The sequence below is a fragment of the Syngnathoides biaculeatus genome, chromosome 20, assembly GCF_019802595.1.
Source record: "Syngnathoides biaculeatus isolate LvHL_M chromosome 20, ASM1980259v1, whole genome shotgun sequence".
NCBI lineage: Eukaryota > Metazoa > Chordata > Actinopteri > Syngnathiformes > Syngnathidae > Syngnathoides > Syngnathoides biaculeatus.
The window spans coordinates 3372109-3444197 of NC_084659.1; the positions used below are offsets into that span (position 1 = coordinate 3372109).

Here is a 72089-nt window from a genome sequence, read left to right on the forward strand (position 1 = left end):
TGAGAGAGAGCAGACTTTGATGGTTTGGACATGTCCAGAGGCAAGCAAATGAGTACATTGGTAGAAGGGTACTGAGGATGGAGCTGCCAGGCAAAAGAGCAAGAGGAAAACCAAAGAGAAGGTTGATGGATGTTATGGGAAGACATGAGGGGAGTTGGTGTTAGAGAGGAAGATGCGGGAGATGGGCTTCGATGGAAAAAGATGAGAAGATAGTTTGGCTTCTGTATTTTATTTTCAAATGCACTTAAAACATTTAGAAACTCATGTTAACACTCACAATAAAATGTTGCATAAAAACAAATTTCAATGGCATATTTTAAACTGCCATTAAATCAATCAGTACAGTGTAATGGCAATATCTCCTCTGAACATTATCATGCTACTAGTTTTGTGTAAATGAGTTCAAAATGCAACCATATCTAAAGAACATGTGATCTGAGAAACAGAAAATTTGATTTCTCTAGCAGAGAACAGTGTCATTGTAACAAAGCTGTTTCACATATACCAAAATGTAAACATTGCAATAGCCTAAATGCAGATCAGGTTTCAACAGGTAGGTTGCTCATTCAGAGCAAACCAAAGCCAGTTTGGCAAGAGGAAATACAGACTACAAAATCATCTTTGAAAGACTTGTAGTCCTTGTAGTGGCTTGGGATTCGCAATGTTTCACAGCAAGTGGCAGCTGTGGGATACTTGCTTTGCACAATCTCCACAGACAGACGTGCTGGTAAAGTCTCCCATCCAGTCCAGAATTTCATGAGATCTTTTAGCTCAGGTGGTGTGGCTTTGAAAGAGAACAAAACAACAATACAATCAGAATGCCACATTTTATTTGCCATAAAACTACATTTACTTGGTAAATTTGTATGTTTGAAGGATTTTAAGGTAAAAGGAAATCTGTAAGACAGCTTTATATTTTATTAAAATCCAGCTGTTGTGATAGGTAGGTAATCAGAGTACATACAAACACAGGAACATGTAAACTCCATTGTTAGTTTGAATGTGGCGCTAAGATTGAAACTGAATTGTGAGTTCCACGTGCTAACGAGCAGTACAAAACTCATTCTTCTAGCGATGCCTCATTGCAAAGTATTTGAAAACCTCTAAATCAGACACTGGTACACTTACAGTTTGTAATGAACTGTCTAAGATATCCTGAAATGTGGGATTTGGTTTCACTTGAGCAGTTGTCGTCTTCGTCACTTCCATCATCTGTTTCTGGCCAAGTGATATTCTGAAGTACCACCTGAATTCAGCAGGAACACTTTAATTTTGTTGTGTTTAACATTTCTATTTTGCACATCACTTTAGCCCTTGTGCTGTCTTGTGGGGTCAAAAGTACCCAGTGGGCCTCAACCCTGTTCCTCCAGAGCTGCAGCCCTGCATGTTTTAGATGCTACTCTGCTTCAGCACACCAGGATACATGTAGCTGTGTCATCAACAGAACTGTGCAGACCTTGATGACAAGGAGATGATGATTGTTCATCAGAATCAGGTGTGCTGAAGCAGGGTAACATCTAAAACATGCAGGGCTGTGGCTCTCGAGGGCCAGAGTTGAGGACCACTTGGTACTTTTGACCCTGCAAGAGAGCACAAGGGTTAAGAGTACTTAATAATGCAGTTACAAACATTTACGTGTTTGCAGAAGACCATCTGTTTTGTAAAAGATGACCATAATTCCAGTTCCTTAAAAGTTACCTCTGGACACAGGGCTGCTTCCTCTTTTGGAAAGAGTAGGGATACAGCATCTGGCCGCCGCGTCACCAGTGCCCATACTGGGGTTTCTTTCAAGCCTCGCCTAAGCTGCTTTATTTGTCTTGTGACACGTCCAAGAACCTATATAAAAAGTCACAAGAGTTTATTTCTATACAACACATTACATTAAAGTCAAAACAAAACCAGTGTGCTGCTTTGGTAACTGAAACTGATAACAGTTAAAGAAGTTGACAATAAAACAGTGTGGATGCAAAAATATTAATAATCCATGTTATATGAACAACAGGAATATATTTAACGGCCAATGTAAAGAGATGAGTCTTTAGAAGTGAATTACTGAGTTTTGGCAGACATCAGACAAAGTAGTAGACTGGTTCTTGGGATAGGAGCTGAAGCTGAAAAGTCTCCTTAGTCTGTGAGCTGATCCGAGGAACAACTTAAGACAATTTGTTTTAAAGCTCTGGTTATACTGCACCACTCCTTCGCCTCCTATGACTCAATTTGTATGAAAAAGTTCAAGAAAAAAAATGCATGCAAGAGAAATGAATGCAAACTCACTGCATGAAACAACAGCTTTTCCAGAAGCCACTTCCTATTGTTGTCTGTGGGGCAAGGAAGGTCCCATGAATATGCCAAGCTCTGCACTTTTTCTTTTTGAGAATCAGAGAGCCTGGATTCTCCTTCGAGCTGCAAAACAGAACACAGTCAACTCAGAGAAAAAAAAATACAAGTGAGGACTACAATACAGTAATACACAAAGGTGGATTTTTTTTTTTTTTTTTTTTTTTTTAAATTGGGGGGCATACAAGATTGATTGTTTCTCTGATGTCTAGGTCTGGGCAGTCCTCCAGGGTGACAGTTGCTGTTTCAGGACTGCCACCCAGTAGAACATGAACAAGAGCAGGGCTGAGTCCTGACAGGCGAGGTCCTCCATGAAGGAAAGAATGGCCAATCATTCTACCAGCCACTAAGAACATGTCACTTTCAACAAGAAAGTGAGAGGCTGATGGGACCAAATGGCCAGGTTCTCCTTCGAAAAGTCGTGTCATAGGGGAGTTTCCTGTTCAATACATCGACAATATAAAAAAATACATGACACAGATGCATAAAGGGTTAGGGTTAGTCAAATATTTAACTGCCTCAACAGATAAGACTTTGGGTACATAGTAACGCCTTACTGAATTCTTCGAATAATCATAATATCTTCTAACAATTTATAAAAATACTGTTTGACAAGTGCTTGTGCAACCTACAGTGAACATGAAATGGAATTTAATTACATACCAAAGTTTATAGAAAAACCCGACTTCAACTTTTCCAGTATGGTAGAAAAAAAAAAGCGGGTTACCCCCTGTCCCACAGCAACATCTCCTGCAAGGTGAATGTTTTTATAAATCAAAAATACTCTGAATTGAAAAAAGGTTATCTATAAAACTTGTAACTTTTAATTACAGGTACCTTCAAGTCTGCAATTAAGGGGGTATGCCCATTGCACATTTGGACGCTTATAGAATGAAATCAGAGCCATGTCGTTTTCAGCACAGCTTTCCCTTAAGTCCATCTTCAGCAGTAAAGGGTTCTCCGCTGCATGTATTTGGAGGAAATGTTGTGCCCAGCAAGATATAGCCTTTGATACATTGCTGATGGTATACCAGTCTTGGAAAAAAAACAATTAAGGTGTTTTAGTTACAGGAAAGCATTGACTTTTTTTTACCTGGCGTTAAAAAGGTATCTTAAGCAAAAAGTGAAGTAAGGTCGGGTAAAAACAAAAAACAAACATTTGTTTTTTCCCCACACCAAGTAGCTGTTATAACACACGGAATTCCTTTGGAAGGGAATTTCTGTGTAGCTGTATTGAAGCTATGAGACGTGACTACCATTGTTTATGTACTTAAACAGATTTACATAACTGCTAAGCCTAGACCACACTCACCATCACTGTCTGATGAATATGATGTAGATGGCCCAGGCATATTTTCACTCACTTCTTCTATGGAATGAAGTCCTGTACTTCTGAGGCAGTATTTGTTATAACATTTGCAGAATATGCTTTAAACTAAGAATGAAACCGTCTAACCGTTTTGATGGAATATATTACCTAAGGTAAATACATACCTTTCTCCGCAAGCTGAAGCGTGCGCTTCAATATCCTCACTGCGAAACCTATCTCCACACACAGGACACGCTTGCATTGCTGTTGTTACAAAGCAAAAGCCATATTTTTGAAAGGAAGCAAATATCTAAAATACCACCATATAATGTACAAACATTTAAACATTTCTTACATATTTTCTCTGCAGGGTCACAAAGATCGACAGAAGCCACATTTTTGTCAGAGGTGAGCTCTGTCTCACCGCAAGACTTTATGTGTTCAGTCAAAAAATGCAAGGGGATATCTATTCTGCATTTGTGACACATGGCCTTTGGCATTTTAGCAAATGCCTCGTCAGTCAGCTGAAGAGGATCCGTGCACAGTTGTTCTTGAATTGGAACTATGAATAGGTTTTTCACACCACGGCTCGCAACCTTCAACATTGTGCCTGTATAACCATCATCTTCAGGGCCAATCAAGGTCAATTTGCGTCTTCCCCATCCACCTACAAGAGACAGTGCCTTATGACTTTGCTTTGAATCAAAGCGCATTAACAGTTTGTCTGAAAACTAGATCCACCGCCTGAATTTTGCTGATGAAATAACTTAGTCCTAAAATCACAATAAATTGTTTTGTAACGGTTCCAGTTCTTGTAAAGTAATTATATTTTCCATGTTTAACCTATCCCTTTTATTGGACAAGTGGCAGCCATGGTCGGAACCCAGGGAGCATTTTGGGGGTGCTCCAAGTCTTGCTCTGAGACCGAAAGTGGTTGTTATTGATTTGAACAGTAGAATTGGTCATTTCCAGTCTGCCCTGAAGAATAATATTAACCTGACATCAGCCACTTGATCACCCACCTGCTGATTTATAAAGCAGCCAACCCCCTGTAATTGTTCCAAGCTTTGGAAATAAAACTTTGAGCCTCTCGCACAACTGTAAAAGAAATATGTTGAATTCAGAGTCATCACAAATGCATTACATACACAGTGATTGATCCTCATTAAAAATGACCATTTCAGCAATACGGTCAGTCAGTTTTTGGAGATTTTAAATAATTGAAATTTATTGCTGTCACAATAAATAAAAAAATCTTATGATAAAATTTTTAATCACAATGAAAGATATGATAAATGCACAACTCTTGCTGAAGCCATAGCTCAACTAATGAAGATATAAAAAAGATGGTTATTGGTGAAAATGAAAATAAATTACTTGAAATTTCACTCTTCCAAAGTTACTGTGATCTGTAAACCAAAGCTTTTTAAATGTTTGTGGATTGTGTGTGTTTCCCATCTTAGCTTTACATCTAATCTTTATCAGATGAGTGAATTACCTCCTCATGTGTTGTGCTCTTATCTATATGAGCAGTTTTTCGGCCCAATCCCGCTTTCATGTGGATGAACTGCTCTTCTTCTGTAGGTGTCTTTTCATAGAGTCTCGGCAGTAAATAAAAATTTATATCTAGTGGCTTCTTCTTCTTTGCAGATACAAGGTTTGTTTGAGTAAATCTTCTTTTTCCTCTTCCTTTTCCAGGAAATGACCTGAAAATTTAAGACAAATTATACTTATTTCATTTTCAACATCACCTTGAAGACATAACCAATGACAAATGAGGTAGTATCCATCCATCCATCCATTCTCTACTGCTTTTCCGGGTTGGGTCGCGGGGGGAGTAGCTTCAACAGGGATACCCAGGCTTGCCTTTCACCAGCCACTTCTTCCACAGTTCTTCCGGAGGGATCCCGAGGCATTCCTAAGACAGCCGAGAGACATGGTCTCTACAGCATGTCCTGGGTCATTCCAGGGGTTTCTTTCCAGTGGACATGCCCCGAACACCTCACTAAAGAGGCGCCCGGGATGCATCCAAATCAGATGTCCCAGCCACCTCATCTGGCTCCTCTCAATTGACCCCTCCGTAGAAATTGCATCATCCGCGTCGCTGACCAATCAGAGGCCAGAGAGCTGCATAAACCACGCCCCTTTTTCCACACCCACCGTTCCCTCAGACAACGTTGCATGGTCCAGTATAGCTTTTGTTACCGTTTTATCGCGTATTTGGGTTCTTTAACAATAGATATGGTTAAGAGGTGTAGTCACGGACTTTGTAATAGTGACGACAGGTATCCTGAAAGGCTAGTTGGTGGAGTTCAATTCGTACCCTTTCCAAAACCGAAGACACAGTACGAAAAAATGTCTTCGATGGATCAAACTTTGTGGAAAACCGCATCATCAACTGAATCCATCTAAAATCAACCGGAACAGATATGTTTGCACGAAGGTAAGCCCTATATTTGATTTTCAATACATGTCTCATATAAATGAATTAGCAGTTCTTCACTTGCATAACATAGCTACGTAAGAATGATTGACACACTTGATCTGTGTTGAGCGATATTTTGCGATGATCTGACTGCACAAACGTGTCTCGGTTCGTCGGCTACTGAGCTACGGTAAATCGGACTATGTTTGCACGAAGGTGTGCCCTATATTTGATTTTCAATACATGTCTCATATAAATGAATTAGCAGTTCTTCGCTTGCATAACATAGTTACGTGTGAATGATTGACACACTTGATCTGTGTTGAGCGATATTTTGCGATGATCTGACTGCACAAACGTGTCTCTGTTGGCGGCTATCTAGCTAAGCTAAACCGGACTAGCGAGTCCTAAAAGCCTTCGACGTGCACCGAGACACCAAGACTGAAGGAAGGATGTTTGAGGACACTATAAAGTAGTGATTGTCATACTCGGTCGGGACTTACGTAGGTTCGGCACTAATTCAAGAATAATTATTGAGGGGAGCGCGTGACGTTACACAAAGAAAATGAGAGAAACAACTCGTAAATCAAGCCTCGCCTTCTTTTCCTTCATACGGCGGTTCACAAACGGCTATACAGATACACATACAGATTCTGCACACAAGTGTGATATTATGTAACACGAAAATAGGAAACTGTCAATGACGAATTCGTCTTTGGGTTATAATATATTATATTATGTAGCTTCTCGGTCTTCCTCTGACTCCGGAAAGATCTCGCGCTAATATCAATGGTTTCTCCGTCGATATGCATGTAAATACCATTGAAATACCCCTCGCTGAAATACTTGAAGCCCTGCTGTATGCGTTTCAACGATATTTCACTGTTAGCTAAGAATGCGAGTGAGAAATCAGCTAGTAAATCGGACAATTTCGCTCTAGTCTTTTCTTCCTGCGCCGCCATTTTTGCTAATTGTTTGTCTGAGGTTAGCACACATGGGGTGACGTAACTTCAGGAGGCGTGGTTAAGTGCCCTGTACGGAGGGGTCAATTCAGAGGAGCAGCGTGGGCAAATTTCCTACGGAGGTGAGAGTTGAAATTTCTTCTGTCAGGGGAATCTTTTAGCTGTTCCCAGAAGACCCTCATAATACATTTGGGCCTGCCACATCGGACCGGGATCTTCCCCCACCATCAGAGCAAACTCACCACCAGGTGGCGATCAGTTAACAGCTTATCCTTCTCTTCACCCAAGTATCCAAAACATGCGGTTCAAAATATGATGACAGTCAATCAATCAACTGCGACCTTGGGTGTCCTGGTCCGAGGTGCATATGTGGACACCCTTATTCCTGAACATGGTGTTTGTTATGGACAATCCTTGATGAGCATAGAAGTCCAGTAACAGAACACCACTCTGGTTCTGATCCGGGGGGGTTCTTCCCAATCACGCCCTTTCAGGTCTCACTGTCATTGCCAACATGGGCATTGAAATCCCCAGCAGAATTATGGACTCCCCAGACGAAGCGCTCTTCGGCACTGCCTCTTATGGCCCCGTCATACCATGACATTCTGGCCAGCGTCCTATAACGTTTGAGGAAACGTTGGTAGTCGCCCATGGTCGCCAGGATAGCCCCAGAGTAGCGTTGTTTCCACGCCAGTGAACGTCAATGCTCGCTGGGAATCGGCGGAGAACGCCGGTCCGGAAAAAAAGTTTTGAACATGCACAAAAGTTCCCACCGAGACCAGCGTTCATCAACGTTTAATTTTAAACGCTGCAGAACGTTCAAGAACATCCGTGGAACGTTTTACTAAGGTTCGCCTAGCGTTGCACGCGTTTGCCTATTGTTAGTCAGTCGTAACTCTAGCTTTACTTGGTTGTTTACTGGCTATTAGAAGGGGGCCCCGGTAACTCACGTCCGGGCAAGGGAAACCGAGATCCAACATATGCACTCATCATAGGGGTTTTGGAGTCGTACTTTGTCTGGTCTCTCACTTAGGACCTTTTTACCATGGGTGACCCTAACAGGGGCGTGAAGCCCCATACAACTTAGCTACCAAGATCATTGGGACACACAAATCACTCCACCACAATAAGGTGACGGCTCGGCTCAAGGAGGGGTTATGGCATAACACATTCATGTGGAAGTTTTGGGAAACAAATACAGTTTTATAATGCATTCTTCAAAAGAGAGTTAACCTTAAATAAATTTACCTGGTCATTTCCATGTGGACAGATGGTGTTTCAGTTTGAGGCAGAACATTTCCACTTTGTGTATTTTGTCTCTGTAGCCTACAAAATTTCAAGAACAGAATTTTTAGCAAACAGCTATGATCTTAACATTGAAAACATTTTGCACTGGGGCTGCATTTTATTATTAAACCTGGCATCGTGGTTGTTGACATCACTGCTTCCTCCACTCCAAGGTCTTTCGGATGATGTTAATAAGTTAAGTAAATGCCTGGCTGACTGAATCATATCAGCCTGACTACCCTGCCATCACAAAATACAAGACAAAGTAGCAGCTGAAAATGGAACACTTAAGTGGAATTTACGTTTTATGAAAAAGATACATTTTACTAGCGAAAACTCTGTGCTCTTCTCCTATTAAAATGTTCTAAACTGTATGAACATCAAGTAAATCTGCAGTTTGCTAGGGAACTGATATTTTGGATGATGTTATAATGACGTCTAATAAAAAGGAAAATGTGGATTGGTAGAGGTTTTATTTTCAATAGAAATAAGCTTTAATTATATACTAAAATGAACAACAGACTGATGAAGACAAGGTAGGCTTCAGAATAGCTCCTCCTAATCTTCATCAGAACCTGGCAACAACATTCTACAAGTAAGGTTTCTCAGTCTGGTTTTGGCGCATCTAATACATGGGAAATTAACTGTAAAAGAGAGAAGCAAGTTATGTATCACTCTCATTCCCAGAGTTTAATTGATGCATAACTGTAATCCTGCTGTGCCACATGTGAACGAAAGGATAAATCAAGTCACATGATCAATACAGCAGCAAAGCTAAATGGGTATGTGGTTATGAGCAGTGTTGGGGAAGTTACTGTTAAAAAGTAGTGCATACTTATTACCTCCTCAACAACTTCGTTTACCTCTATATAAAGTAAATCTTTGTTACTTGTTCCTTTTTATGACTTTTGTGTTGTGTTGTGATTTTGAGCAGGACTCCATATTGTTCCTAAATGTAGAAACTGCACTCTGGATTTGTAGGCTTCATTTTGACAGATTTTTAAAAACCAAAACCTGATTGCAGCCACACACAACTGCTCAGAAACAGAACAATGTGTTGTACCCCAAACTAATAAACATGTAACCCTATTACAGCCCAACATGATTAAAAAATGTACAGGCACACAACAGCTCTTTCCCCATTTGTCAAAAATGAACAAATTATACACATCGCATCTTTTACATTTCACATAACGACTGGATCGTTATTTATATTGTGCAGTTGGTCAAAACTTTTCCCACACCTCAGGCTTTGCTTTCGTTGCCGGTACAAAAGCTTGGAGCGCCGGAGCATCTAGCTCCATTTTGGGCGCACCAAAATGGAACGCAAAACGGACTGCAAGGCCTAGCCCGGCCCGGGTCTGTGTGAAATGATTGACATTAAGCCCGAACTAGGGTTCGTCCAAAGATCTTCAGCTCTACTGTGTGAAATGAGAGCTCTAGAGATAGTGGCTGTAAAGTGCAAAACACTACAACGAAAGCGGAAACACTACAACAAAAGCCAAAACACTGCAACAAACTGAAACATACCAAAACAAAAATAAGGGGCGGAGAAGTGCAAAACAAAAAGAAAAGTCGAAACACAAAAAAGTCAAAACCGGAAAGGGAGGGTTCTTATTCAGACATTGTCGGCAACGCTACAGTTCAGGATGTTTATTGATTCCTGGTATGCAACATCCATCAACACACCATTCTGCGTTGCTAGACAGGAAGTGATGCGAACGCATGCTGTACCTGGACACACTGTTTACCGATCGAAACAATGCCATGTTTTGTACATTCTGCAGCCATTACCTCATCCACTTGGCTCAGTTTTGCCATACATGTGGGAGATCTTTTGAGTGTTTGAATGATGCGGAACTAAAAAGAGGACAAAACACACAGGAAACTTATCCGGATCATGGTGAGCAAGATAAGCGCTGTTTGTACCTGTACGGGCACGCTATTTATTTAGATGCGAATTTTGTAGTGGCTCCCAACTTTCTGAATTTTTCAAACGGAATTCTCTCTCTCTTTTTTTTTTTTTTTTTAAAGGAGAAAATCCTTGCGTATTATATAACCAATTCATGAACTTCAGAAGTTCTAAGTCAAAGGAACGTAACAGGCGTGTAACTTTGGACCAAAAGCAACGAAAAGATTTCAGGCCAAGGGAAAAAAAAAGGCTCGTTAAAGAGTACTACAGTCGCCACAGAGTGTCATCTCAGATGAAATGCTCAAATTTGTTTGGCACAGTTTTTATGTCCTGTTAGTTTAATCGACCGAATATCTCTACATTGGAGTTACATTTATTGTTATTAAAATAAACGTTTTTTCATTGGGTTTGCTGTACTGTACGGCAGTTTTGTCAAAATATTTGGAGAGAGTACACAGATGTTTGGCTCATTATATTGTTGTTTTGTTCCACATTTAAAAATAATTTCAATTTTTTTTTTTCCAAATAAACATATGACTGATGATTCCACAGGGAAATGTGTTAAAAAAGGGTTAGGGAGAACACTACCATTATTTGTAAACATGTGACATAATTTGGTCCCAAAGAGTGGTGCCTTCTTATAAATATTCGGCATGCTCTTATCTCACACCCTTGAGGATTAAGCTCCCTTTTAACTTGCAAATTGTACTTTTGTCTAAGTACTTGCCAAATCGTTCGGTAGTCAAACAGCCGTCCAGATCGGCGAAGTTCCAATTGAATGGCCCTAATTATGATGTCCTCAGATGAATAATTCTTTCTCCGCTAGAACCCGGTTTCATTCAATTTGCTCTTCAAACAGTCTAAAGAGCTCCCACATGTATGGCAAAACAGAGCCAAGTAGATGAGGTGATGGCCGAAGAATGGACCAAAAAATTGCATGGTTTCGATCGGTAAACAATAAGTCCGGTACAGCATGCCTTTGTGTCACTTCCTGTCCAGCAACGCGGAATGGTGTGTTCACGGATGTTGCATACCAGGAAACAATGTACTTCCTGGACTGTAGCGTTCCTGAGAACATCCGAATAAGAACCCTCCCTTTCCAGTTTCGGCCTTTGTTTTGGTGTGTTTCGGCTTTTGTTTTTGTGTTTTGCACTTCTTGGCCCCCTACTTTTGTTTTGGTGTGTTTCGGCTTTTGTTGTCATGTTTCCGCTAGACCTTTGCACAAACGTGAAGCTGAGAAGCAGTGTTGCTGTCAAATATGTCCCTAGGGAAAGTAAGGTTTCGCCGCATTGGAAAAGCAACCACGTTTCGTTGGCTAATTTTCAGTTATAATGCGTTACATTCCTTTTTAACACAGGGTTTGTACACTTCCAGAAAATTAAAATTCCATGAATTTTCCATGACTTTCCAGCTACTCAATACAAAATTCAATGACTAATATTTGATTGATGGTTGTGGCAGACAGCAATATTTCAGCTATATGATCGTGGGTTGCCACTTAAATAATAAGTCCCAAAGCTTAACAATGTAGTGGGTGCTTCATAATGACTGTGAAATTTATGGTTATTAAAAATAGAAACTATAATTACAAGTGTATGAAAGTTTTGTTGACAAGAAGCTCATTGGCTTTTGTATGTAATCAGCAGGGCATGCTTTTACAAAGCCATTCGCCTTTGAGTTTGCTTACCCCATCACTACAACATGGCAGTTAAGCACGCTCGTAAGTGGTTTCTTATCTCCTTTGTTGTAAGGTAAGAGTACTCTTCAGTTTTGAAGGCTTTATGCAAGCAAGGCTTGGGCTTCAAACTTGCCAACAACCAACATTCCCTTAGGTTTTTTTACGTGTCTGAGCAAACACACTAAGGCCATGAGTGCCCCCTTTGACCACCGTGAGTAACATAAGACATATGCACTTTGGTCAGATCAGTGTCATCCATTGAAGTTACATGCCTCATTCAAAAATTCAGATGTGGCGACCCCGAAAGGGACAAGCCGAAAGAAACGCACACATTCCCATCAGAACATTTTTAATAACAATTTTGTGTTTTTGCAAACTTAAAATGAAAATGTCAACGAAGAAAAAAATATATTGCTAAACAAACCAAGCCAACTATAAACTGTAAATTTGAAATGTCGCATCCAAATTTGTTTCATCTTTTCTTAACCCACAATGATATCCCCGTCAGTTTTTCTTGGTGTAAAACTGAATTATTGCTTGCAAAATATCTTTAGCAATGCATGTTTAAAGCTGAATGATGAAAAAAAGTTTAAAGGTAATGTTATGAGGTGTCCTATATTTAAAATACAAAATTCGCGTTTTGTGCACTGTATTGTCGATGCAATCATCCTCTATCAGGCTGTGCCAAGGTGGAATTTTAACATTATACACCATCTCATCCTGTACGTTTCTACTTTGGCTTCAGACCAGACCATTTTACTCAAAAAAAAAAGAGAAAATCTTGTCCAGTTTCGCCACTTTTTCTTCTATTATTCACAGACCTTACATTCATTAAAGCAACAACACTTTTTTCTTAAACTTTTACCATTCTTATCGAGAGTAAACAAGAAACATGTTTAACGGTGTTTGTAATTATGAGTGTATCCCTTTAAGAGCCTAAGGGGGGGCTGGAGTCAGGTAAACAATCAGGAGTGTTCTTCCATGTTAAAAAAATAAATAAAAAAGTCAGGCTGTGGTTCACAGCACTGCATTGGTTTTCATGTGTGCTGAGAATGTCTATGTATTTCTATTTGTAACAAATTTTACACGTGATTTTTCGTGCTTGATTTGCGAGTGCAATCGCGCCTCTGAAGTCACAGTGAGTGAAAATCCCATGACATTCCTTGACCCAAGTCAAATATATATCTTTTTTTTATTTACCGGACTTTCCAAGACCTGGAAAAGGCAACGATTCTTCCCATGATATTCCAGAAATTCCCTGACCCGTATGAACCCTGTAACAACATGCTACAGGAAAATACAAGCATTGAACTTTCCGTTGTGTGAGCATTATCTTCCATGACTGCCACAGAGGTGCTAGTTTTCCTTCAATATGAGTGCCAGAGGCATCACGTCAAGTGACTAAGAAAGTGTAACTGGATTGGCTGGGTGTTGGGTTCTGACATCCTTTACTAATGTCTGTGACCCGAAGTAACTGCTTTTTCTTTTTTTCCTGACACTGAATTTAGATGTTGAATTTCAGACAGCCAGTTCAAACTCAAGATTAAACTCAATATTGCGTTTGAATTTTGAAAGGTTGATTTTTGTTTTTTATTTGCTGAATTTAACATTGAAAAGTTCAACTGAAATCTAGCTGTTGAACATATGGTCACTTTGATATAACCGAATTTTTAGTATGAAGTGAAAATAATTGAAATTTCAACCACAAAGAAAATGACAATTTTTTGTTTAGCTTAAAATCCAGTAAAAATATGTTCACAGAAATACAACATAAAATTGGCATTTTTGGCAGTGACATTTTTAATCCAAATCTTAGTGACACATATTACTTACTTGTGATTCTTCCTCCTCTTTTTTAATCAAAATCAGCTCCTCTTCCTCTTTAATGTGGTGCACCTCCTCGTCCTCCATTTCCTCTTTAATATGAAGGGCTCAGGCCCTTGCCACTTCGTATGAATAATTTTAGTGATGTCTGCAAAACATAAAAAGAACCACACATGGTTTGGTAAATCTTTTCTCGTGTGATTTTGATGTTGTGTTAACGTGAAAATCAGAGGAATTTGATACATTGGCGATGATGAAATTGGGCAGGTCAACATAAAAAAAAATATATTTATAAAAATGTAAAATAACATTCATAAAAAGTTTTAAGGACTACACAGTGGAGGCTGAATACTCCCAGTTTGACATTTACAAAGCTTTACGTCTAGATTTTTTGTGTAACAGTGGCCTCTTTTAAAAATTATTTCAGCAGCAGTAAATCCAAAAATACTGAATTAAAAATAAAATCCCAAAGTTTGTGAGTGATACTGTACATGATTCGTGCATCTGTCTAGGTTTTTATGAACCCTTTTTCCATGTGTCTTTATGGAATGTCTTATCTTGTAAATATGGAACTATATCACCTTGTTTAGTTGGATTTGTATTGGCTTTCATTTTGAATAATAAAAAGATACACACAGAACAAAAGTAAGCATCTCCGAGCAACAGTATGGTTTCATGCCTAGAAAGAGTACCACAGATGCATTATTTGCCTTGAGGATGCTAGTGGAAAAGTACAGAGAAGGTCAGAAGGAGCTACATTGTGTCTTCGTGGATCTAGAGAAAGCCTATGACAGAGTACCAGGAACTGTGGAACAGCATGCATAAGTCTGGTGTGGTGATTATGTTATGTTAATATGTTCGAATAGTAAAGGACATGTATGACAGCAGCAGAACAATGGTGAGGTGTGACAGAAGAATTTAAGGTGGAGGTGCGACTGCATGATGGATCAGCTCTGAGCTCCTTCCTTTTTGCTGTAGTAATGGATAGGCAGAAAGATGAGGTTAGACTGGATGTTCACAGATATTTGATTGATTTGGAGTGAAAGGAGGAAGCAGGTGGAGGAACAATGAGAAAGATGGGGAGGCATGCACTGGAAAGGACAGGAAAGATTAGCCAAAGTTAGCTAGCTAACAGGTCTACATATGATTCCGCCAACATGGGTCAGCACTTCATCCTTGAACATCTCGACAGCGAGGGCACTGATAAGAGGATCCTGTTTGTGGACTTCAGCTTTGCGTTTAACACCATCATCCTTGAACTCCTCTCCTCCAAACCTCTCCAGCTCAGCGCCTTGCCTGCCATCTCCCTGTAGATCTACAACTTCCTGACGGGCAGGACACAGCAGGTGAGGCTGTGGGACACCACCTCATCGACGTGCACTATTAGCACTGAGGCACCCCAAGGTTGTGTCCTTTCCCCTCTGCTCTTCTCGCTCTACACAAACGTCTGGACCTCGAGGCATCCGACTGTCAAACTCCTGAAGTTCGCAGATTACACCACGCTCATCAGCCTCATCAAAGACGGCGACAAGTCTACATATCGACAGGAAGTTGCGAGACTTGCGCTTTGGTGTGGTCAACACAAAATGGCATTAAACACTCTAAAGACTGTTGTGGACTTCAGGAGGCATCCTTCACCACAGCTGCACATGACCCTGTCCAATTGTCTTGTGTCAACCGTCGAAACCTTCATGTTCTTGGAATTTACAGTCTCAGAGGACCTGAAGTGGGAACATCAACTCCATCCTCAAAAAAGCCAAACAAAGGATGTACTTCTTGCGGCTTCTGAGGAAGCACTGCCTGTCAGAAAAGCTGCTGAGCAAGTTCTACACAGCGGTGATCCAATCAGTGCTGTGCAACTCCATCACAGTATAGTTTGGGGCCGCAACAAAAAAGGAAAAACTCTGACTGCAAACGACAATAAAAATCACTGAACGGATTGTCAGCACTGCTCTACCCACTATTGAAGACTTGCACGCAATGTGAACTCGGTCCAGAGCGAGCAGGATCCTTTCAGGCCCTCCACATCCTGGCCACCAGCTCTTCCGGCTCCTTCTGTCGGGAAAGCACTACAGATCAATGCAAGTTAAACCTAGCAGGCATTCGAAGAGTTTTTTTCCCCTCTGACAATTACAGTGAAGAAAATTAGTATTTGAACACCCTGCTATATTCTCCCACTTGGCGATGGTTCTTGACAGGTCTTGGTCAATGACCGGTAAAGAGCAAGGACCACCGTTTCCACGGTGACTGTTGGTAATACACTAAGACGTTATGGTTTGAAATCATGCATGGCACGGAAGGTTCCCCTGGTTAAACCAGCACATGTCAAGGCCCGTCTTAAGTTTGCCAATGACCATTTGGAAGATACAGAGGAGTCATGGGAGAAAGTTTTGTGGTCAGATGAGACCAAAATGGAACTTTTTGGTCATAATTCCACTAACCGTGTTTGAAGGAAGACGACAGAAAACAGGCACACTAATAATTGATGTGATGTGTGATGTTGCATGTTTTTGCGATGTGGGAGGAAACCAGACTTCCCAGAGAAAACCCACGCAGGCACAGGGAGAACATGCAAACTCCACACAGGCAGGTCCAGGATTGAACCCGGGACATCAGAACTGTGAGGCCAACGCTTATCCAAACAACTGCATTTATTTTTTTAACTTTCGCCATTATTATTGAGAGTAAACATAAGCAGCATGTCTAGCTCGTCTTTGTTCTACGTTGCCCACACTCTATTGCTCACTAAAGCACCAGAGGTGGGTGCTGTTGTTATGAAAAACATTGATGGGCTGCATCAGTACTGTAACATTTGTAATTATGAGTGTACCCTTTTAAGAGCACAGGGGGGGGCAGTGTAAACTAGGCATGTCGTTGTTAGAGAAACTTGTGTGTGCTCCGAAATGTCCCCCCCCCAAAAAAAAGGCTGACGTCTTTTCTTTCTTTGGCACGCCGTTTCGTGATCGACCGAGGTAGTTTCGGTCGCTCGTGACGGCGTGCCGAGAAAAAAAAAAAAAAAAGAAAACTGTATTTTTTTCGTAACTTTAGTTCACCACGGGCAGCACGGTGGATCAGCTGGTAAAGCGTTGGCTTCCCAGTTCTGAGGTCACTGGTTCAATCCCGAACCCGCCTGTGTAGAGTTTTCATGTTCTCCCCGTGCCTGCGTGGGTTTTCTCCGTGCACTCCGGTTTCCTCCCACATCCTAACAACATGCAACATTAATTGGACACTCTAAATTGCCCTGTGGTGTGATTGTGAGTGTGGCCGTTTGTCTCTATGTGCCCTGCGATTGGCTGGCAACCAGTTCAGGATGTACCCTGCGTCCTGCCCGTTGACATCTGGGTTAGGCTCCAGCACTCCCCGCAACCCTCGTGAGTATCAGCGGCAAAGAAAATGGACGAATGCTGCGCATGAGCAAGCAATGACAGTACAGGAAAACATGCTGTCAGTGAGTTCCCCCCTATTTTAAGCTCTCACTTAAAAAATCTTAAACATGAGTATGGATGCTGCAGTAAAAAAGATATCACTTTCATACAGAATGGGAGGCAGACAACTTTTCACAGTCATTTTCGTATGCGTTTGCCTCATCTGCCAGTGTAGTGAAATGTGGAGTGGCATCTTTGAACAGTTTATGGAAAATACGACACCAGCATTCCGCTGAAAAGCAAGCTGAGAATGAGAAAAGTGAATAAACTAAAAATCCAAATTGGTCGCACAGCAGTCACTTTTCACACAATATAGTTCAACAGCGAAAGCCGCCACTGAAACATTGTTTCCGGGTTCGTCACATCATTGCTAATAACAAGAAGTCCTTCCAAGACGATCTTTTAAAAATAAGGCAGGAATATTACCTTCAATGAAATTTCTGCAGCTGTAAAGGAGTACAGTTACATGGTACTGTGAAGCCATGACTGATGTGTGGAAGGACATCGGAGATTGTGAGTGTTTCTCACTGCAGTCGGACAAATCCACTGATGTGAGTGGCACAGCCCAGGTTTGCATTTTCATTCATATGACGTTTTGTGATCATCAACGTGAACTCAAGATAGTTCCAAAGTAAATTATGTTGTGTAATATTGGCTCATTCGGTAATGCAAGTCACCCCCGTCGATTGAGAGAAGCTGGATGCTTGACAAGTAGATCTTGAGGTAAAAAAGTCTGGACACTCCTGATTTAAAGCGACAGATCGCTGACTTGAGCAAACTGAAGTCAGCCCCTTTTCAAACAATATCCAATCTTCAGCCTCCTGGGGGTGGCATAACAACAAATAAAGCATCAGCTGGAGTGTGGCTTTCTCTGAACCACACAAACATCATTGGGAGCAGTTTCATTATTTAACGTGTAGCGACCTTCGGATTTTTGAGAATGATTAATAAAAGGGTTTTCCTTCCTTTTTCTCTAATCTAACCCATCTAAAAAAGGAACGTAGTGCCCCGTTTTCAAGACAAATGCTAACCTGGAAGTGGGACACAAGCGTTTAATCTGACAAGGTGATGTTGGCACAAAGTCATGGTTACAGTTAAGAAAATAAGTATTTCAACACCCTGCGATATTGGAAGTTCTCCCACTTAGAAATCATGGGGGGTCTGAAATTTTCATCGAAGGTGCATGTCCACAGAGAGATATTCTAAAAAGTATGATTTTTTTAACGATTTATTTGTGTGATACAGCTGCAAATAAGTATTTGAAGACCTGACAAAACCAATGTTAATATTAGCCTTTGTTTGCAATTGCAGAGGTCAAACGTTTCCTGTAGTTATTCACAAGGTTTGCATACACTGCAGGAGTGATTTTGGCCCACTTCTCCACACAGATCTTCTCTAGATCAGACAGGTTTCTGGGCTGTCGCTGAGAAACACTAAGTCTCAGCTCCCGCCAAAGATTTTCTATTTGGTTTAGATCTGGAGACTGGCTAGGCCACGCCAGAACCTTGATATCCTTCTTCCGGAGCCACTCCTTGGTTTTCCTGGCTGTGTGCTTCAGGTCATTGTCATGTTAAAAGAGTCAGCCACTGAGAGAAAGAGGTTGTTCCCCAAAATCTCACAATACATAGCCGCGGTCATCCTCTCCTTAATACAGTGCAGTCGTCCTGTCCCATGTGCAGAAAAACAGCCCCAAAGCAGGATGCGACCACCCCCATGCTTCACAGTAGGAATTGTGGTCTTGGGATGGAACTCATCATTCCTCTTCCTTCAAACAAGGTTAGTGAAATTATGACCAAAAAGTTCAATTTTAGTCTCATCTGACCACAAAACTTTCTCCAATGACTCCTGTTTATCATCCAAATGGTCATTGACAAACTTAAGATGGGCCTTGACATGTGCTGGTTTAAGCAGGGGAACCTTGCGTGCCATGAATGAATTCAAACCATGACGTCTTAGTGTATTACCAACAGTCACCTTGGAAATGGTGGTCCCAACTCTTTTCAGGTCATTGACCAAGTCCTGTCGTGTAGTCCTGAGCTGATTGCTCACCTTTCTAAGGATCATTGAGACCCCACGAGGGGATATCTTGTATCGGGCTCTACTCCGATGGAGATTGACCGTCATGTTTAGCTTCTTCCATTTTCTAATGATTCCTCCGATAGTAGACCTTTTTTCACCAAGCTGCTTGGCAATTTCTCCATAGCCCTTTCCAGCCGTGTGGAGTTGTACAATTTTGTCTCTGGTGTCTTTGCACAGCTCTTTGGTCTTGGCCATTTTACAAATTTGAGTATTACTGACTGTACGGGGTGGACAGGTATCTTTAAGCAGCTAATGACCTCACACAAGTGTATCTGATTCAGGATACATGAAATGGAGGTGGACTTTAAAAAGGTGGACAAAATGATCTTTGAGGATCAGAATTCTAGCTGATAGACAGGTGTTCAAATACTTATTTGCAGCTGTATCACACAAATCGTTAAAAAAAAAAAATCATAAATTGTGATTTCTGGATTTTTCTTTTTAGATTATCTCTCTCACAATGGACATGCACCTATGATTAAAATTTTCCAACGTACATAGAAGCGCGTTGCGGCCACACGTTAAACTTCGGTAAACCTCTCCGGCAGACTTTTTTTTTTTTTTTAATATGCATTGTTCTCAAATGACTCCAACGCGTATTTTAAAAAGAAAAACTGTCAGTCACACAGATGTTTGCATAGGTTAACGTGTGGCCGCAACCTGCTTCCATGTACGGGGACTGAAGCCTACCTCAGCGGTTTATTTTCTTTTTTTAAATACACAATGGAGTCATTTGAGAACAATGCATATTAAACAAACGAAAAAAAAAAACTCTGTCACGGAGAGTTTAACAAAAGTTCGTGTGGCCGCAACGTGCTTCCATGTACAAGGAGATGACTCGCTGTCTTTTTCTTTTCCAATCATAGTTAATGATTGCGAGTTTGTGTAAAACCAGGGGTCATTGATTTAAATATTGGTATTTGTATTTAAAAAAAAAAATCTGAGGGGCTCTATCACTATATGGGATTTATTCTTGATTGAGAAAAGATCCAGCAACGAAGTATTTGTATGCGTTCAGACTTTTCTAAACTTTCAAACTCTTCCGTGTAAATCTCGACGACTTACTCACATATACATGTGTAGATCCAGTTGTCCAAGACAAGCCGAAGCGGGTTAACAATCCACTTTCTTCTGGGCGAAAACATCGACTTTGGCATTAAATATGGGTCTTCTATGCCAAGTGTCTCTCATTTTTCCACGTACCTTCATTTATTATCACCTTCTAAATGTTTAATGGTATCAGACAAATCTCTGGGCGTCATGCTATAAGACGTAATTTCGTGTCGTCTCCAACAGACATAGCATTGAACAATGGTTTGTTTGACCGGCACTTCCGGCCAGTGACAAAATTTGATGTCGTCGGTGCATGAGCTCTATAGCTTGATTAGCAACAATGCCAGTGTCACCACCACCTGATGCATCACTAATCAAAGTAATTAACTACCTGTTGCCACCTACTGATAGAGAACCATATGACATGTTTAATCTGACCATCATTGGACAGCACGCAGAGTCACCAACTGCACATTCACTGCTGATTCATTTTCGCCAATTAGTTTGAATCGAATGATTTCCCACACAACAAACATGATGCAGAGTGGTTGAAAAACACCAGTTACTAATCTTGACAGTCAAAATGGGGTTGCTCCTGTGATTGTGTAGTGGTTTGTACGCTGCATTGTTGCCGTAGCAACGTCAGTTAATGTCCGGGCCACGGCAGGAATAAAGGCCTGCAATCGCCTTTTGGGCCTATTTTATGTTTTTGTAAGGCAGAGAAAATTATCCACTGGGGCCTACAGAGGGTCAGCACTCTCACCACCTTCCAATTTGTAGCTTGGGCACTACACATGGAAGATCGCCTGCATTAAAAAAAAAGTACAATTGGGGGAAAAGGCTTCTCCTAGAACTCCCCCCCGCCCAAAAAAAAACGCCAAGGCTAACTGGTGGAAAGAGGCTTCCTGCCCTTATTATAAGACAAAAACAATTTTTAACATTTTTTATGATTTTTTGATTCTTAAAGGAGAAGTCCGGTCATTTGGATTAACAATGTATCTAATAGGTCATGTCATAGGTACTGTACCTTGAAAATTTTAGGTTAATCCTCTATTATTTAATGGTGTTTTGAGAAGATTTTTTATCAGCAATTACGACTTTTCATGGGCGCCGCCATTTTGCCGAGTTACATGAACCTACGTGCGCGGATGTGATGTATTACGTGCCGCAATAGAGAAATCATCATCGGTTTGTAGTGTCTTCACATGCGGAACCACCACGATCGGACACAGTAAAATACCTTACTGCAGTCACTCACATTTGAAAAATATATGCGTGTGCTTTTGTCATAACTTTCGAACATACTCAGTACGGTTAACTTGCCTTTCCTGTTTCCGGGTGAATACTGATTGTTTAGGATCAGGCTTGTTTTGTTACCAACGTTTATGAAATAAACATGTAAATTAATGTCAAGACTACACAAAATAAGCGACGTCTTTCAATATCCATGTATTTCTACTCGTAACAAATTTTACGTGTGTGATTTTTCGTGCTCGACTGTGCAGGTTTGGGAATGCGATGGAGCGCAGGTGCATACGCGACCATCAAATGACAGTGCCTTCCTTACTGTATCGCTTAAATTTTGCCATAATTCGGATAGAAATAATCTGCGGAATGTTCGGTGGCATGTTCTGCCCAGTAAGAAAAAATAAATAAATCATTTAAGGACCGGAAACCGGAGTGCCCAGAGAAAACCTATGCAGGCACGGGGAGAATATGTAAACTCCACGATTCTACACACACATGGACACACACACAAAACTTTGAGAAAAAAAAAAGAAAAAGAACTCCAGGAAAATTGAACCCAGGTCCTCAGATAATTTCATGATCACTTGGACCCCAGCCACCCTGTTGGCTCAAACAATCTTTCCCACAATATAAGGCCTACCTTTCACTGATGCGTTCTACCATCCTTCATGGCCACGACTGCTGTCCTCAGTGCAGTCCTCTGGTGGCTGGCCTAAACGCACTCCAAAAATCGATAGGATTGATGAATGCTGTGTCCCACGCGTCGGCCTCCCCATGGTCAGACTCGCGTCATTCCCGTCCAAAGAACCATCCGAATATTCAACATTATTTACAGCCACAGGTTCAAATCTGTATGGACGTATTCCTCTGTCTTCCCGAGCAACCAATACTGCTATTTTTTTTCTTCCATCAATTGAGGATAAATCTGAGTAATTAGCACTGTCAATGATTGTTTACCAACGTAAGCGACCCTTTGTTGCGGCAAATAATACATCACATCTGCGTCATGTGACTCGCCAAAATGGCGGCGCCCATGAAAATTCATAATTACAGATAAAAATATTTTCAAAACACGATTAAATGATACAAAATTAACCTCAAATTATCAAGGTAGAGTACATATGACATGATTTATTGGACAGTGTTAATCCAAACCACCGGACTTCTCCTTTAAAGTGCCACTGACACCTAAAACATAAAATTTTGCATGTTTTTGACAAAACAAAAAAAAAAAAAAATCCAGAATGGACCCATCCGTTTTTTCATAGCAAGTCAGAATGTTGCTGGATTTTGTTTTTTTTTTTCATCTCCTGCCATGGAAAGTCTCTCAAGGCATTTGTTGAGCAAGAACCAGGAAGTGATGTTTTTGCACTAGGTGTAAACCGCCTCTCACCCGCAGATAGCTGGAATAGGCTCCAGCACTCCTGCGACTCTTGTGAGCATAAGCGGGTCAGAAAATGGATTGGTGGATAAAAAAAATCTTTACCCCCCCAATTTCTTATTTTATTGTTAAGGTAAGTCTTTATCAGGTTCAAAGAAAGTGAGGTACAATAAAATGTCAGAGGGCGAGGAAATTAATGTAATCCAATATGTATCATTTTCTCATCTATAATCTTTAACTGTATCATGAAATAACCTTAAATACAAAAATATATGTTTCTTTCAGCTTGTCCCTTTCAGGGTCGCCACAGCGTGTCATCTCTCAGGAATATCATTACATTAATAATGCATACAATAAGTGAAAAAGAAGTGAACCAACTTTACAACTGCAGATTGAACGCAACGTTGTGGCTCCTTCACTTCTTTTGGGCCCCTAAATCCCTCCTTGTAGTCTTCGTGCACACATTTTCACACGCCGTTCACTTGGTAGCTGTGAGAAAAGCAAATGCAAAGCCAACATGTGAAACAATTAAAGATGAAGAGTGAACATGAAAACAATCTTCTAAAAAAGGATTCAAAATATAGATTACAGCCATCACATTTTAATGGCCCCGTATCCACACAAGGGGCAGACCCCAAACTGGTTGCCAGCCATTCGCAGGACACAAATAAACAAAGAAGCGTTAGCACAACATTCTTAACGATTCAGAAAATAATTGTTCTTGTAACTTCAGAAATTCAAACTACACTGATAGAATGGAGCAGTTTTCTGTATTTTATTCGTCAATATTTCTAGGGTGATGGCGGAAAGAAGACTACCTCAATCTAAGTGTTGATCACAAACGTCTTTTTGTTAGCAAGATAAGCTAAACTAAAATAAACTAGGCTGAGAAGATTTAACGCGGACAAGACGACTCCAACCAGACACTATGACAGCACGAATGAGATTTTAGTTCATTAAAGCACTTAAAGGGGTGTCCGATGTCGAGGATTCACATTTGGTCCAAATTCAGGAAGACTTGCTGAAGGATGATCGTCTCACCTCCCGCAACGAGAGAAGTGAAAGGAGATTTATTACCCATGATCCTTTACGGCAAAACAATTTAAAGGGACAAACTCCATTAAGAGAAGAACAAAGCTGAGTCAACTCACAACATTGTCAATGTTGAACAGCACTTGACGAAACAGGCTCAAGCTTTTACGCAGCCTTACTGGGATAGGAACCCTAACCACAAGACCACCAGGGATTAATGCTGACTATCTTTAAACGGGTCGGCCGTGGCACCGCATCTGTTCTTGCTGAAGCTACAAGGTTTCGAACAATGACGTAAATAAAAACTAGACTGTGCACTCTGCATCTATTATTGGTTCCGCCATTGGCAACAGGCTCAAACGTCCGGCCAGGGCAAAAATCATGGTAATCCTAGCATCCCTCGCGGCACAAATATTTAAAACGACAGATCACCGCTCCTGCCCCTTCAAAATTAAAGTTTATCTTTTGACTCTTGACGGAGCTGCAGTAAGAGAGGAACCCACCTAGGAAGTCAACCCGCGGTATGGTCAATGTTGAACAACACTTGACCAAACAGGTTTAAGAATTTGCGTTCCCCGACCAAGAAGGACTCGGGCGGCGGTGGTGAGAGAACGACATCATCACCACAAAGCGGTTTTGAAACGGTTATTTAAGATAAACGTTTGTTTATCTTGTTTGCCAGTGCATTAAAGTTTGGTGTTGGTTTAGGTGTGGGAATTCACAGAACAGCAGCTGCCGAGTGGCAGGAATTTCATTTCTGTACTACCCCCCCCCAAAAAAAAAAAAAAAATAAAAAATAAAAACTATCCATTGTTTGGCTATCTACGACACATAATCTGCAGTTACATCAACATGAACCAGTGACTTAAAAATACTGTTAAATCGTCAATTTAGTGCTGAGTTGGTGTGACAACACATTCCAGTACGTGCCTCAACATCAACAAGGACATATATCCAGTAAAAAATATAGCCACTTCTCTAAAGACTGAACTGATGGAAGTAGAGACAGATGGATGCGGATTGTGCTCCATTATGCCAGCTCTCTCCCCGGAGCAGAGGGGTTGCCTCAAGAAGGGCATCCGGTGTAAAAACTGCCAAACAAATGTGAGCGTCCATCCACTGGCTGGCAACCAGTTCAGGATATACCCTGCCTCCTGTCCGTTGACAGCTGAGATAGGCTCCAGCACTCCCGCGACCCATGTGAGGATAAGCAGCTAAGAAAATGGATGGATGGGTTTTTGTGACATGACGGTGTTATTAAAAATGCATTCGGTTATTGTAGAGCTAGAGAACAAATTCACAGCCAGCCACTTGGATTTTGTCAAGATAACAGTGACTTTGTGCCAAGCATTACCTTGCAGATTGAACGCTTGAGTCCCACTTACAGGTGAGCATTTGTCTCGAAAAGGTGCCGCACCACGTTCCATTTTTAGATGAGTTACAGTAAGGAAAAAGTAAAGAAAAACCTTTTGTTAATCAGTCTCAAAAATCGAAAGGTTGCTACAAGTTAAATAGTAAAAGTTTTTCGTTCAGTTCAGAGAAAGCCGCGCTCCAGCTGATGCTTTATTTGTTGTGACACCGAAGAATGAATATTGTATTGAAAAGGGGCACGTGACTTGACTTCAGTAGGCTGAAGTGGGTGGTCCAAGGACGTAAACTACGTCATTAGGGTGGTCTGTCCTTTTAAGGGGAAATCCAGTGGTTTGCATGAACAATGTATCCAATAAGTCATATAATATGTACTCTATTTTGACAACAATTACGAATTTTCAGGGGCGCTGCCATTTTCGCCAGTCACATGATTTATGTGCTCGGATGTGACGTATAGGGTGCAGCACCAAAGGCTCGATTATATGGGACACCATTTATGCCCGGCACGAATTTCTCGAATTTCTCCTCATCTGATGAAGAAATAGCAGTATCGGTTGATCAGGAAGACGGGGGAATACGTTCATACAGATTTGAACCTGTGGCTGTAAATAATGTTGAATATTCGGATGGTTTTTCGGGCGGAATGACGCCAGAGTCTGACCACTCGGAGGCCAACGCGCGGGACGTAAGTGCGTAAACAAAGGTCCCCGGAGCTGCGGGCCAGCAGCCGCGGATGGTTCTTCGGACAGGAATGACATGGAGTGTAAACATGTTGACACCTAGCCAGCTGTCGAAAGGAATCATAACAAGGAGAAACTTGCTCTGGTTGATGGAGTTGACTCCTACGAGTTACCCAAACAGGAATGGACAACAGATGTGACATACTATCCTGCTGTAACTTACCCTGACATTGTGAACTATTTTATCTTCACTCCAAGTGTTTATACCATGGATGACCTGAAGGCTTACAAGAGCATGGATGCATACAATCAGTTCGCCTAGAAATTGATACCAATTAGTAAGAGGAAAGGTCAGTATTTACATTTCATATGATCTATATTTCATCACACTGTGACTTTCTCAGTTCAATGTAGACGTTCCCACTACAGCTTTTTAGCAAATCCAATTATTTAATTCATGTACATTTAAATGTATGTAATTTTAGTGAGGCCAGGAGTCATTTAACGATAATTTGAGTAATGCCATGCAGCAAAGTGTATAATTAACTTATTTTTATATTTCTGCCTCTTTGTACTACATATATTTTCAAAATAATAATATTTGAAATAGACTTTTTTCCAATAAAATATAAAGTTCACAAGCCTATATTCTTTTGTGAAATTTTTATTTGCTACACTAATGATAGGTGAAAATATTCAGTCATATTAATTAAATGTGCATGATACTTAATACAGGTATACATGCGTGTATGTTAAAAACTCCAATATTATCTTTACAGATTCTCCATTCCCAAGCATTGCGAAAAAAGCCCCTTTGGCCTTGGATTATTGCTGAACAAAGTGGGGAAATTGTTGCTGCACATTGCTACTGCAAGGCTGGCCTGGGAGAAGCTTGTTCACGTGTTGCAGCACTGCTGTTTTGGGTTGAAGCCAACATCAGGATACGGGACTCAAAGACTGTCATGCAAGAGAAAGCAAAAAATTCCCTACCTATACCGACCCTAGTTTTCTGAGTCTGTGTTACCGGAAACATAACATTATTTTTGTTTGGCCTTATCACAATGTTTTGACCACATAAATGTGGTGTACCCAATGTTATGCAAGTGCCAAAAGAAACAAACCAATTGTTATTAATTGTAACCAATTAATGCCAGACATACATAATGTTAAAAAATTAACAAAATCGATCCGATCAAAAGATGAAGCAATGACTATATTTAAATGACATGTTCATTTACTCCATACACCTGTGGACGTAATTGCTCAAAACATTTATTTACAATAAATAATGCATCTCTGTTCCTCTATTTATGCGATCTATCTTATCTATTTATCCCAAGCTGTCTTTCCTAGAGTAAAAGAAAAAAAAGAGTTGTTGTGTTTATCTTTTACAATGCACAATTACATGTTTTACTGTTTCGTTAAGGCGTAAAAAAAGAGCTTGTGGTTCCGATTTCCCTATTGACCCTAAAAATTCTCGCTGATGCTAACATTTTTGTAATATAATAAACACGTCAAGGGCATAGTTCTCCATGGCAATGCGCCCGAACTGCCGCGGAAGCACAGAGTTAAAGGAAGACTCTCCCCAAAATTCATATGTACAATAAACCCTACAATGTGAAGTAAGATTATTATTATTATTATTATTACACATATTTTGGACATTAATTGAAAAAAAATGAAACCAAAAGACATTTTTAAAATCCAAGCAAAATCTGGATATGTGCCAATTTTGACAGCCAGACCAGGAAGAAACATCCTTGACCTCGATCCAGACGTCAACAGTGTTGAGCATTACAGAACATTTGTTCTTGCTAAGCCAAGATGCCGACATGTTCTGCACCAAACTACAACAAAACTGAGAAAACGCACCCAAATTTGTCCTTGTTTAACCTCCCATGGGGTCAACCTGGCAGGATAAAGCTGTGGCTGTCAAAGTTGAGGCTCGTTCATCAGCCGGGGAAATTTGCACGCATCTAACCATTCCTGGTTATTAGTAGCTTAGTTATAGCCTCTCATGCTGGTACTGTTTAAACAACAACATACTTTAGGCAGCACGGTGGAGCAGCTGTATAGTATTGGCCTCACAGTTACGAAGACTTGCATTCAATCCCGGACCTCCGTGTGTGGAGTTTGCATGTTCTCCCCGTGTCTGTGTGTGTGTGTGTAACCTGCCTCCTGTCTGTTGACAGCTGGGATAGGCTCCAGCACTCCTGCAACCATCATGCGGCTTAGAAAATGGAAGAATGGATACCTATGTGTAAACACACAACACATCACACACACATGGCGACAAACAGCCACACTGACAATCTCTCCTAGGGGCAATTTAGAGTGTCCAATTAATGTTGCATGTTTTGCGGATGTGAAAGGAAATTGGAGTGCCCGGAGAAAACCCACGCAGGTACGGGGAGAACATGCAAACTCCACACAGGTGGGCCAGGACTGAACTCAGGACCTCAGAACTATGAGGCCAACCTTTTATAGCCGTGTCACCGTGCCGCTATAATGCATTTTACAGAACATTATTCACATCCCACCCTGCAACTGATTGGCGACCGGTTGAGGATGTAGTCCACCATTTACCCAACCTCAACCTTCGCCAATAATGTAGTGCTGGACACAGCTATGCCATTCTGGTACAAAGAAATATGCAATTTTAGTGGCTCACGTACTCTTGCTTTTTATTTTTGCACAATAAATCAAAACGTGTTTCAACACTGGTAATGGCAATCCTCACATCACGATTAGCTTCCAGATGACTTTGTTTTTTTCTTCTTCACATCTAATAGAGTTGAAAACCAAGGGAACATAGTATTCCACGGCCAACTTGGTGAGTTTTGGGAACAGTAACAACCCCTTGCACCAAAAGGTGCTGTTTGGCTTGTTCTCAAATTGTTGACGGATGGCTTCTCAATGACGGAGTTCAATGTGTTTTTCCTTTCTGTCGTTGTCGTCGTGCATCGTGTCACGATTGAAGCCCAAAAAATCTTGAACCCCGTGATTCTTCTTTTCCAGACAATTCATAAGGTGTAAAATAGTGGTCAAAACTTCCCCGCAGTGTTTTCAAATGATGCTGGATTTCTTCTTTGATATCAGCTTCTCTCAGATAGAGGCCGTAAAGTGCTGGGAAACTAGCAAAGTTATCATTTCCCACTCGGTTCTCCCATCAAGCCAACTTCTCCTGAAAAGCTGAAAGTTTCTCCTTCCCCCGGATAATGTTGACACTTGGGCCTTGCAGCGAAAGGTTGAGCTGATTCAATAATTCAAACCTGCCAGTGAGATACGCGATCCTCTGCTGCGTTTGTGAGCTATCCAATTCATCAGCCTTTGATAAGCCACCCGCGATAGTCAAAATTTGTTGGGAACAAACTCAAATGCACTGGACTAGGTTACTGTCTTCATTGTTTAGCTTACTTACCCGAGAAGACGCTTCCAGAATAGGTTGTTCAATTGGAACAAATCCATGACTCAGCAGCTTGACTCCAGCATCGAACCTCATTCTCTTTGCTGCATAGTCTTTTGGAGTCGAGGTTTCCCCGTTTCCCCATGAAGTGTTTCGAAGTGCTCTCGCAATTTGGACACTTTCAGGCTTGAGTTGCATATCACCTTGTTGCATTTGAAGCATTGTGGTTTCTCAATTCCATCTGGACCAGTTTGCACAGTAAAGGCAAACCGCTCGTAGGCATTATTCCACTTGCGCCTCTTCTCAGACATACTGGAAAAAAGCAAGGGCTATGTATGCAGCAGTAGGCATGAACGACAGCGTAGTGTAGTATTATTAATTAGTCTTACTTTCTTACCTTCAATGACCAGTCTTCTCTTTTACTTCACCTCTTCAATCACATTCAAGTTGATACTTCAAAACGATACGCCACGCGCCTTCTCTTTCTCCTTTCTCTCTCTCTCCGCTAAGTTACCGGCACTGTAGGGCTGAGGCGTGGCGCTGCCTGAATCATTCATCTGGGCTGGGCTCAAAATAGGATAGATAGGACGTGAGACATAGCGAGACAGAAGAAAAAAAATTATTTTGTTCTTTTCTTCAAATTTTTTTTTATTATTACTCTGTCTCAGACATCGTGTCGCGTACCCCCTGGAAAGACGTTTTTCACCCCACTTTGGGAACCACTGCATTAAAACGTGCTAGTATACGTGGTAACAATGTAACCAGTGTGTTCAAGTCTACTTCATTGGATAAGATACACAACAATTGTGCACATAAGGCATACTGTCCATGTTGAAGAAAATCCATCACTTTTAAGATATATGTATGTATGGCAGCACGGTGGGTAAGCGTTAGCCTCACAGTTCTGAGGTGCTGGGTTCAGTCCTCGTCCCGCCTGTATGGAGTCTGCATGTTCTCCCTGTACCTGCGTGGGCTTTCTCCGGGCACTCCGGTTTCCTTCCACATCCCAAAAACATGCAACATTAATTGGACACTCTAAATTACCCCTAGGTGTGATTATGAGTGTGGTTGTTTGTCCCGATGTTGTAGAGAAGGGTAAAAAAAAATTCAACAGCAACACTTTTGACACTGTAGAGGCGACAGTATCAAAGCTTTTTAAACAAACATTTCACTACACCAAAAGTTTAGAGACAGAGTTCACCTCTGACCTTTAATCTCTGCAACTGTGTATGTAGACATCCTTCCTCTGGATTTTAATGTAACCCCAAGTATTGCAAATTGTTACGTGAGAGTCTGTGTATGTTTGATAAACCAGGAAGGCTTATTTGTTTGCATTATCATGTGTGGGCTGTGATAAGCTCGGGTGTCGGTTGGCACAAGAGCTCGGGAACCCGGCATGTCATAGATGTTACACTTTAAAGACTGGAATCACCCAATTCTTTGTGCACCATATTAAAGTTATTTTATTTCTGTAAACAGCACATATACACATTTAGCTTGCAGCACATAATTAGCATCCGCTAACTGTTCTCAAACATACTGTATCTCAGTGGTTAGAGCGGCGGTTTGGTAAACCAGGCGCCGTGAGTTCATATCTCACTGGGGCTTCTACTCCCCAAGAGGGGTTGTGTCAGGAAGGACATCCGATGTAAAAACTGTGTCAAACAAATATGAGCGTTCATCTGAGATGTCACGCTGTGGCAACCCTGAAGTATGTCTTATGCCCATACTTAGTCATAACTCCATAATTTCCTCATGTCCTCAGTGGGGCTCTGTTCTGTAGCCAGATGTGTCCTTGAGTGCATCTCTGCACGTCGGCTATCCTTGATGAACTGCATACTGGACACTTTGTAATTATCCATTGCCAGCTAGAACCGGTTGACACAGAAACCCTTTGTCTAAGTGGAAAGCCCTGATGTCATACCACAGGTTTGATACCACCCATTTTCCGCCCTTCTGACAAGATAAAGGATGTGTGATTTCTCTGTACTTTCGCACTTGTGATCTGCTCTCTATAGCCATTGTCTATAGCTCATAAGTGCCCGGAATATTCTGAAAGTAAATTCTCCGAAGAAACTGTTGATCGTCTCCAGCCTTTATTTGGATAACAAACATTCTCACTACCCAAAATTAAACGAACACGCGGAGGAAAGAAAAAGCGTCCTCCAACAACCCCTAACAGGACAAGCCGAAAGAAACTTACTTACTTAACAGTTCTCACACGCGATATGTTTCAATGTACTGCAGCTTCTTCTGCGAATCTGAATAAAACAGCATGTAAGCTAACAAATGTATTGAACAAACTCTTTGAAACAATATTTTAAATAAGTAAGTTCTATCCTAATTCCGGTGTTTAAGAACATACAGAAATCAAATATGACAAGTTAGACATTGAAAACAATATAGCCGGATTAGACATTAAAATCACCCAAAAACTCCTGATGAGCTGTCGCTCTTATTGTGAAGCACCAGGAAGTTGCACACTCTTTTCCTGTTCATTAGTTCTTTTTAACGAGGGCTTTATCATGTTCAATTGATGTGTCAAAACTTAGAAATGCTATACAAGTTCGACAGCAATGCATCTCAAATGCAACGTTCCCCCACCATTCCCGTGTATATTAACTGTAAACAACACAGAATACACGTTTAGCTCACCGCACATAGATAGCATCCACTCACAGTTCTCACACGCGATGCGTTTCACTGTACTGCAGCAGGGGGAGGCTATAAATGCCTTTTTGGAGGAAAAACACCCGGGAATGAGTTTAAATAAACCTTTACTGTACATAAATAAGATATCTAATTGTTATATCTGTGATTTTGCTTCTTGCAGCTACTTTCATTTTATGAAATACATGACATTATCCATAAAATCGTTATTTTGCAGAAATATTCAGTATGCATCCTTGTATGTCTGACACATGTTAGGCTATTCACATTCAGCTATTGGATATAGTGTCAGGGAAGTTACTCCATGGCCAAACAAAAGTCTGACAGTGTAACTCTAGATCTGTCTTCTTGGTCTTGCCTAACAGAACCTTAAGATTGTCACTAAACTGTTCAGGAGTCAGCATCTTCTGCTTTTGACCTTCAGTGTTGAACATCCTGAAGAAATGGCTTGTTCTGGGTAGTGACACTGAGGTATCTCTGGCATATGTTACTTCGTCTTTCATTCTCTTGGTCTTCGTCTTTAGGTCATCTGCTGTATTCTGAAGGTACTCATCAACATGTTCAGCTGCTGTGAATGGTCCACCTTGGTCCTTCAGTCCGTCCAAAATATTTAGTTGTCTGTTCTCAACGTGCAGCAGATTAGGTTCCTTCTTACTAAGCCCAGCACCTCTAAGATCCTGCTGCCGTTTTTTTCAGTCTGCTGTAGTATTATCCATAATCTTGACCACTGGGCCCATTTTACGGAAATCACTTGAAGCATCTTTTTGGCGCAAGTCTTTAGTCAGCTTTAGTATATTGCCACAGTGTCCAAACTAGGCTTCTTCTTTTAGCCACTGATCTGTATCTCCACACTGCCTTTCCAACTGCAAGTTGTGAACAGGAGCCTTGTCGATATTCTGGGCCTGTTCAAACACTGGATATTCTTTCTCATCCGGACAGGCTAGTTCTGACCCATTTACGGGAGACATCAGAATCTGCCCATAAGTGCCACAGGTGTGGCGTAGGGATCGCAACCGGTTACAAATAACCGGTTATAACCGGTTTTAGTTTTTTTAAAACCGAAATCGTAATCGGACTTTCGAAATCGGTTAAAATTTCCAATCATTTCTTCCGGTTCCGGTACTACACATTGCGCTACTTTTTCAACATCATTTACACTTTTTTCAAGTTTCGCTGTGAGAGTAAAATTGGACTCAAAAGAACATTCAGTTAAAACATCAAACATGGCAACGAGGAAAGGCTCGGTATACTTTCATGCCCTTTCTGAAAGTCCGAAAGAAGAACATTAAAAACATTTAAAACGTTTTTACAAAAAAAAATAACAAAAATTTAACTTACACCAGTGCGTTGTTGAAAGCCACATTCAACAAGCTTGTTTGTCAATATTGTATACAAACTACCCCATTACCGCGGAGTAAATTAACGATCGATGGTGTAGCGCCGGAGAAAAGGAGTCGGAGGTGGAGTGTCGGACACAGGAACAAAACTTGTTTTAATGGCAGACATCAAAACACTACTCGCATAACGGGGGAACTGTGTGAACTCGTCACTCTGGAAGAGCAACAACATAAACAGTCCGTGTGGAACCCCGCACCCCAACTCGAGGTCCCGTGGGTGAATTGACCCCTCCGTACAGGGCACTTAACCACGCCTCCTGAAGTGACGTAAAAATGGCAAATACAATACAATACATTCTGAACTGAGACAGACTCCATGCTTCTGATTTCATTCAAATCAACGATATATTATAGATTCTAAATACAATACATTCTTAACTGAGAGAGATGCCATGCATCTGATTTCATTCAATCATTCACACGTAGCAATGTTATGCTAGCGGAGAACGTCTCATTCATTTATACGAGACGTGTATTAAAAATCAAATATAGGACATATCTTCGTGCAAACACAGTCTGGTTAAGCATCGGCCGCGAGCCAGCAAGAAATCAATACGCTTGTGCAGTCCGATCATCGCTAAATATTGCTCAACAAAGAATAAGTGTGTCAATCGTTCACACGCAGCAGTGTTATGCGAGCGAAGAACTTCAAATTCATTTATACGAGACATGTATTGAAAATCAAATATAGGGCATACCTTCGTGCAAACATATGTGTTCCGGTTGATATTAGATGGATTTAGTTGATGATGTTGTCTTCAACAAAGTTTGATCCATCGAAGGCATTTTTCGTACTGGGTCTTCGGTTTTGGAAAGGGTACGAATCGAACTCCACCAACAAGCCTTTCAGGATACCTGTCGTCACTATTACAAAGTCCGTGACTACACCTCTTAACCATATTTTTTGTTAAATAAACCAAATACGCGATAAAACGCTAACTAAACCTAAACTGGACAATGCAATGTTGTCTGAGAAAATGGCGGGAGCAAAAAGGGGCTTTGGTTTATGCAGAACTCTGGCCTCTGATTTGTCAGTGACGCGGATTGCGCAATATCCACGGAGCTGTCAATTATGTAAACACCACAATGGTACCGGTTTTAAAACCGGTTAATCGGTTTCTTGCTACAGCTGTTTGGTTAAAACCGGTTATGAAAGTAAGCGTTTTTTTGCGATCCCTAGTACTGTGGCGGCGCGCCTGCATAGCCAGAGGGATACGAACCCACAACCCCTGGTTTACCAAACCAGTGCTCTAACCACTGAGCTTTGGGGCCTATATCTATTATTATAGTAAACCACTGTAATGTTATTTGTAATGTAATGTTGTTTTAACTTGGCACGGGCCAGTTACCAGTATCATGGTATATTCTTGTTATATAAAGTCAGTTTTTAAACTGTTAAAACCAGCAGTTGTATGAGGTGTTTTGTCGTTGTTGTATTTTTGAGTCATCAGCACAGTCAAAGTGACTCTCCTTAAGTTGCTGGTGAATTTGTAAATGAAATCTTTTTTAATGTGACAGCATCATTACTCGGCTTTATAGGATCAGGATTTTTGGAGCCAACCACAGAGTTAAAAAAAAAAAAAGATCAACGATTTAAATTATTTCATTTACCTGTTTGTTTACTGTATATTCATGTGTGCTTAATTGCTCCAAAAATATAAATTTACAATAAATATTTCATATATTTATGCCAGTTAGGCAAAGTGACAGACAGAACAAATTATTATGTCTTCTGTCAGATGGCTGTAGGTACATACAGTGACCTGCGATTGGCTGGCAACCAGTTCAGGGTGTAGCCCGTCTCCTGCCTGATGACAGCTGGGATTACCTCCAGCACTCCCATGACCCTTGTGAGGATAAGTGCCTCAGAAAATGGATGGACGGAAGTACCTACAGCAATGAATGTATCTACTTTTTTTGACATTTTTATTTGTTGGTGTGCCATGAGATTTTTCAATTATCAAGTATGTGACGTGGCTCCAAAAAAGTTTTAATTCACTGCTCTGCTCCACTGTAACAAGTGTATCCAGTCACATTTTAGTTGACCAGATAAAAAGCCCACTGATCGTAAAAAAAAAAAGACAGCAGCAAATGCGGAGATATCGCAATACACGATTTTATTGCAACAATCTGACATAGTGCAATCGTGAAAGAGCAATTCTGTCTTGTAGTCTGATCCACAAATGATCAGTCATCACTCTCAGCTGTCTTTTCTCTCCCATGCTGCTTATGTTTTTTTCACATAACTTCATTGGTTGCCAGATATTTTCAGTTCTATCTCAATAGACATGAAAAAACCTGTATAAAAATACTACAATATAAAAATTATAAATTTTTGGATTACGATATAATGTGCACGACGACAATGTGGAATAAATGTCTTTCCCGGAGCTGATCAAGGACATCACTGATCTGCTCAGTGAATTATGACATCAAAACTGGTGAGCCAATTACCAAAAAATACCAATCATCAGCCAAGCCGATAAAATCAGTGTAACGTTTAATGATCACAGTCATTATACAAAATTAAAATAAATTGCACATATGTTGAAAAGAAATAGAACATAATGAGGCAGCGCGGTGAAGCGACTGGTTGGAGCATGAGAGTCACAGTTCTGAGATTAGTGTTCAAATCCCGGGTTACTTTGGTTTCCTCCCATATCCCCAAAAACATGCAACATTAATTGAACACTCTAAATTGCCCCTAGGTGTGATTGTGAGTGCAACTGTCTCTGTGTGCCCTGCAATTGGCTTGCAACCAATCCAGGGTGTAGCCAGCCACCTGCCCGATGATGGCTGGGATAGGCTACAGCACTTTCGCGACTCCTGTGAGGATAAGTGGCTCAGATAATTGATGAATGTAACGGAATGTTTGAAAATAAATTTCTAAAAGATGAAATGCAACTGTTCTGTACTTCAAAGTTAAATACAACTGAATATATAATTATTATATAATAAATGTATTCATTTATTATATAATAGTAAATGTATTATATATTATATATAATAATAAATTTATAAATATCAATAAATGTCACATATTAGCCTCATGCTCAAGTTAGTTGTGCAGCTCACACAAGGGCGGTTCCAATGATCTGAACGTGTAATGATCTTCGCCTTAAAAAAGCAGTGGTCACTGACACGAGATCTACCTTGTGGTATCTCCCATCAGTGATTCCCAACCAGTGTGCCGCAGGAATTGATCCACTCTCACATATTTGGTTAAAAAAAGATAATCCATGCAAAGAATGTAACTTTTTCAATCTACAGCAGGAGAGTCAAACTCATTTTTGTCACATGCCACGTTGTAGTTATGTTCGGTCCATAGCACGGACTTCTCGCTCAATGTGGACCCAGAAGCTCACGGCACCAGGATAGAATGATTGAGACAGAGGCAGAGTTATTTTTTTACCAAACTGCAGTTTGGGGAGAACTCGGGGAAGAAGAACATATTCTTCAGCCCGCACGTAAGACTCTCTCCGAGTCTCCCCAAAACCACACATTTTATTGAGCTCCACACATAGGGTGGGGGAGAGCAGGTTTCACAAGACAAGTAAAGTTGTTATACAGAGACAGTTAATCTTCTCAAGGCCGGGTGTCCTCTGAGTAGACACAGTTCTTCCTGTTACAAAAACCCACAAGAATGCAGCTATCATAAATTTGCAGTCACCTTGAGCTCTTAAACTTCCCATAGACAAACAGCACACACACGCATCCCTGCACAGCAACAGAGTCATTAAAAGAGATTTATGACACATGAGGTGATACATTTCACAGGCCTCTGTGAAATGTGTAAGCTTATCTTACAAGTTACCATTTCCCTCAGAGGGCCGTGATGACTACGAAACCAGAGAAATGGTTCATCACTTCATATTATTGCAGATATAAAATATATACTGCAGATGAATAACCAATTCTGATATCAGAACTCAAGGATTCAGTTACTGTAAAAACAAAGTTTAACATATTTATTAAACATGACAATTTAAAGTTTCGGTACAGATTTGAGCAAAGACTCACTGATGGTGTAGTGATACACCCACCTGACTTTGGTGCGGGTAGCATGGAATCAGTTGCCATTCAGTGATGGTGTCGTAACGTGCTCTGCAACAGAATGGCGACCGGTTCAGGGTGTAGTCTGCCTTTTGCCTGAAATTAGCTGGGATAGGCTCCTGCACTCCTGCAACCCTTGTGAGGATAAGAGGCTTGGAAAATGGAGAACAAAGGTCACAGGAGTTGATTCACATGATTTGCTACCGTGGGCCACATAAAATTAAGTGGCGGGTCGGCTTTGGCCCCCAGACCTTGAGTTTGACACCAGTGATCTACAGTATCTATGTCAGCAACATATCGTGACTTCCACTCATTAGCAGAAGACACAAAATTAACAAATATATCCACATTATAGACATTTTTCTCATGGGGTGTGCCGTGAGTTTTTTCTCGTCAAATATGTGCTGAGAATTAATAAATGGCAGAAAACATGAATCCACATAAAATTTGTCCATGTAAAACAACTGTGTGTGTGTCTGCAGGAGTTGTGCAAGCGTCCTGCTTTCATCGTGGAGGGAGCAACGCGTACTGACATCTGCCAGGGAGCTCTGGGTGAGCGCGGAATGTGGCATTAAGAATTCAGGCCCATAAACATACGAGACCTGAACTGTGTGCAACCTTGTGAAAGACTCCATGTGAAGACTTTTATAATGTCTCTAGTAGCACACAGTTGTCAACTAGTTCATTAATCATATATACTGTACAGTTGTTGTTTTACTAGCACACCAATGTTTTCCTACTCGTGTGCAGAAATGCCCTTCGACTTATCTTGACGAGTAGCATGAATAAATTGCATACCACTAGCGTATGGAGAGTTGCTTGAACATTTATTCTAAAATCTTGATATAAGGTTCTACAATACTAGTAGACTGTTACAAGTAAGACATAGACATTCCACTCATGTGCCCTAGTTGTTCTACGAGTGTGCTGAATTGAGGACACACGATATGAGTACACGAAGTTCAAGCTATATCTGAAGGATCTGGAATAAATGCTCAAACGACTCTACAGAAAGGCAAAATGGGGATTTAATCGAAGTTGTGCTAGTAGGAAAAAAGTGGCACTTGTAGTGGGAGAAAAAACAAATTGTTTGTATGACACAGTCATTCTACAAGTGTGGACGAGTCGTTGTACGAGTGTGCTGAATTTTCTTACGAGTGAGAGCTATTTCATGGATCTTAAGCTGGATATCACATTCCATACGGAGCCAGTCTTATCACATGGTGCGCACGTGCAGGGGACTACTGGCTGCTGGCGGCCATCTCCTCAGTGACCTTAAACGACACGCTCCTGCACCGAGTGGTCCTGCACGGACAGAGGTTTGAGCAGGTGATTCTTGTGTGCGTGGTAAAACAGTCTGAGTGGATTTTGGGTTTGGATCTGCGACATTGGAAAACTTTTCCCAAGGACATAATTGCTAATTCATTTTGACTACCATGTGTACCCCTACATGCCATAGGGTTTATTTGCATTTCCAAGCTAAATATTACTGATTAAGTGCATGTATTCTAATCATTAGCCATCATCAGTAGCTACTGTATATTTTAAGTGGTGTGAGTCAAGGGAATGTCAAGTTAAGTGACTGATGCAGGGATAACCTATTTACGGCATGCGGAGCAGAGCTTCTAATGAGCCTAAAGCTAAGCTCGGAAGGAGTACAATGTTCTGTTCATTGTTATTTTTTTGGTCAGGCCAAAACCCAATTATTAAAGGATCACTTTGGCAGTATCTTCTGTTATCCCGAAAGGAGAAGCTGTATTATAAGGTCAAGCTTAAAACCAAAATCAGTCACTAATGGTGGAGTGGTACACACGCCTGACTTTTGGTCCAAACAGCATGCGATCAATAGCAATAAGCAATATTACCCTATTGTTTAGAGCCACATTTTGATGATATGCGGATCACTTCTAACTAACGACAGACTCCCGACAGTATGTATGAAAGTATGTAGCGTACTCAGCCGCGAGTGACGACAACACCGTCAAGCGGCCCAGCACGGCTGAGACAAGTCACCACGGTCCGGCGCTGTGACGTGGCACTCCAGCGGCGCCACGATGAGCCACTGCGGCCCGGCCGTGAGTCTAGTCATCGCTTGCTGAAAGAAGTATTGTGTCCCCCCCCCTCAAACAAATTTTTTTAATAGCTCTATACACACCTACCTGTCATTTGGAACCCATGAAGCTCTCATCCTTTGCATCTGTGCAATCAATTTTTCATGACGAACCGGGTCTTTTGGTAAAGTGTGAAGAGTGAATTTGTCATGACGAGGCTCGAGGGCGGACCCAAATGCACGACTCCAGAGGCAAGCAGGTAGAGTACAAAAGCCTTTATTCAGTCCGAGGTCCATGATCAGCAAGTCAGTCCGTAAGAGCAGCAGTCGGAGAAGAGGCAGGCTTAGGGGTGAGTCGGAGAACAGGCGAAGGTCAGTACACACAGGTTGTCAATCAGGGATACGAGAGTGCTGGAACGGGACAGGAAGCTCAACGATCTGGAGGCGGACTAGTTGTCCCCCGTGTCCTATAAGTACAGGGTGTACTCAGCCCAAACCAGGGTGCAGGTGTGTGCCGACTAATTGGCTGACCACACTCAGCCTGGGAAGGATGCCAGGAGCATGACAGTACCCCCCCCAACGGCCCGCTCCCGATGGCCTAGGAGCGTCTGGATGGGCCGTGTAGAAGTCCTCGACGAGGGAGGCGTCCTCTATGAAGTGCGAGGGGATCCAAGAGCGCTCCTTCCCAATCCACCAGGTACTGGAACCCCCTCCCTCTGTGGTGGGATGACAGCAACCGGCGCACTGTGTACACCGGCCCGCTGTTCACCATGCGGGGAGGCGGGGGTTTAGCCGGAGGGGCCAGCGGCGAAGGACGATCCGGGCGTAGTCTGGTGACGTGGAATGTAGGGTGCACCCTCATCGACCTGGGTAGTCTAAGTGATACAGCGACCGGGTTAATGATTTTGGTGATCGGGAACGGACCAACGAACCTGGGAGCGAGTTTGCGGGATTCATCCGCAGCGGAATATCCTTAGTGGAGAGCCACATCCGCTGCCCCACCCTGAGTTCTGGTGCGGCTCTCCTCTTGCGGTCTGCTGCGGACTTGTAGATGTTGCTCATGCGCAGCAGCGTCCTCCAGGCCGCCTCCCAGGTCCATTTGCAGTGTCCCACCACTGCCAGGGCTGATCGCACTGCGGAGTCTGTGGCCAAGGGGGGGAAACAGAGGGGGGGGGGTAGCCGTGCACAATGTGGAGTGGAGCCATACCTGTTGAAGCGGAGGGCAGAGAGTTGTGGGCGTACTCTACCCATTTTAGGTGCTGGCTCCACGTGCTCTGGTCTCTGGACGCCCAGCATCGAAGCCCGGTCTCTAATTCCTGATTTACCCTCTCTGTTTGGCCGTTGGCCGGATGATGGCCCGAAGTTAGACTGGCCGAAGCCCCGATGAGGGTGCAGAATTCCTTCCAGAAGCGGGCCTCTGTCCAAGACAATGTCCTGGGGGGAACTTGTGATAGCGGACAACCTCGTCCAATACTAGCTGGGCTGTCTGTTTGGCTGACGGGATCTTCGGAAGTGGCACGAAGTGAACCATCTTGGAGAATCGGTCCACCACAGACAGCACAACAGTGTTGCCCTGAGAGAGCGGCAGGCCAGTGACGAAGTCCAACGCGATGTGTGACCACGGGCGGAAAGGGATGGACAGAGGCCGCAACTCTCCTACCGGTCGTAAACGGGACGACTTATTGGCCGCACATACCGGACAGGCATTGACGAAGTCCTTCACGTCCTTGCTGAGGTTGGGCCACCAGAACCTCTGTTCGACCACTGAACGCGTTTTTGCCATACCCGGGTGGCAGACCGTCTTGTTGGTGTGGGCCCAGTTGACGACGTCTCCCCGCAGCGACTGAACGACGAAAAGGCAGTCCGAAGGAGAATCCACGGGTGGCGGAGTCTCTCCCAGGGCCTCCTTCACCCGCGACTCGACCGCCCAGGTGAAGCCGGACACAAAGCACGCTTCTGGCAGGATAGGAGCGGCCTCTGATTCCGTGTGCCCTCCCTCGTGGATCCGTGAGAGTGCATCCGGCTTGCCGTTCTTGGAGCCTGGGCGGAAGGACAGAGTAAAGTGGAAGCGGGTGAAGAACAGGGCCCACCTGGCCTGGCGGGCGTTCAACCGCTTTGCGGACTTCAGGTACTCGAGGTTTTTGTGGTCAGTGAAGACCACGAATGGCACTTGCGAGCCCTCCAGCCAGTGCAGCCATCTCCCACGTCGTAGTTCCTTTCTGCCGGGGTCAGCTTCCTAGACAGGAACGCGCACGGGTGGATCCTTCCATCCTTGGGACTCCTCTGCGACAAGATTGCTCCGATTCCAGAATTAGATGCGTCAACCTCCACCCTAAACTGGTTATCTGGGTCCAGAACAATGAGAATGGGCGCGGCGGTGAAACTTGCCTTGACCCTGCTGAAGGCCTCCAGGCAGGTCCTGGACCACGCGAAGACTGGGTGTGGCGAGGTGAGCGCATGCAGAGGAGCGGCCACGGAGCTGAAGTTCCTTCTGAACTTCCTGTAGAAATTAGCAAATCCTAAGAACCTCTGTACGTCCTTCCTGCTGGCGGGGGTAGGCCACCGCAGCACCGCGTCGACCTTCCCAGGGTCCATACGTATCTCTCCCTCCACCAGGACGAAGCCCAGAAAGGACACGGATGCTCGGTGGAACTCAGACTTTTCTATATTTATGAACAGCTGGTGCTGCAGCAGATGCCGGAGCACCTCTCTGACCTGTTGGATGTGAGAGGTCAGGTCTGCTGAAAGGATAAGAATGTCGTCAAGGTATACAAATACAGTCTTATTCAGGAACTCGCGAAGCACGTCATTAATGAAGTTTTGAAAGACGGCCGGGGCATTGGTCAGTCCGAAGGGCATCACGAGATACTCGTAATGCCCCGTGGGAGTGTTGAAAGCCGTCTTCCATTCGTTGCCCTCTCGAATCCACACCAGATGATATGGATAAGTCCAGTTTGGTGAAGATCCGGGCTCCTTGCAGGAGTTCAAAAGCCGTAGCGATCAGGGGCAAAGGGGTACCTGTTCTTGACCGTGATGTCATTCAGTCCTCGATAGTTGATGCAGTGTCGCAAAGTGGAATCCTTCTTCTTAATGAAAAAAAAAACCCTGCACCGACTGGTGAGGACGACGGGCATATGACGTACTCCCTCATTGCCTGGTGCTCTGGTCCTGTCAAAGAGAAAAATTTCCCTCTGGGGGGTGAGGTACCCAGGAGGAGTTCGATAGAGAGATTTGGCCTTGGACTCAGAAAAAACCTCCTTTAAATCCTGGTAGCAAGAGGGCACCGTGGCTAATTCGGAGGCGGTACTAAGTTCAGCAACTTGAATCCCTCCATCCTCCCCGGCGGCGAGACACTGCTTGTGACAGTCCTCACTCCATGCCATTATCCGACCCGTGACCCAGTCAATGTTGGGGTTGTGTCTCTTGAGCCACGGGCTCCCCAGGATTATATCACTGCTGCTAGAGTTAAATACGTGGAAACTAATGTGCTCCGCGTGCGTGTCCGGAAAGTCCATGCGTAAGGTTTGTGTGCAGTGTGTAACCCACCAGAGGAACTTGCCGTTGGCGGCGTAAGCAATGCGAGGACGCTGTGTGGGGAATGTCGCAGCACGCAACGCTTCGACCACCCGAGGATTTATAAGGTTAGCATCTGAACCGGAGTCAATGAACGCAGTCACTAAGCACGAGTGAGAGTCTGCCCCTAGGTGCAAAAGTGACCGCCCTGACTTAGCGACAGTATACCGCACACTCACCGTCATCGAGATCCCCAGGTCGGTGCCCTTAGGCCGAGCCGGACAGCGGGCGATTAAGTGTACAAGACAACCACAATAGAAACAGCGGCCTTCTCGTCGCCGGCGTAAGCGTTCCTCCGCTGGGCTGCAGAGCCCCTCCACTTGCATGGGTTCCGACGTAGAAGGCAACGCTGCCCCTCTCCGTCTCCTCCTCCATCTCGTGGATACGTTGATTAGTTACCTTGGGAGCAGCCTCCTGCTCGACCAGGCGTCGGCCCTGGACTTGCAGCGAGCAGCGGATGGCCTCAGAGTCGGCTGGGTCCATGTTTTGACCATATCGTTCTGTCAAGACGAGGATCGAGGGCGGACCCAAATGCACGACTCCAGAGGCAAGCAGGTAGAGTACAAAAGCCTTTATTCAGTCCGAGGTCTATGATCAGCAAGTCAGTCCGTAAGAGCAGCAGTAGCAGAAGAGGCAGGCTTAGGGGTGAGTCGGAGAACAGGCGAAGGTCGGTACACACAGGTTGTCGATCAGGGATACGAGAGTGCTGGAAGGGGACAGGAAGCTCAACGATCTGGCGGCGGACTAGTTGTCCCCCGTGTCCTATAAGTACCGGGTGTACTCAGCCCAAACCAAGGTGCAGGTGTGTGCCGACTAATTGGCTGACCACACCCAGCCTGGGGAGGATGCCAGGAGCATGACAGAATCCATCCTCCCGAGTGTTCAAGCAATATTCAACAATACAACGAGCCGGCATTTTGGCTAACACGAAGGAACAAAGCGCTACCTTCCTGCAGGTAAAACTGGTATAAACACACAAACCTGCCTGAGTGGGCATCTGCTAAAAATGTCACTTCCTGCTTCTTCTCCAAAACAAATCCCTTCATGGCGGGAGTTACAAAAAGCCATATACGTCAAAATCATGTTGTGTGGTGAAAAAAACGAGGGGTCCATTCCGGCTGCGTTTAAATTTTTTTTTTGATTGAAAACATACTAAAAATCATGCTTCTCGTCAGTGGGGACTTTAAAGTGCCACTGACACAAAATCATAATTTAAAATAGATATTGTTTTCAAAACTACAAATAATATTTATCACTTTTATGATAATACCAGTCAGAAAAAGTGAGGTGGGAGCGTTTTGTAAACGCGCAAAGTTGCGAAAGTATGACTTGACATCCCAGTGGTGGCCATATTTGTCTGTGACGTCATGTGCAAGAGTGAATCCATCCTCCCGAGTATTCAAACAAAATCCAGCAACAGAACAAATTGGCATTTTGGCAAAATCGCAGAAGAAAACAGCTAATTTCTCAACTGTACAAGAGGTAAATACACTCGATCCTGCAGCTGAAGTTGTCTGCATAGTACGTCCCTTCCGGCTTCTTCAACCCCCCCCCCCCCCACAGTCCACAGATTTTTCATGGCGAGAGCGTTAAAAAATCAATATATGCAACATTCTGACGTACTGTGAACAAATGGATGATTACATTCTGGTTGATTTTTTTTTTGGTTAACAACGTACTGTCATGCTCCTGGCTTCCTGCCCAGGCTGGTCATGGCCAGCCAATTAGTCAGCGCACACCTGCAGCTTGTCCCGTCTGATGACTCTCAGTATATATAGGACCCGGGGGACGACTAGTCCTCCGCCAGATCGTTGCCATTGATGCCTCGTTCCCGCACTCCCGTTTGCCTGACTTCTGCTCTCCGTGTACTGACCCACGCCTGTCCCTTGACTACCCTCCTAAGCCTGCCGTTACTATTAACCCTGCTTTTTTGGACTGTCTGCCTTGTCCCTGTCCTTGGACTGAATAAAGGTTACCTCTGTACTGCCTGCTTGTCTCTGGAGTCGTGCATTTGGGTCCGCCCTCGCGCCCCGTTCGTGACACGTACTAAATTTCCATGTTCTGGGTGTCAGTGGCACTTTAACATTTGTTCTGTACTACCATAAGAGTCTTGCTTTAGTGGGATCTTGATACCAAGTCACTATGTCGAAGTGATATTAGGAGTTTTACTTTTATGTAATGCTTAGCCAGCTCTTTGTGGCAATCAAAAACCTTTTTGAGGGTTTAAATTAATTTGTACTTCCTCCCACGAATAGTTGGGATTCACTGTGATGGCGTGACTTGATTGAAATTTAGTGGGGGCTCAAGTTTACACCTTACCTTTTTGCCACAGTAACTTGGTACTTGCTTGGAATTCACAGGGTATGACTTGAGCTTGATTTATAACTTATGGCATGTTTAATCCCAACTAAAATTTTCACTTGCTTGTTTTTTGCCACAGTGACTTGTGCCAGACTTGAAGGTTTCTGACTTGCACATCTGTGACCTCCTCCCGCCTCTGTTGTTTTTAGGCCACCAGCTCCAGAGACAAGATGTCAGTCACCAAAAAGAAGCTGCTGTATGGGCATGCCAAGTCTGTCACAGGCTTGGATGAGGTGAGAGAGTTTCACGCTGGCAATGGCAGTGTGTCTCCATGATCGATCTGACCACGATCGACCGTGTCCCTTAGATGTTCTTCTGCAGAAACACGACCAAGCTGGTCCGCATCAGGAACCCGTGGGGTGATGTAGAGTGGACCGGTGCTCGGAGCGACAACTGAGACACACACACACACCTCTCGTGTTGGAAAATGTGTCGCCTCATGTAAACAGGCTCAACTGAGAGTCTGGGAATGGGGGAAGTGAGGGGCTGTATTATGTAAGCAGACGTTTCAAAGTTTTCCTTGCTCATGGATTCCATTCTCTTGAATCTTTTTCCGTGCAGTTCTCCAGAATGGAACAGTGTGGACCATGACGTCCACGCTCGGCTACAAAACCACAGGGAGGACAGAACATTCTGGTGAGTGCAATTGTCAGGTTTACTAATTAAACATTCATTAAACTGGACAAAAAGGAAGCAAAGACACCAGTTCAAGTCTCGCGAGGAGAGGAACTGTCTCATACAATTCACCACTGCACTCTTTGATTATTCTCTCCTCAGCACCTCTATTTAGTTTCAAAAAGATTGCTGAGTACATGTGTGGTCATCATTTCTTTAACAGACAACAGGTGGTCCTGGTTCTAACAGTTCTGATGATTAGATGTTTTTGTTCTTGTGCTATCTCCTGCTAGGCGGCTGCCACATTATCTAGAGCAGAGCAATCCATTTCTTTATTGGAAGCAGATGTATGATAATTATATTCACAATTATTCCTACAGCGCTTCTATTTGCTTTCATGAAATTCAGTCTCATGGCACCGCTCCCACCACAGGTTGTCCTTTAGCGACTTCCTGTGTCAGTTCAGCCGTCTGAAAATCTGTAACCTGACAGACGACACCCTCCAGAACAGCCAGATGACAACGTGGAGCTTGTTGCTGTATTCTGGTGATTGGAGACAGGGCAGCACAGCCGAAGGCTCCCAGAACTATCAGAGTAGGAAATAGCTTGAGGAGTGTGGAGGTTAAAAAGGCAACCCTGACTTTTGACCTCTCCTGTCTAGAGACCTTTTGATTGAATCTGCAGTTCAAGTTGTTGCTGCGGCACCCCAATGTGGCCAGCCTGTCGGTTTGCAGTTTCCTGGTGGCGCTCATGCAGAAGGACCTCAGGAAGAGGTAGCGGAAAGGAAAAAAAACAGAGACAGCTTTACCATCTATGATGTTGGTGTTGGCCCACAAAGCTCCCGCGCATACTCTGTCATCTCATCGATTCCTCTATTTGCAGGTTCCTGACGAGGTATGAGCTTCCCAGTCGGTTTTTTTTCTTTTTCCTTGCGGTAGCCGAATTCTCTCTCAGGCTAAAGGGCAGACACGGGTCCACTTGAAGCAGAAATTCTTCAAGATGCACACCATAAGCGCTCGCTCTGAATTCTTCATCAACTTGAGGGAGGTCAGATCGCAACTGCGTCTCCTGGCCGGCGAGGACAAGGAGGACGATTTTATCCTGCGGGTTTTCTCAGAGAAGCCTGCTAACTCCGGGTGAGTAACGCTTTATCGCGCTCTTGCAAACGTGGAAGCTCGGTGACGTGAAATCTTTTCGTGTCAGGGAGCTGGATGACGATGTGGTGGTGGACCTTCCGAGTGAGGTGAGGAGTGTGCAGCGGCGGACCATGCATTTGGTTGCTGGGCCTGCAATGGGGATTTACCTAACTCAAATCACCTCTTGATGCCACCTGTATCACGTTGCAATTTTGGAAATTAATACCATACAAAAACACAACAACGGTGCCACGCACATCATCTAGAGCAGTTCAGAATCAGTATTTGAATGACATGAGAAAATGCCAGTAAAATACATCCTTAACTACAGCTGCTTGTGAAAAGTATAAATGTCAGCAGACTGCTACAGACATGTTGTTTTATTCAAACATGGCTGCAACGAACTTTGCTTGGACCATCCAATCAAAAGACAGAAAAATGGCGATGTCTTTGTCCCTCTGAAGGCCCTGGGCAGATTAATTTGACATAGCAACACGTAAAGGACATCCACATACCTACATATTGTTGAGGCAAGCAGAGAAAGCCCTGTTGGTTCATCACTGGGAGAACTGGCAGTCATTGGTTCTTCATTACGGTGCCATCTCGTCATTGCAGAACTATATGGACGAGAGTGAGATTGAGGTCAGCTTCAAGAATCTCTTCCAAGAGCGGGCTGGTCTGGTAAGTGATGTTGGAGGACGCTTTTTTTCGTCCGCGTGTTCGTTTAATTTCGGGTCGTGAGAATGTTGGTTATCCAAATAAAGGCTGGAGACGATGAACAGTTTCTTCAAACCTTTTTTACTTACAGAATATTCCGGGCACTTATGAGTTACAGACAATGGCTGTAGAGAGCAGATCACTAGTGCGAAGTTACAGAGAAAGCACACATCCTTTATCTTGTCAGAAGGGCGGACCATGGGGGGTATCAAACCTGTGGCATGACATCGGGGCTTTCCACTTAGACAAAGGGTTTCTGTCTCAACCGGTTCTAGCTGGCAATGGATTATTACAAAGTGTCCAATATGCAGTTAATCAAGGTTAGCCTACATGCAGAGATGCACTCGAGGACACATCTGGCTACAGAGCAGAGCCCCACTAAGGACATGAGGAAATTATGCGGTCAGTCATGACTGAATATGGTTCATAAGACATACTTCAATCCTCCTTTCGGACTCTTTCGAGTCCAACACTTGAAATGAGCAAAATTAAAGAGAGGTGCCAGCGTCGTCATTATCCAGGTGGGTGGTGTATCAGACATGGGGCCTTTTCCTCTGGGATGAGTTGAGCTGGGGCGCAGTCAGCTTCTTTGTCAAATGATGTCATCAATGGTTGCAAGCCGGCACTGGAGAAGACGTGGTCTTCCGGTTGTCAGGTGGACGGATCGCTGAGGCGGTTCTGGCGGGTCATGTAGACAAGATGTAGAACCACGTGTCCTCCTGTCCTGCAGGACTAACTGCTGTGATCGTCTGTTCCATGACCTGAAAGAGACCTGTACACCAAGGTTCAGACTATTTACGATTAATTACTTTTAACCACACAGATTCACAAGTATTCATTTTGAGGGGAGCTTCTGGTTGTGAATGTAGTGTTTAACCAATTGTTTTAACACTATGCTTGCTGTTTCAGATTTGGATGGATATGGCTCTGGCCATTCCAAAAAGGAAACTACTATGACTAGCAAATAGCAGTAACCTGACACAGTTTTAATCATGTCAGTGAAATCCTATTGAAATCACCTAACCAGGGGCGTCCACGTCTGGATTGTGTACTCCTGGTTGTTTTCTTGTAGGCATACTATTATACCTACTGCAAACGCTGCAGTTCACCTTTAACAATTTGTCTCAAAGGATGCCACCAGTCGTCTCAGTGTTTTATACACACCTACATGCCATGTTCCATGGACTTCAGAAATTAGACTTTTCAATTGTGTCTGAGATGGAATGCACTTATCCTCTTTTCACCATATGCCATCCTCATCTTTGACACCCCCTTTCGACTTCCACACACTTTTCTTTTGTACTTGCTTTTTCCTGCCACAACTTAACTGTTTCTACTGTCCTGTTGATTGTCACATTCAGACTCTCTTACACTAAGTTGGAGAGTTGGTCGGTACCCCGCAACCTTTTTTGCTGCTCCATCTGCTGATTCGTTTCCTGCTGGTACAAAATCATTAGTTCGAGAGTGACCTTTGCATTTAAGGACTGCAACCGCTTTCAGGAGCATTAAATCATCTCGCAATTCGAGAATCTCATCCTGATGTTTGAGTGTACCGGTTGCAGTTTGGAAATCATTTCGCTGCCATTCTTTTAATCCAACATGAACTGTCATGTGTTCTGGTAGGTTTATCACCTAACTTGCTGAAATAATTGCACAAATAACGGACAAAAAGTCATCTTTCTTCTGATCAGGAGGATGTGAGAGACAGGCCAGTTACAGTCTCTAAACACGTTCTGAACAGCCTCTTATGTCCTTTTTTTTTTGTTTTTTTTTTTTTTTTAGAAAACGCACAAGGTCAAAAGGAGGGGTGAGCAGAAGAAATGCACAAAGGCACATTTTTTGATGTAGAACATCCTTTGGTTACGATGGAGTTGGCCTTGGCCACTTCTAGGAAGATACTGTTGCATCTGTGTGTAGGAGCTCGTCCTGTGAACAAGACTCTTCAAACCAAGGATGATACTTTGGCTTTCTTGCAAATCCATAATAAATATATTAACGATAATTCTATCATGTGCATATGCCGAATCTGTGTAAATGTTAATTGACGGATTTTTTTGCCAACTTGAGAGCTTCTGTTAATGCCAAAATGTCTGCTCTTTGTGCTGACTGGGAGCGTGGGATTCTTTCTGCTTGCACTTCTTCAAAACCTCTTTATGCGGGTTGGGTTACTGCAAATCCAGATTGTAGGCTATCGTTGCCTTTGAAGCAACATCCGTCTGTGAAAAGAATCAAGTTCGGGTTGTCAAGAGGTGTCTCATAGAGTTCAGTGCGGACTGAGTTTTCTTCCGTAGTTCTTTGTACACAACAATGCAGTTCTCCTCTGAGCAGACCTTCAGCCATGTTTACCCCTCCATGAGTAAAGAGAATATGTGGTTGCGCAGTCGGCGGGTGACTTTAATTCTGCTAAGTGATTCTGTAACCGAGCAACATACAACCTGTTTTCTGCTTCCCCATTCCAAGAGCCTCTTGCTGCTTGTTCCGCAGCGTAGACAGCAACTTCCTGTTCTCTTTTCAATCAGGCTGCTTATTTCTGATATTTTGTGGAACCTCTTGGTGTCTGTTTAATTCAGCCTTGTACAGTCTTATCTGAGTCAAGGGTGTGAATGGGTCAGCTCTCAAGTTGGCCACTTTTTCCAATCTGCCTTCTAATTCTCTAATGGCGGCGGTCACTCCAGCAGCCAAAGTTTCCACACTTGTATTTATGTTCGATGTCTGTTGTGCAAGAGTGAGAGACATTTCATCGTCTACATCTACTTCGAGCCGACCCGCAGTAACATTCAATACTGGAGCCTGAAATTCATTTAAAGCTTTCTTGGCTTCATGGTAAGGTGACGGTACAAATGGGTTCGTTGGAGACAACGCCCAAGGCCTCCAAGTAAGGAGGCGGCGCAGAGGCCAATTTGGATGTTGATGGTACCAGACCAACACTTTCCTCTTTGACACCCAAACGGGACTTTAACCACATCCCATTGTCATCATCCTTGCTTTCGCTTTCATTTCTACAACTTTCTTAGCATTCTCTCTCACATTTCTACCTTTTGGAGACAACCTTAGTTTTTTCCACTTCCAACTTTAGAGCCGCCACACTTTTAACACAAGCTTATTCCGTTTCTTTCATTAATGTCACCAAACACACAGTTGAAGACAAGGGAGGGAACCATCCATTCTTGCAACACTTCTTCATCCATTCTTTCAACTGTTCTTTCTCACTATCTTGTTCTTTTTCAGGCAACCCTCCAACGCAAACATCACATGCATTTTTTTTCACTTGTTCACATAGCAACAATTGTTCAGAATGGTTTGGTATTTGCCACAAATCGAATCATTCGCTTTCCCTGTCAAACTGTCCCTCCATTTTGTTTTAAATCGAATCCCCACTCTCTCTGTCGCTCTTTTTTTTTTTTTTTTAGTCAACAGGTCTTTCTATTTGGAACAGAGAGGCAGATAAGTGACAACGTGACAATAACGCGGAGGGTGGGCCTCTTTACACACTCGCGTGTCCAATAACTCAAAGGACTCAGCCTTAAAAAATGCAAATGTATAAAAAAACAGGAATGAGAACAGCAAACGTAGAAGTCGTGTCGCTTCCGTTGGCCTCACATGCACACTTGCCTCACCACGCTACAATCGTGTGTGTTTGTGTGTGTGTGTGTGTGTGTGTGCGTGTGCGCGAGACACTCACCTACGGTCCAGCAGATGCCGAAGGACGCATTTTTTTTAAAATTTTAACTTCCATTGAGTATCGTCGTACCCATCTTAGGCCATTTTATTAAGGTCACTTCAATTTCTACAATTTATGTCATCACTCAGATGGATTATTATTATTATTATATTTATTTTTATTTTTTCAAAAAGTGCTCGAGCCTCTTTATTTTAATGAAACAGTCCTTTGATTTCTAATGAGAAATTCCAGTCTCTAGGATTCTCCAACAAGAACGAGACAACCTCCTGGTCCAGAAAGTTTTGGACTAGCCTCAAACTTACCGGTGTGTTCAGCCAGTCACAGGATTTACAAGCTTTTTGTGTCGGTACAACCTCCAAAACAGGGCACTTCTAAACTCTTTTTGGAGTGGCATGCCCACATTCTACGGCTTCTCAACCATTTAAGTGGGACGTGATGGTTACCCACCAGGGCCTCAAACCCAGGAAGATCATTGCGCATTTTCACTGTTCATCCGGGTTGTTCTTCTCAACTTATTTTTATAGTGCACACTCAGTCCTTTGATTTCGAATGAGGAATTCTAGTCTCTAGGATTCTTCGAAAAGAACAAGAAAACCTCACTGTCCAGAAAGTTTTGGACTGGCCTCAACCTTACTGGTGTATTCGGCCAGTCACGGGATTTACAACCTTTTTGTCGGCACAACCTCCGACACAGGGCACTTTTAAACCCTTTTTAGAGTGGTACGCCCACATACTATATAGTTTCTTTAGGTGGGAGGCGACGGTTACCCACCAAGTCCTCGAATTCAGGACTATTAATGTTCAATTTCCCCTACTGTTCATCCAGCCAGATACTATAATTTCACAATGTCACAAGTTCAAACGTGATACGGACCTCAACCCCAGTTAACAGACAGAAGATCCCTTTTGGAGGATAAATGTCCTCTCACCTTTTCAATTCTTGGCCGGCCGATGCTCTGTCTGTTAACCAACACCTCAGGCCGAAATCACGTCAGGGTCACCAATTGTTGGAGGACACTTTTTTCCTCTGTGTGTTCGTTTAAACATCAGCCGATACCTATCAGCTGCCTCAGAAGTGCCACAGGCCAGAAATGCCCGATAGGACTCCTTCTTCAGCTTGACAGCATCCCTCGCTGTTGGTGTCCACAAACATGTTCGTGGGTTCCCGCCACGACAGGCACCGACCACCTTACGGCCACAGCTCAGGTCGGCCGCCTCAGCAATGGAGGCGCGGAACAACGTCCACTTGGATTCAATGTCCCTCGCCTCCTCTGGGACATGAGCAAAGTTCTTTTGGAAGTGCGAGTCGAAATTCCTTCTGACAGGGGAATCTGCCAGCCGTTCCCAGCAGACCCTCACAATACGTTTGGGGCTGCCACGTCGGACTGCTATCTTCCCCCACCATAGGAGCCAACTCACGACCAGGTGGTGATCAATTGACAGCTCCACCCCTCTCTTCACCCGAGTGTCCAAGACATGTGGTCACAAGTCCGATGACACGACCACAAATTCGATCATCAAACTGCGACCTAGGGTGTCCTGGTGCCAAGTAGACATGTGAACATCCTTATACTTGATCATTATGTTTGTTATGGACAATCCGTTATGAGCACAGATGTCCAATGACAGAACACCACTCGAGTTCTGATCGGGGGGCCGTACTCACCAATCACCCCCTTCCAGGTTTCACTGTCATTGCCCACGTGGGCATTGAAGTCCCCCAGCAGAATGTGGAGTCGACAGAGGGGGGCGCTCTCCAGCACTCCCTCTCAGGACTCTAAAAAGGGTGGGTAGTCTGCACTGCTGTTTTGTGCATCAGCACAAACAACAGTCAGGAGCCCTCCCCCTGCCTGCAGGCGGAGGGAGGCTACCCTCTCATATCAACTGGAGTAAACCCCAACATCCCGGCCCCGAGCCGAGGGGCAATAAGTATACCCACACCTGCTCAGCGTCTCTCACCGTGGGCAACTCCAGAGTGGAACAGAGTCCAACCCCTCTCAAGAGGAGTGGTGCCAGAGCCCAAGTGGTGCGTAGTGGCGAGTATGATTATATCTAGTCGGAACTTCTCGACCTCACGCACCAACTCGGGCTCCTTCCCTGCCAAAGAGGTGACAGTTCATGTCCCTAGAGCTAGTTTCTTTAGCTGGGGATCGGATTGCCAAGGTTACCACATTTGGCCACCCCCCAGCTCAGATTGCACCCGACCCCTACGGCCCTTCTCACAGGTGGTAAGCCCATGGGAAAGGGGGGTCCCATGTTACCCTTTTGGGCTGTGCCCGGCCGACCCCCATGGGTGCAGGCCCGGCCACCAGGTGCTCGCCTTCGAGCCCCACCTCCAGGCCTGGCTCCAGAGGGGAGCCTCACTGACCCGTGTCCGCACAAGGGAAACTAAGATCCAATTTTTGTAGTCATCATAGGGGTTTTGGGTTCGTAGTTTGTCTGGTCCCTCACCTAGGACCTGTTTGCCATGGGTGACCCAACCAGGAGCACGAAGCCCCAGACAGCTTAGCTCCCAGGATCATCAAAACACACAAACCCCTCCACCACGATAAGGTGACGGCTCGAGGCGGGGTGATGCAACATTATCCCATGTAATTATTTAAGTGTAAAACTACTGTTACAATTTAGTTAAGGAAGGATTTGATGGAAAAAAATGGAGAGTGAAGAAAAAGTGCAATTTTGGTACAGATTTTCAGACCAAAAGAAAAGAATCAACCTAAGAATCAAATAAGACGTATATGGCATATCTGGGCCTCAGTCCTTGAGTGTGACACCTGTGCCATGGCAGAAGTTAGTTTAATGTTTTGTAACCTCACTACCATCTGGCGTGGACATGCGTGGGTGTTTTTTGGCGCACTGAGTAAAACTGTGATAATGATCACATGCATGTGTATGTTTTGTTGTTTTACATAGTGGAACAAAACATTTTTGTTACTCTTAAGAACATCCTGTTTATATACATCGTAAAAGCCAATCAATGTCACAGATGTAGTAGAAAATAACTTTGATTAACAGTAGAAAAAAACAAGTAGAACAATACAACATCTATACATATTAATCAAATGTTAACCTACAAATAAAAAGTGGAACAAAAGACTGGAATGCAAGTTTGACCATTGGGAGCAGGAAAGATGGGCTCAGGCATCCCTGTTGTAGTGTGCCATCCTGGTCACCATGATGAAGTGAAGATGAGCTGCTTCGCCTTCTGGTTGCCCGTCTAGAGGACCTCGTCGTGGTTGGTCTTCTCCTCACTGTCGTAATCCACTACCGCCCACAGGTGACAGGGCGAAGATTACATGCTGCAGTGGCAAGCTACAATCAGCTCGTAGACCGTGCTCATGCCTGCTGTGGGAAAAGGAGATGTCACTCCAGTCACAGTTTTGACTCCAATTAGACTAAAGTGCGACTTTAGACTCGCTTATCTAATAAGTTGAGTTTTAACGACTTGCTTATGCTTCCTACGGAGCCACTCCTTGGTTTTCCTGGTTGTGTGCTTCGGGTCATTGTCATGTTGAAAGACCCAGGCCCGACCCATCTTCAATGCTCTGACTGAGGGAAAGATGTTGTTTCCCAAAATCTCACAATACATGGCCGCGGTCATCCTCTCCTTAATACAGTGGAGTCGTCCTGTCCCATGTGCAGAAAAACACCCCCAAAGCATGATGCTACCACCCCCATTCTTCAGAGTAGGGATGGTGTTCTTGGGATGGAACTCATCATTCGTCTTCCTCCAAATACAGTTAGCGGAATTATGACCAAAAAGTTCCATTTTGGTCTCATCTGACCACAAAACCTTCTCCCATGACTCCTCTGCATCATCCAAATGGTCATTGGCAAACTTACGACCGGGCTTGACGTGCTGGTTTAAGCAGGGGAACCTTCCGTGCCATGCATGATTTCAAACCATGACGTTTTAATGTATTATAAAGTCACCTTGGAAACAGTGGTCCCAGCTCTTTTCAGGTCATTGACCAAGTCCTGTCATGTAGTCCTGGGCTGATTCCTCACCTTTCTAAGGATCATTGAGACCCCACGAGGTGATATCTTGCATGGGGCTCCACGCCGATTGAGATTGACCGTCATGTTTAGCTTCTTCCATTTTCTAATAATTCCTCCTATAGTAGACCTTTTTTTCACCAAGATGCTTGGCAATTTCTCCGTAGCCCTTTCCAGCCATGTGGGGTTGTACAATTTTGTCTCTGGTGTCTTTGGACACCTCTTTGGTCTTGGTCATGTTACAAGTTTGAGTCTTACTGATTGTATGGGGTGGACAGGTGTCTTTATGCAGCTAATGATCTCACACAGGTGCATCTGATTCAGGATAATACATGGAGTGGAGGTGGACTTTTAATGGCGGACTAACAGGTCTTGGAGGGTCAGAATTCGAGCTGATAGACAGGTGTTCAAAGACTTATTTGCAGCTGTATCAAAACATTTAATTCGTAAAAAAAATCATGCATTGTGATTTCTGGATTTTTCTTTTTAGATTATGTCGCTCACAGTGGACATGCACACACAATGAAAATTTCAGACCCCTTCATGATTTCTAAGTGGGAAAAATTGCAATATAAAAGGTTGTTCAAATACTTATTGTCTTCACTGTATGATTGGGGGGAAAAAAAGACTGAGTCGGCTCCTCCATACACTAAGTGTTTTGCAGCCACACGTGAAACTTCGGTAAACCTCTCTGTGGCAGATGTTGTGGATTGTCGTTCTCAAATGAGTCCAATGCGTATTCAAAAAAAGCAAATAAACCACTGGGATAGGCTTCAGCCCCCGTACACGGAAGCGCGTTGTGGCCACACGAACTTCGGAAAACCTGTGTGACTGACGTTTTATTTTCTTTTTGTAAATTCACATTGCACCCATTTGAGAACAATTAAGAAAAAAAAAAGATTAACGTGTGGCCGCAACACGCTTCGTGTACGTTGGAGACGACTACCTGCCATTTATTTTTTTTTTTAATGCATTGTTCTCAAATAAGACAATTTGGCACTATAAATACTTCTTGGTAATTTGAGATTGAGAAGAATAATTCCTACGTGAAGATCGCTACACAATCGTGTGTATTTGGTTGGGCACCATCCATCACGTTTAATTGCCGAAATCCATCGATCTTTTCTCGTCTTTTCAGCTGGTATTCCATAAAATGATCTTTTGAATATCTGTTTTGTCTGTTGTAACAACAAACAAAACAACAAGTCTTGGGTATTGTGAATATTCTGCTCCGCTTCAATGTCCCCCACAAAGTCGAGCAGCTCTTTTTGACCAGCAATATGGCGCTGTGAAAATGGTGACATCACGTGCACGAGCTCTATACTCTCTCTCCACATAGGACTGCATACCAGCCCATCCCAGCAACTTCATTATCAAGTTTGCTGATGATACCATCGTGATCAGGCTCATCTCAGAAGGAGATGAGTCTGCCTACAGAGACGAGATTACAAAAATTGTCAAAGTGGTGTTCTGCAAACAACCTTACACTGAACACCACAAAGACGAAGAAAATCATCCTGGACTTCTGGAAGTGCAGTGTCGACCTGGTCCCACTGTTCATCAATTGGGAGTGTGTGGAGAGGGTCCTCTCCTTCAAATTTCTAGGAGTCTACATCATGGATAAACTCACTTGGACTGTAAATAACACTGCAGTGGTGAAAAAGGCCCAGCAGCGACTCCACTTCCTGAGAGTGCTCAGGAATAGCAACTTGGAAGCTAAGCTGCTGCAGGCGTTCTACAAAACCACTGTGGAGAGCATCCACACTTATTGCATCACAGTGTGGTATGCTGGATGCACAGCAGCAGACAGGAAAGCTCTGCAAAGAGTGGTCAACAGTGCCCAGAAAATCACCGGCTGCTTTCTCCCCTCCCTAGATGACATTGACAACACCTGTTATCACAGCAGAGCCACTAATATTGTAAAGGACTCTTCACATCCTCGTCATTTATTCTATTTTATTGCACCTTGTGGAGAAGCACTCATCATTTTGTTGTATGCACAGCATATAATGACATTAAAGGCTTTTGATTTTGATTGATTGATTTTTATGTTCAATGGCTACATCATTACAGTATTCCTTCCATTCCAACCTGGTTCACTTTACGCGGCCTTGCTATTACACAGATTTTTTTTGTGTGTGTTCATGTGTAATTTTCTACAGTGCAGCAGGCTTTTTTTCTCATTTTTATTATTTAAAGCGCAGTGTGGTATAAGGGTCCTGAGGATGGAGCTGCCAGGTAAAAGAGGAAGAGGAAGACCAAAGTTGATGGATGTTGTGAGGGAAGACATGGGGACTGTGGGTGGTAGAGAGGAAGATCCACGAGATAGGCTTAGATGGAAAAAGATGACACCCTGTGGGGACCCCTAACAGGACAAGCCGAAAGGAAAAGAAGAAGTGTATGGCTTTGCGTTCTGTATCCTGATTTGCTAAGGGACTGTCGACCTTTGTCAACAGCCCTAAGTATTAGATTGCCACACATGGGCGCCCTCCGGCCCTGTGGCGTTTAGGTGTACCCTGCATTATGCCATGTGCTGCAAGTGAAAGCACACATGAAACCCATTATGATCTCTAAGGCAAAAGGTGATAGTGAAGGGCCGGGACCCTTGGTCTGATTGTCCAATCGCGCCAAAAGACAAAAAAAAAAAAACAAGGTGGGTACAGGGTATCCACGAGAGAAAAAAAATATTCTGCAACATGAAAACACATGAAACCCATCACCGTCTACAAACCAAGCAGAGATAGTGAAGGGCAGGCACCACTTCTTCTGATTGTCTGATCGTAGCAAAAAGAAAAAAAAAAAACCAAAATAAAACAAAGAGGGATACCCAGCTGCCCATTAGGAGGAAAAAAAAACCTTCTGCCACATGAAAGTGTGTGTATATATGTGCACACTTTTGAAGTACGGGTGCTCACTGGCCCTTTGCCATTTCCTCGTGGCTTCAGTTCTCAAATATAATCAAAGGTGGCATGTCTGTTTATAACATTATCGCCTTGATGAAAAGCGATCACCAACGATCCGCAGCTATGTTTTTCACTTGAAAACACACACACCTGCAATTAAATTCTTTAGCTGAAATAGATGCTACAGCATAGCAGCACCAGTCGGCCTGAAAAACTATCAAATATGCCTGAGTCGCAGGAAAACTCTTATCCTGAATAAAGCAAAGGAAAATGGATGCAATAATGTTGTGATATCCATCCATCCATTTTCTTAGCCGCTTGTCCTCACAAGGGTTGTGGGGCATGCTGGAGCCTATCCCAGCTGTCAATGGGCAGTAGGCTGGGTACATAAAAAAACTGGTTGTCAGCCAATTCCAGGGCACATAGAGACATACAGCTGCACTCACACCAACCACACCTAGGGGTAATTTAGAGTGTTAATTAATGTTGCATGTTTTTGGGATGTGGGTGGAAACCGGAGTGCCCGGTGAAAACCCACGCAGGAACGGGGAGAACATGCAAAATCGACACATGGGGGCTAGGGCTGGTATTGAACCCAAACCTCAGAACTGTAAGTGCAACGCGTTCAAGCTGATCCACCATGTCACTTTACCCATGTATGATATGTACCATATTGTAATCATAAAATGCACGAAAAAGTCTTCAATTTTCTTCCAAATGGACCGCATGCCTTATGTACACAATTGTTGTGTGACAACTCTTGAACACACTGGTGACACTATTACCCTGTATTCTAGCACATGTTTTACTGTGTACGTAAGCTACCATGTGATGGCATTCACAAGGCACAAAGGAAGAAACGTGTTTTACATCTGAAAGTAAAAGACGGTTAGAGGCACACTGTTTTATTACTTGCTAGTTATGCTATTCTCTTTGCTGTGGTGTGATAATTTTAGGTTAGATGTCACACCGTGAGTGTGTACAACACCGTCAGTAATGACCAATGTAAGTTTCTTCTGCTTACAGATGTGAAATGCAATTGTTCCCCACTGCCTCATGAGCCCCATAATATGGTAGCTTACATATACACGAAGACACAAGATGGCATACATGCTGACAGTGTAACCAGTGTTTTTAAGTTTGCTTTACATGACAGGTGTCATGATCCTGCCGCTTCAGCATGAGCTGTGCGGGTGTCCGCGCAGATGCGCTGATTGGAAGGTGCACTCCTGCGCCTCATGCAGCCTGATTATGCTATGGATTTATATGACCGCAATGACAACTGGCCGGCGCCAGTTCGCATGATCTTCATGTCCCATTCGTGTGCTCCGGTATCCCTGATTGAACCTGTGTGTCGTCCGTTGTCCGACCAACCTTGTAAGCCTGACTCCTTTGATACTTCTGCCTGCGTTGATTGTTCTCCCATGTACCGACTCCTGCTGCACCGGACTGCCTGCTCGATCCCCGACCTCTGCATATAATAAACGTGTCTCTTCTTCAACTACCTTGCGTCTTCCGAGTTCCTGCATTTGGGTCCTACTCTCGTTTCCGATGGGACGTGACAGAACGAACTGGCCGATACAGGACCCAGCAGGAAAGACCCGGCGTCGCCGGGAACGAGGCAAGGTAGACCGTCTGCCGGAGGACCAAGCCTGTCCAATCCGGGTAGGCTCCCTGACGTCCTCCACTCCCGTGTCTTACGCTCCGCCAGCGAGGTATGAATACGTCCCGAACACGACCCGTCCGGCTCCTCATATTCTTCTGGACTCTGACATTTCGGAATATGAGGAGGACCGCGATTTGTATGACCGGCTGCCTGAGTACGACTCCGACGACTTTGATTTTGAATCTCTTTGCCCGGCTTTTCATCCCAGTCAGTTTGCTCCGCCTCCCCGCGTTTCCAGCACCCGAGCGACTTCGCCCGGTAGATCCAAGTACACCAATCAGTACGCGGGAACCCGCTTGGCCATCTACCCGGGACCTCCGCGTGGCGGCCAGAGGAGACGCCCCGGCCGGGCGCTCCCTGGTGTCTCTCGCTGCGCGGCAACGAAGACACCGTCCTCCCACTCCTCGCCGGCAACGGTGAGACCAGCAGACCCGCAGCTGGTGGCGAAGCTTCCAGCCCAGAGGGAGGAGGAGTCACCAAACCACGAGGCGTTCTGTCGCGAAATGCGGGCGCAGATAGAGAGGCACAGCGCTGAATTGGCGGCTCTCATGGCCCAGGTCCGGCAAGGATTAGCGAACCAGCCGAGCTACGCTGACGTCGCAACGGCGACGGACTCACGTTCAGGTTCACGTTGCCGTGGAAACCGACGTGCCCCCTTGCCAAGTGCACGCCGCAGTGGGAACGGACTCGCCACCTCGCCAAGCGCACGTAGCTGTGGAAACCGACCCACCCCCTTGCCAAGTGCACACTGAGGGGGCGATGGCGTCGCCGCCTTCTCACGTTGCTGTCCAGGAGGGGGCGATGGCGTCGCCGCCTTCTCACGTTGCTGTCCAGGAGGGGGCGATGGCGTCGCCGCCTTCTCACGTTGCTGTCCAGGAGGGGGCGCTGGCGTCGCCACCTTCTCACGTTCCCGTCCAGGAGGGGGCGCTGGCGTCACCGCCTTCTCACGTTCCTGTCCAGGAGGGGGCACTGGCGTTGCCGCCTTCTCACGTTCCTGTCCAGGAGGGGGCGCTGGTGTTGCCGCCTTCTCACGTTCCTGTCCAGGAGGGGGCGCTGGTGTCGCCGCCTTCTGACGTTCCTGTCCAGGAGGGGGCGCTGGCGTCGCCGCCTTCTCACGTTCCTGTCCGACAAGAGCTGGGGAGTTCTGATGAGCCACCCCGGAGCTCGAGAGACTTCGGCATGGTAATGGTGGCGGTCATGGCTCTGGTCCTTCTCTCCATCATACTATTCGCTCCAGATGGCTCCCAGCCGCTTCATGATTTGGCCTCATTGGTGACCAATCCACGGCTGCCTACTGACCAAGCCTCGGTGGCGACCAATCCCTGGTTGTTTGGCAACTACGGCGTGGGAGGTTCTCGTCCGGAGCAGTGGCCTGCCTCGTTCTGGTGCCTGCTTCTTCGTTTGGTTCCTCACAGAGGTCGTCCGCCCGAATCGCCCCGTGGTGACCCTGGTGCTTGGCGTCTGGGTCGTCCTCCTGACCTGTCCACCCAGATGCCTCCTGTTTGGTGGCCTGGATGGCCACCAGTCTGGGGTTCAGGGGGGGGGGGGGGGCGTGCCCTCCTCCGGACCCCCTTCTGCCCACCCCTGCCTGTGTTAATTATTGTCTGTTTTTTTTGTTTAGGCACGTCTGGGAGCCGTGCCTTGGGGGGGGGGGGGTACTGTCATGATCCTGCCCCTTCAGCATGAGCTGTGCGGGTGCCTGCGCGGCTGCTCTGATTGGGAGGCGCACACCTGCTCCTCATGCGGGCTGATCATCCCCTGTATAGATAGGACCCGGTGACGACTGGTCCTCCGCCAGTTCGTTGAGCTTCATGCCCCGTTCTAGCACTCTCGTTTCCCTGATTGAACCTGTGTGTACCGACGTCCGTCCGTTCTCCGACCAACCCCGTAAGCCTAACTCCTTTGATAATTTGCCTGCGTTGATTGTTCTCCCGTGTACCGACTCCTGCCTGTCCGCTCATCTGCTGTCTCGCCCGACGTCACAACTACCGCTGCTGCACCGGACTGCCTGCTCGATCCCCGACCTCGGCATATAATAAACGTGTCTCTTCTTGAACTACCTTGCGTCTTCCGAGTTCCTGCATTTGGGTCCTACCTCTCGTTCCGATTGGACGTGACAAAAATAACCTTAAATAAAAATACAAAGCAATATCTTTCCATTTATAATGCATGCAACAAGTGAAAAAGAAGTGAACCAACTTGCTCTTCGTAGCACAATTCAAGGCTGCAGATGGAACGCAAGAACGCAACCTCCAAGAGTTGACGTTGTGGCTCCTTCTTTTCTTTGGGCCCCTAAAATCCTCCATGTAGTCTTCGTGCACACATTTTCACACGAAGTTAGTTTGGAGGGATAAAAAAGTAAATGCAAACCTAACATGGGAAACAATTAAAAATGAAAACTGAAACATTATTCACAATCTTCTGAAAAAAGGATTCAGAATCTAGAATAAATTCATAACCATTTTATCTGCTGCGTATCCACAAAAGGGACACACCCGGAACTTGTTGCCAGCCAATTTTAGGGCACATAGAAACAAAGACGCATTCACACTCACATGCATAACGATTCAGAAAATAATTGTTATCCGATATTATTTCAGAATTTGAGACAAATTACGCTGAAAGAATGGAGCGGTTGATGTTTTTTTCCCCATTTTCCCCCGAAACACATTTCCGTATTTTATTTGACATTATTTTGAGTTTGACGGCGGAAAGAAGAAGACTTTCCATCAATCTCAAGCTCTGCTGAGCGAAATATTGATCACAAACACCTCTTTTTGTTAGGAAGATAAGCTAAAATGAGCCAGACTGAGAAGACACCAACCGGGCACGAAGACAGCATGAATGTGGTTTTAGTCCACTAAGGCTGTAAAGTGTTGGCCTCCCAGTCCAGGGTTCAATCCCAGCCCTGGCTGTGTGGAGTTTGCATGTTCTCCCTGTGCTTACGTGGGTTTTGTCCGAGAACTCCGGTTTCATCCCACATCCCCAAAACATGCAACGTTAATTGACCCCTTCGTAGAAATTGCGTCATCCGTGTCGCTGACCAATCAGAGGCCAGAGATCTGCATAAACCACGCCCCTTGTTGGCGTCCGCTATTACTTCAGACAACGTTGTATGGTCCAGTATAGCTTTTGTTAGCGTTTTATCGCGTATTTGGGTTCTTTAACAATAGATATGGTTAAGAGGTGTAGTCACGGACTTTGTAATAGTGACGACAGGTATCCTGAAAGGCAAGTTGGTGGAGTTCAATTCGTACCCTTTCCAAAACCGAAGACCCAGTACGAAAAATTCCTTCGATGGATCAAACTTTGTGGAAGACGGCATGATCAACTGAATCCATCTAAAATCAACCGGAACAGAAGACCGAGTACGAAAAATGTCTTCGATGGATCAAACTTTGTGGAAGATTGTATGATCAACTGAATCCATCTAAAATCAACCGGAACAGATATGTTTGCATGAAGGTAAGCCCTATATTTGATTTTCAATACATATCTCGTATAAATGAATTAGCGGTTCTTCGCTTGCATAACATAGCTATGTGTGAATGATTGACACACTTGATCTGTGTTGAGCGATATTTTGCGATGATCTGACTGCACAAACGTGTCTCTTTGTTGGCGGTTAGCGAGCTAAGCTAAACCGGACAATGTTTGCACGAAGGTAAGCCCTATATTTGATTTTCAATACATGTCTCATATAAATGAATTAGCAGTTCTTCGCTTGCATACCATTGAAATACCCCTCGCTGAAATAGTTGAAGTCCTGCTGTCTGCTTTTCAATGATATTTCACTATTCGCTAAGAATGCGAGTGAGAAATCAGCTGGTAAATCGGACAATTTTGCTCTAGTCTTTTCTTCCTACGCCGCCATTTTTGCTAATTGTTTGTCTGAGGTTAGCACACGTGGGGTGACTTATTTCAGGAGGCGTGGTTAAGTGCCCTGTACGGAGGGGTCAATTGGACACTTGAAATTCCAATAAAACAAAAGAAAAAAAAAAAACAGACATCTGATAACTTTCCGTTGTGGAATCGAACCCCGGTCTTCTGCTTTACAGGCAGAGCTACTGTCCACTATGTACCAACGTCATAAAATGACGCGATTTTTGTTTACGTCTAACAAAGCATTGTTGCAAGTTATTTCCATTGAGATTAAATAAAAATGTCTTATGGCACAACAGCCAGAGTTTTGTTTGATACCATTAAACATTTAGATAATAATAAACGAAGGTACATGGAAAGAGACACTTGCCATAGAGGATCCATATTTACTGCTGAAGTCAATGTTTTCGACGCATGTCTTGGACAACTGGATCTACACATGTATCTGGTGAGTCAGTTGTCGAGATTTACACTGAAAAGTTTGAAAGCGCAGAAAAGTCTGGACACATACAAATACTTCATTGCTTGATCTGTTCTCAATCAGGAATAAATTTGACATAGTGATGGACCCACTCAGATTTTTCCAATACAAATACCAATATTTAAATAAATGACCTCTGGTTTTACACAAACTTGCAATTGATTAGTTGTGATTGGGAAAAGATTTTAGGACAGAGAGTCGTCTCCTCTGTATACGGAAACATATCGCTGACACATGCTTCCTTCCGAAAACCTCTCTGTGACAGACGTTTTTTTTTGTTGGAATAGGCATTGTTCTCAAATGAGTCAACTTGGCATGATAAATATTTCTTGATAATTTGAAATTGAGAAGAATAATTCCTACCTTAAAGGAAATAATCGCTACACAGGCGTGTGTGTATTTTAGTTGGGGACCATCCATCATGTTTAATTGCCAAAATCTGGTCTTTTCAGCTGGTATGCTATAGAATGATCTCTTTGAATATCTGTCTCGTCTGTTGTGACAACCAATAGCACAACCGGTTTCGGGAATTGTGAAAAATCTGCTGTGATGCAACGACTTCCTACTGCAGAGGAGCTTTTTTTGACCGACAACCACTGATCTAAAAAAACTAAACAAAAAGACTGGATGGCTAATTGGCCACCAAAACTGAAGTCACCGAAAGCAGATATCCGCCATCTTGACACTCTCAAAATAACCTTGTCGACCTGTGCAGCGACAGCGAATCATCAGTTTCGTGGCTGTGAGAAAACATTCCACAAGTAAGTCAGAAAGATTTACTTTTACACTGTTAGAGCTTGTTTGTAAAAAGATTTTTATTTTCTGATGGGCTTAATTCACTTGAACAAAGTTTTGTTTACGGTTGTTGTCATCCACTGTTCACTCTCTGCTTCACCTTTATAGGCCGACGGTTTTTCGCGAAAAAGCGATGTAAATATTTTCTCATACTTCATCAGTGGATAAGCAAGAAAACGTTTTCTGTGAAATTTTTATGAATTTCATAACACAGAACTCTGCAAATTGAATTAGATTTTCAAATGTGAGGAAAAGTGCATTTACGTCAAAAGTAACAATGTCAAAGGAAATTCAATTACACTGAAAACACACTTTCTGTCTGAAATAGGACGTTGCAGAGACAACAAATGAACAATGTGTTTAGCATGTATTTTCCCATTGCGAGCCCATCCATCCATTTATTTTCTTTGCCGCTTATCCCCACGAGGGTCACGAGGAGTGCTGGAGCCTATCCCAGCTGCCAATCGCAGGGCACATCGAGACAAACAGCCGCACTCACAATCACACCTAGGGGCAATTAAAATGTCCAATTAATGTTGAATGTTTTTGTGAGTGGGAGGAAAGACATGGGGAGAACATGAAAACACCACAAGGGCGGGTACAGGATCGAACCCGGGACCTCAGAACTGTGAGGCCAACACTTTTACCAGCTGACCCACTGTGCCCATTGTGAGTCCTTACTTCCAAAAATATATCTAACTTATTGAGTTAAAATTCATTGTTTTTATGACAAAAAAAATGCTTAGTTTTTTGCTGTGTTATGGTGATAGTGCTGCACAGCATATTTTGGGAAGAGTTAACATGTCACGGAAATTGGGCCCTAGGTAATATGCAATGTTTCTTTGTTGTCATGGTGTTATGTGTCTTTCCTTTGCACTTAGCCTTTTATGGCTTACCAAGTCGAATTAAAAATCATTCATGTTACCAGAACTGAAAAAATGTCAAGCTCACACGACCAGTTTTAATTCTACATGCCAAACTTTGAGGAAAAACCCCGCCATAATGCAACCTGTGAACCATGTACTTAACACGTTTTGGGAGTACCAAGATAGCCAATCGACACACCGCTAGACGTGTATGCCTATCCAGTCTTTTTTTTTTTTTTTTTTAGGTCAGTGCGGACAACAATATGGTGCCGTGAACGGTGACGTCACGTGCAATCAGCGCGAAAGACCGCAAAGACTAAACGGAGGAGGAAGTAGAAGTTGACATTGAAGTACAATCTTAGACGTCATAACAATGTCCATACCAGGTTGAGGTTTGAACAGGAAAAGCAACTTTTTTCGGAGGTCATCTACACGTTAGTAGACACTTCGGTGACCCAATTCGATGCTCAATATTCCATAGCGTCAATCTTTTTCCAAGAACTATGCTAAATCATTTGACGTTACATCTGAGAGTCTATCGTTTCTGATGTACTGTACTAGTGTAGTACAAATTGCTGCGTTGTGAGGAACTGAAAAGTTTGGCCATTCAGGGATTCCGTAGTCCTAAGTCTCCTGTTTTTGACTCTTCGTGTTTTGGCTTGCAGCTCATGACACAACACGCGGCTCCGGAGACAACAGAGGAGTGTTCCAGTGGTGAACACGGAACGAGCCGTCTGCAGCCTCCTCACAAGGACCTGACGGCCCTCGCGGTGTCCTGTCGCTTTAAATAGCTCTGCTCTAAAGGCTCATAGGTAATGACACTCCGATCCCCTCTCACTCTGCGGTGGAGGCTCGTTCGTGCATTCGTAAATCTTGCCGAATTTGGACCGAATGTTATGAATCCTCGACGCGGGACGCCCTTTATCGCGACTTTAGTAGACTGAAACATTCGTGCAAGTTGGAGTCGTCTCTTAGCTTAGCTTAACTTGCTAATAAAGAGACGCGTTTGTGATCAATTCTTTGCTGAGGGAAAGTGTTTTTCTTCCAGCCACTTACGTGGTTAGTGGGCACCGCAATATCTACTATTAACCCAAATATAGTGGGGTAAAAACACGCACAACTATAGGTAACGCGCGCGCGCGCACACACACACACACACCACACACACACACACACTAGCTAGCAGCTTTGTTTGCCGAAGGTACTGAAATGATGTTTTGTCACAATTGTTTCGTGAATGATAATTATTTTTATTCTAATCTGAATTGTGAATCGTTTTAAAAGCAATGTCGGTAATGTTTCAACTTTTTATTTTACTCGCAAACAAGCGCTTCCTCTTTATTATTTTTTAAACAAAGCAGAGTTACACGGTCTACTGTTTTCTCGTTGACTTTGGCACTTTGCCATTTTAACTCACGTACTTTTGAACCCACCGTGTCCAAAATATTTATCTTTATATACGTCATTTATTTCCAGTCACTCACATATGAAAAATGTACGGGTGTGGTCAGTCACGCACGAAGATATAAAGTTACGGGTGCGATCCACCAGTCATGGCCGCAGATAAAGTTGCGGGTGGGAATTTAGGGATGGAATCTCAAGACTTTAAAATACCTTACTGGATTAATATCACATAACTGTAAATTTAAAATAAAAAAATAATACATAACTAAAATAGAAAACAAAAATTTCAAACTCAGAAATGATCATTTCCAATTTCAAATGATATTCGTAGAACATGATATAAAACGGTGCTTAAAAATTGTATTGGATTGGGCTTGTTTTGTTACCTTAAATAAAAATTCTTGATCTGACAAATGTTATCAGAAGAAAAGTTACATGCACTGGCCTGTCAACGAATAAACACGAACGGTTTATACCCGCAATGTTTTGAAAATGCTGAAAGTTTATTTCAACATAATCGGCGTTAGTGGCAACAAGTTAGCGATACATTGTAACAAATATTCCTGTCGGCAATCATGATGTATTGTTATAATCTAACGTAATGTACTACGGTATCTATTGTTAATCTATTAATGAAAGCTAGCAATAAATGATTTATACGTTCCTAAAGCATGTAGAGGGGAAAAGTTTTCAACTTCAAGATAACACGTACCACGGGGGAAAATGACGGTTCGTATTTAGCTATATGGACAGACTCGTCTAATGTTAGAACTTCTATCATGTCAAAGTAAATTACAATCTCATACTTATTATAGTTATATACTGAAACATTACCTGTGTTATATCCCAGAAATGTTTTCAGTGTAACTAAATTTCCTTTGACATGGCTCATGAGGTTGATGACTGACTACTGATGGTAGAGTTTCGATGTAAATGCGCTTGCAGTACGTGAAGAAGCTCTGAACATGCGCTTTTGGCATTACTTTCTGGGACTGATTGTTTTGGAGCAGGCTTGTTTAGTTAACGTATATGAAATAAACGTAAATGAATGTCAAGACTTCACAAAATAAGCGACGTCTTTCAATATCTATTTTTTTTCTACTCGTAACTAATTTTATGCGTATAATTTTTCATGCTCGACTGTGTAGATTTGCTTCACATGACCGATTTGCACTTGCTTTTCTGATCCTTCCATCATAAGGTGGAAAGTGTTGTGACCATTGTGTGAAAATGTGTGCAAAGAGGACAGCAGCAAACGAGGAGGAAGTTTGGGGACCAAAAGAGGAAAAGAAACCACAAAGTCAATGGCTGGACACTGTGTTCAATCTGGAACCTTGTCTTGTGCTACGCACAGCAGGTTAGTTCACTTTTGCACACATTCTTAAGTAATGATCTTTCAGTCACTCACATTTGAAAAATGTACAGGTGTGGTCAATCATGCCCGCAGATATAAAGTTCACAGGTGTGATTAAGGATGGAATTGACCCCTCCGGAGAAATTGCGTCATCCGCGTCGCTGACCAATCAGAGGCCAGAGATCAGCATAAGCCACGCCCCTTTTGCCATCCACCGTTCCCTCAGACAACGTTGCATGCTCCATTATAGTTTTTGTTAGCGTTTTATCACGTATTTGGGTTCTTTAACAATAGATATGGTTAAGAGGTGTAGTCACGGACTTTGTAATAGTGACGACAGGTATCTTGAAAGGCTAGTGGGTGGAGTTCAATTCGTACCCTTTCCAAAACCGAAGACCCAGTACGAAAAATGCCTTCGAAGGATCAAACTTTGTGGAAGACGGCATGATCAACTGAATTCATCTAAAATCAACTGTAACAGAAGACCGAGTACGAAAAATGTCTTCAATGGATCAAACTTTGTGGAAGATCGTATGATCAACTGAATCCATCTAAAATCAACCGGAACAGATATGTTTGCATGAAGGTAAGCCCTATATTTGATTTTCAATACATGTCTCATATAAATGAGTTAGCAGTTCTTCGCTTGCATAACATAGCTACGTGTGAATGATTGACACACTTGATCTGTGTTGAGCGATATTTTGCGATGATCTGACTCACAAATGTGTCTCTTTGTTGCCGGCTACCGAGCTACGCTAAACCGGACTATGTTTGCACGAAGGTATGCCCTATATTTGATTTTCAATACATGTCTCATATAAATGAATTAGCAGTTCTTCCCTTGCATAACATAGCTACGTGTGAATGATTGACACACTTTATCTGTGTTGAGCGATATTTTGCGATGATCTGACTGCACAAACGCGTCTCTGTTGGCGGCTACCGAGCTAAGCTAAACCGGACTAGCGAGTCCTAAAAGCCTTCGACGTGCACCGAGACACCAAGACTGAAGGAAGGATGTTAGAGGACACTAAAGTAGTGATTGTCGTACTCGGTCGGGATTTACGTAGGTTCGGCACAAATTCAAGATTAATTATTGAGGGGAACGCGTAACGTTACACAAAAAAAAAAACCGAGAGAAACAACTCGTAAATCAAGCCTCGCCTTCTTTTCCTTCATACGGCGGTTCACAAACGGCTATACAGATACACATACAGATTCTGCACACAAGTGTGATATGTAACACGAAAATAGGAAACTGTCAATGACGAATTCGTCTTTGGGTTATAATATATTATATTATGAGGTTCTCGGTCTTCCTCTGACTCCGGAAAGATCTCGCGCTATTATCAATGGTTTCTCCGTCGATATGCATGTAAATACATTGAAATACCCCTCGCTGAAATAGTTGAAGCCCTGCTCTCTGCTTTTCAATGATATTTCACTATTCGCTAAGAATGCGAGTGAAAAATCAGATGGTAAATCGGACAATTTCGCTCTCGTCTTTTCTTTCTGCGCTGCCATTTTTGCTAATTGTTTGTCTGAGGTTAGCACACATGGGGTGACTTAACTTCAGGAGGCGTGGTTAAGTGCCCTGTACGGAGGGGTCAATTTCAAGACCTCAGAATAACTTAGTTGTTTTTCCTGAGTATGTAGTTGTTGCCTAATACCATAATCATAATTTGACAGAGACAGACATTTTTAAGCAGTCAATTGACATTCAATTTCAAAACTAAATATTCATTTAATTAAATAATTTTATTTCATCATGCTGTATTGTTATACTCTAGCGTAATTTACGGCGGTATCTATTGTCAATCCATTGATGAAAGCTAGCAGTAAATGAGCTATATCTTCCTAAAGCATGTAGAGGGCAAAGTTTTTCAACTTCAAGATGACGCGCTACAACGGGAGAAAATGACCGTTCTAATTTAGATATATGGACAGACTAGTTTGTTAGAATTTTGATCAAGTCAAAGTAAATCACAATCTCATACATGTTATAGTTAGTTATTTAAACATTACCTGTGTTCTATCCCAGAAATGTTTTCAGTGTAACTGAGTTTCCTTTGACATGGCTCATGATCTTGTTACTTTTGACGTAAAGGCACTTGCAGTACGTGAAGAAGCTCCAAAGATGTGCTTTTGGCATAGCTCCCGAACATGCTCAGTACGGTTAACTTGCATTTCCTGTTTCTGGGTGAATACTGATTGTTTAGGATTGAGCTTGTTTTGTTACCTTTTGTGAAATAATTAGTTTTTATGAATGGGCCCCATTTGAGGATTCATTCAACACAATGTTATTAACATCCTGTAATCAAAATCAGAATGGATCTTCGGGAGCGGCGGAGCTATGTTGTGGCCGCTACCACCCTAAACAGGTGGCTGGGTACCCCATGACCGCCACTTCCTGAATTAAACAGTTAAAGGTCAGATGACAGAGATGTTATGAGCTCAGTTAAAATTCATATTTGCATTTTTTTATGTAATGCGCTGAGCTTCCAGCAAGTTCTCAAATCCAGTTTAGCTAAAATGATATTTGTATTACACGTTTTCAGCACTCCCTGAATACATCTGAGCTCAAGACACTAGTGTGCTGTTACTGTGTCCGCTCCAAGGGATGCAAGAAGTGACAAACGGCAAATACAGCGTGCTACATTCTTGAGAAGGGATTCGAAGTATACTTGAACTTGGCATTGTCAAACCATACATGTTTGAATTAATCAGGAGGTCGGAACCTGAAAATGATGACGACGGACAGCCAAGTAGCAGCTGTACAATAGATAGAGTGGCCACTCACTCAATGTGACGGCATGGCAAAAACGTCTTTTCATACAGTCATGGCGTGAAATAATGCCACCCCAGGGGTTCCAGTATTTTTGAGCTCGATACATATTATATATGTATATATTTCTCTGTGACCTGCCAAAAGCTTTTAAATAGTCTTCAGTATTACCCTCGCCCTCACTCAAGTTGCGATACTGTATTTTCCGGACAACAACCCTCAACTTTTTTTCCAGAAAGACTCTTGGGCATATTTAAAGTGCATGGAATGTCTAATTTCTAACACAATTTA

The 72089-nt window shown here is 43.4% G+C and overlaps 2 protein-coding genes and 1 long non-coding RNA gene across 13 annotated transcripts in view; 2 read left to right on the forward strand and 1 right to left on the reverse strand.

Moving 5' to 3' along the window:
• Positions 1–219: 219 nt before the first annotated feature.
• Positions 220–29960, reverse strand: LOC133493618 (uncharacterized). 10 transcript variants are annotated; one of them, XM_061807170.1, is made up of 19 exons: positions 24072–24345; positions 23916–23961; positions 23299–23409; positions 15696–15789; positions 13744–13882; positions 8451–8560; positions 8282–8359; positions 5145–5352; positions 4669–4744; positions 4002–4313; positions 3832–3910; positions 3650–3729; positions 3175–3372; positions 3001–3087; positions 2523–2776; positions 2275–2403; positions 1699–1836; positions 1129–1246; positions 220–784 (listed from the first exon to the last, which is right to left on the reverse strand). In XM_061807170.1, the coding sequence occupies exons 5-19, from the start codon at positions 13819–13821 to the stop codon at positions 567–569; spliced, it is 2163 nt and encodes a 720-aa protein (XP_061663154.1). In that variant the 5' UTR covers positions 13822–13882; positions 15696–15789; positions 23299–23409; positions 23916–23961; positions 24072–24345; the 3' UTR covers positions 220–566. The 10 variants fall into 10 exon arrangements, with proteins under 10 accessions (XP_061663154.1, XP_061663150.1, XP_061663155.1 ...); XM_061807166.1 differs by lacking the exons at positions 15696–15789; positions 23916–23961; positions 24072–24345 and adding exons at positions 29425–29721; positions 29807–29960; XM_061807171.1 differs by lacking the exons at positions 23916–23961; positions 24072–24345 and adding an exon at positions 25307–25542.
• On the forward strand, positions 25325–27374 carry LOC133493649 (uncharacterized). The gene is made up of 3 exons (XR_009793077.1): positions 25325–25339; positions 25726–26353; positions 26783–27374. It is a non-coding gene; the product is annotated as an uncharacterized LOC133493649 (long non-coding RNA).
• Positions 29961–66536: 36576 nt separating the features above from the next.
• The window catches only part of LOC133493638 (zinc finger protein 501-like), a 21747-nt gene continuing 16194 nt past the window's right edge, over positions 66537–72089 (forward strand). Inside the window, exons 1-3 of one of the 2 annotated variants that reach the window (XM_061807258.1) lie at positions 66537–66686; positions 66918–67064; positions 68858–69013. In XM_061807258.1, the coding sequence (XP_061663242.1) occupies positions 68887–69013 (127 nt within the window). In that variant the 5' untranslated portion in view covers positions 66537–66686; positions 66918–67064; positions 68858–68886. Of the gene's footprint in view, positions 66687–66917; positions 67065–67087; positions 67379–68857; positions 69014–72089 lie in introns of those variants that run through there. The other variant, XM_061807259.1, reaches the window with a different exon arrangement.

Excerpts from the sequence above, each read along its gene's own strand:
- LOC133493618 (XM_061807166.1), bottom strand. The coding sequence starts at position 13,821 with ATGGAGGACGAGGAGGTGCACCACATTAAAGAGGAAGAGGAGCTGATT. Across the intron at positions 2,777-3,000 it reads GGGTTTTTCTATAAACTTTG|GAAACTCCCCTATGACACGA; the intron begins GTATGTAATTAA and ends TGTATTGAACAG. Across the intron at positions 785-1,128 it reads TAGACAGTTCATTACAAACT|CCACACCACCTGAGCTAAAA; the intron begins GTAAGTGTACCA and ends TCTCTTTCAAAG.